The sequence below is a fragment of the Sorghum bicolor genome, chromosome 5 (genome assembly GCF_000003195.3).
Source record: "Sorghum bicolor cultivar BTx623 chromosome 5, Sorghum_bicolor_NCBIv3, whole genome shotgun sequence".
Classification (NCBI taxonomy): Eukaryota; Viridiplantae; Streptophyta; class Magnoliopsida; order Poales; family Poaceae; genus Sorghum; species Sorghum bicolor.
The window spans coordinates 53,862,242-53,934,330 of NC_012874.2; the positions used below are offsets into that span (position 1 = coordinate 53,862,242).

The following is a 72,089-nucleotide window of genomic DNA, read 5'->3' on the forward strand; positions in this document are numbered from 1 at the left end:
ACACCCACTTGATGGATCACGAGCTAATTGGCAATCCAAAGCCAAACCCTCAGCGGGTGCCGCACATCCACTCACAAGATGGGGATCCTCCAAGCCATGAGCAATCCACTAGAGTAACCAATTTGCGATCTCCTGCGGGGAAGGCTCAAGAACCCCTCACAAATCACTTGGTGAGGCTCGAAACAATCTCCAATCACGAGCTCAACACCACCGCTGCTCCAAGCCGTCTAGGGCGTCGGGAAACACCCAAGAGTAACAAGAAATCCGCAGCAAACTCAAGAATCAAGTGCCACTAAATGCAACTCTCAAAGCAATGCACTTGAATCTCACTCAATCTCACTAGGATTAGCAATCAAGCAAGGAGATGAGTGGAGGGAGTGTTCTCTAGCTCAAAGTATGCCTCAAGTAGTCAAAAGTGCAAGAGCCAAGCCCCCAAAGCCGGCCACCAACTATTTATAAGCCCCTCAAAGAAACTAGCCGTTGGCCACTTTCACTGGGCTGAAATCGGGGGCACCGGACGCTACTAAGTGATCACTGGACGCTCGACCCCCAGCATCCGGTGCTCAGGGATAGGCCACGTGTCCTCTTTGAATCTCGCGTGTCAGATTCTAACGGTCACCTGTGGACCACCGGACGCTTTGCAAGTCCACACCGGACGCGTCCGGTGCTCACCGGACTCGTTCGCAGAGAGTTTGTCAAACTCGCGACCTCACCGGACGCTGGGCACCGGACGGTCCGGTGCTCACCGGACTCGTGCGCAGAGAGGGTTGCAAAAAAACCCCTCACACCGGACGCTAACCACCGGACGCTACCAGAGTGCGTCCGGTGCTCAATCCTAGCAGAGTCAAGCTCTGACAGCACACCGGACGCTCGGGCCAGCGTCCGGTGCCTCCGCACTGAGCGTCCGGTGAGTGTTTCCCACTGAGAAACACTTCCGCTACTTCTCCAAATTTCCCACCGGCGCAATAGAAAATATACACTTAATTTTCTCAAAAGCGCCGAATTGCACCTCCTTTGGAAATGTGCTAACACCAACAAGTGTCCACCACCAAAGTGCAAGTGTGTTTGCCTTTCACAAACATTTTCACCAAAGGAGTTAAGTTAGCACTTTACTAGATCCTAATGCATATGCTCAAGATATGGACCTAGTAGCACTTGATTCGAGAGATGACCGTGATTTCCCCTCTTGATAGTCGGCTATCTATCCTAAACCCGGTCAATCACTTCTCTACTCATCTTAGACCGGCAAAAGTGAAACCCTATGTTTATACCTTTGCCTTGTTCACTTTCTCACTTGTCCGTCATCATGATCTCCACATCATGCTTCATCTCTTTGTAATCATGTGGCCACCTTTCCATGCCACCATGTACCTTCATCACATGTGTTGCTATGCCTAACTCAAATCACTTAAACACAAGGCATTAGCAACTTGGTGTCATTAATTACCAAAACCAAACTTGGGCTTTCAATGTTCCCAACCATGCTCGGGGACTGGTCGACCAGTCTCTATGCCGTGCTCGGGGATTGTGCTGACCACCGAGCACGATTACATTCCCAACCGTGCTCGGGGACTCATCAATCACTCCCTGCGCTGTGCTCGGGACTTGCTCCGATTACTCTCCAACCATAGCTTGGGGATTGGATGGGATAATTTTAATTTTTTAGACCTTGCTACAAGGCTCATACTTCGCCTTCCAGCAAGCTCGGGGACTACATCGGTACGATGCATCTGGCGATGCATCTTAGTTTTAGAATTTCTATGAAGACTTTTTTGACCCTGGCACCACGTGCCTACGTCACCTACTACTAGGCTCGGGGACTAAGTGGGCACACTTCACCTTGCGGTGAACATGCTTGCTTTTTGAAAGTCTGTACTTTCCAGAAAAGTAAAGTGGACACACTTCACCAGGAAAAAAATCTTTTTGATTATGAGCACCATGCATTCTTCGAACAACCTGCTTCTTCGAACACCATGCATTCTTTTGAGTTGGTTAAAATACAGTTGCAACTGTTTGGGCGACTTTCCTGCTTATTGAAGACGTCCTTCCTCACTGGTCGAAGAAGCTCAAGACGGCGTGTTACATCACAATACATGGTGCTCGGGGACTAGCTGTGGGGGTATAAACCCCTATACCCTCATGGGCCGATATGGGCTGCACTATCAGAGGTGGCTCGGCCCACAAGATGAAGACGTGCGGCGCATGACGCTGGTCGGCGTGCACCGCAAGGCTACAAGATATTGTACCAAATAGGATAGTTTACTTGTAACTCTATTCCTTTACGATATATAAGGAGGAGCAGGGGTCCCCTACACAATCCACAGCAATACAATCAGACGTAGGACGTAGGTATTACGCCACACGGCGGCCGAACCTGGATAAAAACCTTGTCCGTGTCTTGCGTCACCATCAAGTTCGTAGCTTGCGCACCGTCTACCGATAAACTACTACCGTGGGTATACCCCAAGGTAGACTGCCGACTAGCTTTCGTCGACAGCTTATGCTTGATTTGGATCTTTGTAATGTGTGTAATAATCTTGTGGATTTTCTCTACAATTTCATTTAGTCAATAGGCCTAAGGCATAAGGATTAATGAACTAAATAGTTGGGTTTGGATAAAATCCTGTTTCTGTCCCTTGCTGTTTTCTGGAGCAGTCTGCAGTAAATCTGGTACATCTCCAAATCTGTTCATGCAAAGTTCATCAACTTTTTCTGGGAACAAGTAGACTTTCATATCTTTCTAATACCTCAAGAATGACATTATTATCTGTTATGAGCTGTGAGTTATGGCAGTTTAAAGTTGAAGTTTCTGCGCAGTCTGGAATTCTGGACAGTTTCGGTTGTATCCAGTTTTTGATTAACCTAACGTTGGAGTCTGTTAATATGATCTAAATGAAAGTTGTAGACAATTTCTTTATCTCTCCAACAGTGTGCAGCATGTATCCTTTTGAATTCTGGAACTCGATATATGACTGATTTTCTGATCTGCTGATGTTGGATGTTACCCAGAAAATTTCAGATTCTGTTATCTCTTGTAATTGTCATGTTGGACATTACTAAGACATGTTTCCATACCTTGGAATGCAGATGGCAGCAAGGGAAATAGGCAGAGGCAGAGGCCGTGGCATGGGTGGCAATGTCCCAATTACTGTGGAGGAGCTCATGCAAACCCAGAATGAGATGATGCAAGTCTTCATGCAGCACCTACAGCAGCAACCACCACCACCACCACCTGTTCATGTGAGGGACAAGCGTGGAGAGTTTATGAAGGGAAGACCTCCGGTACTCACACACTCGGCTGACCCCATGGAGGCAGATGATTGGTTACGTGCTGTGGAGAGGCAACTGAACATAGCATAGTGCAATGACTTGGAGAAGGTATTGTATGCTTCTGGACAGCTTCAGGGGGCAGCTCAGATATGGTGGGAGTCGTATCAAGCTGCTCGTCCCAACAATGCTCCTCCTGTCACATGGCTAGAATTCTGTAGAGACTTCAGAGCTCGACATATAAATGAGGGAATGATGGAGCTCAAGCAAGAAGAATTCACATCACTCAGAATGGGCTCTATGACTGTGGCTGAATACCATGATACCTTCGAGCAGTTGGCTCGCTATGCTCCAAACGATGTTAGAGAAGATGCTGATAAGCAGCGCTTGTTCATGAAAGGCCTATACTATGAACTCAGGTTGCAGCTGGCAGGAAACACTTATCCTACCTTTCAAGCTCTGGTGAATCGGGCTATAGTGTTGGACAACATGCGCAAGGGGCAGGATAAGAAGAGAAGGATGCTGGCACAAGGTTCTGGGAGCAACAACCGTCAGCGTTTTAGCTCTCAACAAGGCTATCAACAAAGGTTCCAGGGACCAGTTAGTCAGTGAAACCGCAACCAGCAACCTCAGCGTTTCCAGAATCAATCACAAAGTGGGAACCAACGTCCTCCATTCCAGCAACGTAACCATAATCAAGAGTAGCATGGTCAGCAGACACCCCGCTCAGGGAATTCAAATGCTACCTCCATGAAAAGAAGTGCTTCTAACACTCCTACAAGGTGCTTCCGTTGTGGAAAGGAAGGACATATGTCCTATGATTGCCTAGAGAAGTTTAATCCGCAGAACAACGACCGAAGATCCACTCGTAGTTCGGCAAAGGTGAACAATATGGCTGCCGAAACAGTTCAGGAGGGACCAGAAATTATGATGGTACGTTCAGCATCAACTCTATCCCTGCTACAGTTTTATTTGATTCTGGGGCTTCACATACATTCATTTCACAAGCATTTGTTAGAGTTCATAGCATTCCACTAGTTGCCATGAAAACCCCTATGCTAGTAAACTCACCGGGTGGGACTATACCAGTTTCTTATTGTTGCCCCTCAGCAAGTCTTTCTTTAAGGGGGGTAGATTTTCCTATCAGTCCCATGGTTATGAGAACTTCAAGCATAGATGTGATCTTGGGTTTGGATTGGATGAAGCAATATGAGACAGATATTAAGTGCAAAGAAAGAGTAGTGGCTCTGACAACACCAAAGGGAGAACGAATCAGTGTTGATGTAAAAGTGCAAGCACCACTCACAGCTAAAGTGAACCAACTGAATGATGATGTTGATCCTCAGAATCTGGTAGTGGATGAGTTTCCGGATGTCTTTCCAGATGAATTGCCAAGTATGCCACCTGACCGAGACATTGAGTTTATTATTGAATTACTACCTGGTACTGCACCCATCGCTAAAAGACCATATAGAATGGGGGTTAATGAACTAGAAGAACTTAAGAAACAAATTACGGAATTGCAAGATAAAGGGTTCATTCGTCCTAGTTCATCACCATGGGGTGCACCAGTTATCTTTGTTGATAAGAAGGATGGTAGCCAGAGGATGTGTGTTGATTATCGGTCACTCAATGAGGTCACTATCAAGAATAAATACCCCTTGCCTAGGATTGATGACTTATTTGATCAGCTAAGAGGTGCTTGTGTGTTCTCTAAGATTGATTTGCGTTCTGGTTATCATCAATTGAAGATTCGGAATTCAGATATACCAAAGACATCTTTCACAACATGGTATGGGTTGTATGAGTATACAGTTATGTCTTTTGGTTTGACCAATGCACCAGCTTACTTTATGTACATGATGAATAAAGTATTTATGGAGTTTAAAAAGAGATTGACTACTGCACCTGTGTTGGTATTGCTAGATCTGAGTAAGAGTTTCTCTATCTATTGTGATGCTTCTCGTCTGGGTTTGGGTTGTGTTTTTATGCAAGAAGGTAGAGTTGTTGCTTATGCATCTAGACAGTTGAGGAAACATGAACTGAATTATCCTACTCATGATCTAGAGTTAGTAGCTGTGGTCCATGCATTGAAGATTTGGAGACACTACTTGATTGGGCATAAGAGTGACATCTACACTGATCATAAGAGTTTGAAGTATATCTTCACCCAGACAGACCTGAAATTGAGGCAACGAAGATGGTGAGAACTGATAAAGGATTATGATTTGGAAGTGCATTATCATCCTGGAGAGGCGAACGTCGTGGCTGACGCACTTAGCAGAAAGAAATATGCTAACGAGCTTCGGGCGACACCTGAATCTGAGGAGTTGTGTGCTGAATTTGCATATTTGAACTTGGGAATTGTAGTAAATGCTATGGAAATTGAGGTCACTCCTACTCTGGAGGAAGAGATATTGAAAGGACAGCTGGAAGATGAGAAACTAAAGGAGATAGCACAGAATGTGGTACTAGGCAAAGCACCAGGATTCAGAATAGATGACAATGGTGTACTGTGGTTTGGAAAAAGGATATGTGTTTCTGAAGTGAAGACTATTCGTGATATGATTCTAAGAGAGGCTTATGAGTCGGCATATTCCATTCACCCTGGAAGTACTAAGATGTATCTAGATGTGAAACAAAAGTACTAGTGGTATGGTTTAAAGAGAGATGTAGCCGAGTATGTTGCTTTGTGTGATACTTGTCAGCGAGTGAAAGCTGAACATCAGAGGCCAGCTGGACTGTTGCAACAAATGAAGATTCCAGAATGGAAGTGGGAAGAAGTGGGTATGGATTTTTGTGGGGGTATAAACCCCTATACCCTCATGGGCCTATATGGGCCGCACCATCAGAGGTGGCTCGGCCCACAGGATGAAGACGTGCGGCGCGCGACTGGTCGGCGTGCACCACAAGGCTACAAGATATTGTACCAAATAGGATACTTTGCTTGTAACTCTGTCCCTTCAGGATATATAAGGAGGGGCAGGGTCCCCTAGAGGACAGATCATACACATCACATATTATCTCTCAACACAAATCAATACAATCAGACGCAGGACGTAGGTATTACGCCAACTCGGCGGCCGAACCTGGATAAAAAGCTTGTCTGTGTCTTGCGTCACCATCGAGTTCGTAGTTTGCGCACCGTCTACCGATAAACTACTACCGTGGGTATACCCCAAGGTAGACTGCCGACCAGCTTTCGTCGACAATTTTATAGTGGGTTTACCACGTACACAAAGAGGGTATGACTCAATATGGGTGATAGTGGATCGTTTAACTAAAGTTGCTCATTTCATACCTGTCAAAACTTCAAATAGTGGAGACCGACTGGCAGAGTTATACATGGAAAGAATTGTTTGTTTGCATGGGGTACCTAAGAAGATTGTGTCAGATAGGGGTACTCAATTCACATCTCACTTTTGGAAAGCAGTGCATGATTCATTGGACAAAGTTGAATTTCAGTACAGCGTATCATCCACAGACAGATGGACAGACTGAGAGGATCAATCAGATATTGGAGGATATGTTGAGAGCTTGTGCTTTGCAATATGGGACTAGTTGGGACAAAAGTTTGCCATATGCAGAATTCTCCTACAATAACAGCTATCAGCAAAGTCTTAGGATGGCACCGTTCGAGACACTGTTTGGTCGTAAGTGCAGGACACCTTTGTTTTGGAATCAGACAGGAGAAACTCAAGTGTTTGGTACAGATGTGCTTAGACATGCAGAACAACAAGTATGGACCATTCGGGATAACTTGAGAGTTGCTCAGTCTCGTCAGAAAAGCTATGCAGATACACGTAGGAGAGAGCTGGTTTTTGCAGTGGGTGATTATGTCTACCTGAAAGTATCAGCAATGAGGAGTGTGAAGAGGTTTAATATGAAGGGAAAGCTAGCTCCAAGCTATGTTGGTCCGTTTAAAGTATTAGAAAGGTGTGGAGAAGTAGCATATCAGTTAGAATTGCCTGAAAGTTTATCTGGTGTGCATGATGTGTTCCATGTGTCACAACTTAAGAAGTGTTTGCGTGTGCCTGAGGAGCAAATACCATTGGAAGAATTTTCTATTAAAGGTGACCTCACTTATGAAGAGTGTCCGGTCAGAATATTGGAGACAATTGAGAGAGTCACCAGAAGTCGGGTGATTAGAATGTGCAAAGTGCAGTGGAATCGGTATTCAGAAGCAGAGGCAATATGAGAAAGAGAGGATAATCTGAGGAAATTATACTCATACTTGTTTGAGTAAGCACCGTTCAATCTCGAGGACGAGATTCTTTTAAGGGGGTAGAGTTTGTAACACCCAAAAATTTGGTTTGAATTAATAGGAATTAATTTGATTTATTTAAGTATTTTTGTGAGCATTTGAATCTAACAAATAAATTATTTTGTGCAAATTAAAATTCGTCATAAATTTAGAAACATGAATTTGCATTCATGCTGGAGCATAGTTATTTTTGTACTGTTTGTGCTGTTTTTATTTTAGTTGTTTTTGCTTCAAAACTCCTTTGGGAAAAAGAATTAAAAAAAGAGAAATCAAAAGGAAAAGGGGAAAGCCCGTGGAAACCAGCCCCGCAGCCCAACCTGCTCTCCCCGCACGGCCCAAATCACTTCCGGCCCAGCAACAGGCCCGCGCGCGCTCTGCTGTCCTCTCCCTTCTCCCTTGACTCACTGACCTCCAGGCCTCGCGCGTCAGCGCCCTTTCTATCTTCTTCCCCACCGTGTTTCCGAACCGGAAACGAACCCCGGAGGAAAACGATCCCGGTTTCCTCGGGATCTTTCCTTCCTCGCGACAATGCAGCCATATAAAGGCCCCAAGCCTCGCCCGCACCCCGTCTTTCCCCTCTGCGCCGCCAGACAGAGCCCTAGCAGCCGTCTAGCCGAGTTTTGGATCTCGTCGGTATTCGTTTTCACCACCGCGCGCAACAGCACACCTTTGAGCCCTTTCAATCCGCGCCGGACGCTTGGGTGAGTTCGCGTGAAGCTTCTCCGCGTTTTGTTGCCCTTCGTTTGGTTTTCGGTGCACTGCAGCGCACGTTCGCGAACTCCGGCGAACCTCATCAATGGCGCCGCCGTGGGGAGGCTTAGCTCCGGCCGGCCGGCCGCCATCAGTTTCCCTAGTGGTTTGTGAACCGTTCAATCTCACATCTAAGGCCAGGATTAGAAGATACCCCTTCGGGGGTATTTTGCTTTAAGAGTCCCTAGAGTTTTCCTTTAATTACCCGCGGTCCTTTACCTATTTTCCAGTTTTAAAAGCGTATTCGTGTCGGTTGAGTTCCAAATATGTTTTAGTATTTACAGAATTGCCATTGATTTTGTTTTGCTCATAAAATACTCATTTTAACTCCGTTTTTGTCCATTCAAATTTTGTTAGATTCGTATTTACGAGCTCTACATATTAGAAGTACTTATTATCTATTTTGAAACATTTTAATTCTACAGTAGCATTTAATTATTTATTTCTCTATAAGAAATCTTAGAAAACTCATAACTTCTACGTTTTAAATCCGATTTTCGTGAACTTTACGTTTATGTGATTGAAGCGCTGCGTAGAACATTTTGATAAACTTTTATCTTTGTTTTACCACTGTTTGGTGTATTGTTCTAATTATAGCTTGTCTGCTTCACGTATGATTGTGTACATTGGATTGCGTGTTGTTGATTGATAAACGGGTATAGACGGTGAGCTGTACGTTGGTGATCGAGACCAAGTCTTTGAAGACCAACAGGCTTAGGAGAGCTTTGATCAAGGCAAGTATAACTTGGGATCATCCTTGTTACCTATTCACTTATAAATACATATATATATCATATGCATGCTTTCACCTTGTCGACCTTAGCAAAATCATAGATGATTGTTACGTGGATTTCTTGCTACCTACTTGATATGCATTTGGTGTAGATGTGCTAGTGCTTGATATAATCCATGATCTTGTGAGATGATTAATAGCTGTGCAATGAACGTTAAAAGATGACAAATAACTATATAAGATCTTGTCTATAAGTGATCATCGGGACAACAGTGGAACCATGAGGGCTATAATGGCTTTGGCTTTAGCAAAGTTTGAAGACCTTTTCTAGCTTGTTAGAGGTTACCCGAAAGGGCGGAGGGGCTGAACCGATACGGGTATAGTGCGAGCCCCTGTCCTTATGTGTATAGGCTGCGCGTCATTGTGCCATTTGGAAGGGGGTATCTATATCTGCTCGCAAAGGAAACCTTGTGGCCCAAACATGTTAAACATGGTATTAATTATGCTTACACTTGATCATGTGATTATCGGATTATTCATGCTACCTTGATATTTGCTATTGAATTATGAACATGCTATCCACTATTAAAAGCTAAATGCAGTCAAATCAATGTCAGCTATTTGAGCCTCATGAACCCCTGGTTATACTTGTTGAGTACGATATGTGCTCACTCTTGCAATTTCCCAACACCCTAGGTTATGCAAGTGATGATGTTTGGAATGAGGATTATCGCTATGAGTATTAGGCTTGAAGTCAACAAGTCAATTGTGTCCCTGTGTGAAGCTTCCATTGAGAGCGTTGTTTATATCTTGCTATCATTTTTGTATAAGACTTTGTGATTTATAATTGTCCCACTATGTAATAAACACGGCAATGGTACATTTGAGATTTGTCTACTTATGTGTGCGACTGTTTCTGGGGCACATATGAGTCTTTTATGCATCCTATTTTGTTCTTAAAATATGGGTGTGACAGATATGCACCATATGTGAGTTTTAGAAGACAAACCTCACATATAGCTACAAATAAGGGGTAATATCAAAGGACAACGCATAAATTATATAGCGTACATAATAAATCAGAAACAACTTTAGGCAGCAAACCACGAAAGATAACTCCAAACTTCGGCTGTTAACTTCACTCTACAGGATCCAATTGACTGGTTGATCACAAGCACAATACTTCTCCTGAGGTGTGGGGGAGATAGCAAGAGTGAGTCCAAGACGAACTCTGCAAGTATAGCAACTAGATTGTATAGATCCCATGCTCTCATGATCAATGTGACATAAATAATATAGAGCATTAAACAATAAACAATGAGTATCTTAACACAACAAGATTCATCACCCTTAATGTAAGAATCCCCAAGGTCGCTCGTGACCGTGAGCACGGCTAGTATACCAGTTTTTAACACTCTGCAGAGGTTGTACATCTTTACCCATGAGTCATGATTACCCTTTCACCCAAGGTGATCAGCCTCTTAACCCTCTACCAAGGAAGGTCGGCAGGGATCACTATGAAGTCTTTCAAAGGTTCGTCTAACAAGTTAGGGCCGCTTGGTTTCGGTAGTCAGTCCGTGTGATTTTACCACACGCAGGGAATCCACGGTCTGCTATCCCCCATTTGCGCCACGCGGGTAACCTCTAACCAGCTAGAAAAGTTACTCATACTTGACTAAAGCCAGAGCCATCATAGCCCTCATGGTTGCACTTTCATCCCGGTTATCAATTACGAATAAATCCTCAAGTTGCTAAAAAGTCATTATTATCATTTGTTGCTTTATATTAATCTAGTCACAAGATCATGGTCATAGAATTAAAACCCAAATGCTATACTTGCCTTGATCCAATTGCTCCTGCTGGTCCTGCTGATCTTACTTGCTTCCAAGGCTCTGATCTTGATCACCGAAGTAATTTCCACTGTCTAATCTCGATCATCGATCATCAACACACAAACAATTGGAGACAGACACACACGAAGCAAACAAGATTACAATTAGAACAGTACACCAGCAGTAAATAAATGTAAATAAAAGTTTTTCCAAAATCATCTACACGCTGCTACGTTCACGTCAACGGGAAATTCACGGAAAATGGAGTTACGACGCGAAAGTTACGCTTTTAACGGGATTTGAACAACAATTTACGGATTTTATATAGAAAAGTAATTAATTAAATAGGGTCACGAAATTAAAATGTTTCAAACTGCAGTAGTAGTGGGTCTAACACGTAGATAATTTAAATACGAATCTAACGCAATTTGAACAAGTCAAATCAGAGCTAAAACGAATATTTTATGGCCAAAACAATATCAGTGGCAAACTTGTAATTACTGAAAACGTATTTTGAACCAACCCGAGGTGCATTACGCTTTCAAAGTCAGATTGCGTATTTTATAAAAGACATTATGGAGCGCGGGTTCTAATACAGAAAAAGGCAGGGTCTCTTTAGAAAAATTTACATCGAAGGGGTATCTTCTAATATGGACCCTTGATCTTGATCTCGACGGCTCAGGTTAGATAAGGGCTTGGGGAAAGAGGGCGCCGGCGGTTACTGCAGCTCGACGGCGGTGCCATCGCTCGAGGCTCACCGGAGTTCGTCGAATCGGCGATTTAGGGCACCAAACTTGGAGCTGAGAGCATGGAGAGCAAGCGGAGACCATCGCGAACTCACCTAGGGCACAGAATGAAGGCGAGAGGGTCTCGGGGATGGAGTGCGGCACGAGATGGCTGCGGTTCTTCCTTGTGTGAGTTCGACAGCGTTTAGAGCAAGCCAGAGATCGGGAAAAAGAGGGAAAGGAATACCTGCGGCTTCACGATCAAGTTGCGACGCTCGGCACGAGTTATATTTCATCAGAGCGGCGGCAATCACGAGTTTCACTACGGCGGCGATCTTGGCGGCGCGCGGAGCTTCCCAAGCGAGACAGAGAAGGGGGAGGTGGAATGGGCGAGGAGAGCCGCTCGGGTGCGGCACGGTTCCAATGCCGAGGCGCGGGGGAGGAAGAGAGGGGGGTGGGGAACATGGGAGCGGTGGGAGGCTTGCGGTTGTGCAGCAGAGAAAGGGAAGAGGGAGGAGGCGATTTGGAGGGGATGAAACTGACCAGCGGGTCCCACTTGTCAGCGGAAGAGGGAGGGGGAGAGAGGGGAGTTGGCCGGCTGGGCTGGCTTGGGCCAAGCAGGCCGAAAGCGAGTGGGGGATAGGGGGAGAAAGGTTTTCTTTTTTCCTTTTTCAAACCAATTTTCAAATACATTTTCAATTTGAGATTTTTAACAAATTGGACATTTTGTTTTTAAAACAATCATCTCAATAGAAATGCACCAATATGTATGCAACAAAAAATGTTATTCTAAACTTATATTTAAATTTTAGTTCCCCAAATTTATTTATTTATTTATTTTTATTTTTTCCCTATATTTTGATTCTCACAAAAATGAATCAATTTAAATCCATTTCATCTATTTTAAAGAAATAAAAATTTTGGGTGTTACAATTCTACCCCCTTAAAATGAATCTCATCCTCGAGATTCGGAAGAGGCTCATATCCTTTGAGAGAAATAGGAAAATATCTTGATAATCCTTTCAACTTCACAACTTACATACCAAACTTAAACACTTGTCTCAAAGTTACACCTCGTGAACATAATTTCCATTGAATAACTATTATTCATAATTGACCAAAGTCCATCTTGACTACTATTTTTTTTGCTTTCAACTCCAAGAGACATGGAAACTTAATATGCATTTGCCTCCTTAGGTAGGAGTGGACCACCGTGATACTCAATTCTTTTCCCTGACGGTGCTGTTAAGAGCATTTTGTACTGGGTACCATATATCACTCCTTTGTGTGCACACAACCATCCATTACCGAGGACCAAAGAAATACCAAGTGACTCTATCACAATGAGGTTTACAGTGAAGTTTTCCTTGTTTAAGACCAGATTGATATTTGAGCACACCTAATCTGCTTGTATTTCTCCCACTGGGGTTTGAACTAATAAAGGCTTCCTTGTTGGACACTTCACCCGCTAAATTGTCTTTACCAGGTCAGCGGAAATGAAAGAATGCGAAGCACTCGGGTCAAACAGAGCAAAAACTAGCACTGAGTCTACTTGAATATAGCCACCGACCACTTTGGTAGCTCCCTGAATATTATGCCTATCCACATTGCTCAGTCTTCCATTGAAATAGTCTCGTTTCACCTTACTTCCATGAGCAGGCTTCTTATGGCTTTTCCCTTTTCTCTTTCGTTGTTGTGGATTCTGATTTGATTCACTTCCAACTTGCTCTTCAGTGTCATTATTTTGATAGTACTCAGCTTCATCATACTCATAACATTCTTCAAGGGTAGGATCATCATTCTCTTCCCACGTATCAGTAAGAGGCATCATATATGGCTCCTGATCCATGGTATACTACACTCTCTGTCATCAAGTGACCAACGTTAATAACATGGGAAGGAGAGATGATCATAATCATAGAATATCTCAAGAGACAACTCTCACTTTAAGATGAGTTGAAAATGCATCAACCCGTGATATCTAGGTTCTACCCCCCTTAAGCAAGGTCGATTAGGAGGGCACAAGGAAGGTAGCTTGCACTTTTTCTTGACAAGTTATCTTGCATTGATATCCTTTAGACATCCCAAGGAACTTATGTGCAAGGAAGAAATAAATATCTTGAAATTTTCCTTGCAATATGAAAATCACCAGCACGGTAAAATAGACATAACTCTTGTTCTGTTAATCCAATAGGATCATAGCTTATGCCGTTAGAAAGCTTGGCAACTTATCTAAAACTTTGCTGTAGAACACTTTTCCAAAGTCTATAGTTATATATGTCCCAAATAGTAAGCAACCGAAACTGGTCCAGGTTCTTGACAGCACAACTGTATCATCTTGTGATTTTCATAACTCCAATACCAAAATAGCTATGGGGTGATTCTTGAGGTCAGAGAAAAATCTTAAAGTCCACTATCATCCAAAATTTCATCATGATTTTTTTGGTCATCCCAGATCAAAGATATGAACTGATAAAGAAGTGATACTCCAGAAAGGCAGGATAAGGTAACAAGAGGAAAAAAACAAAACCCAACTATTTATGTCATTAATCCTTATGCCTTAGACATATAAACTAAATTAAATTGTGAAGAAACTCACAAGATCATTACACTCATTACAAAGATTCAAATCAAACATAATCATAAAAACAATTCAACCAAGCAGTAAAAGTTCACAAGGCACACAAACTCGACTTTCGCTACTAGCGTTTTTATTACACAAGGGCACAAACTCCTATATCTTAAACTCAGTGTGGCTTCTTTCATGATGCATCTATTGATTCCTCTGTGGACAAGAGTTTACAGAGTGTCCATCCTGTCGGCAGTGATAACACTTTTTCTTAGCTGGATTCTTTGTGACATCATTTTTCACTGAGGTGTTGCTCGGTGTGTTATCAGCTCGCTGACTTTGAAGGTTTGTCTCTGGTTGGCTAGCTTTCTTCCTAACTTGGTTGATCCTTTGAGGTTGAAAATCTTTATAAGTGATGGTCCATCCATCTATACATACCTCATGAGTAGTGGGGTTAGCTTGAGAAGTTTCTTCATCTCCAAGGTTTGGATTTTCATGGCCAGAGTTCAAAGCTAAATGTGACAACTTAGGATTTGAATGTTGTTCACTTTCCAATGCTGGCTCTAGTGATTTTGCCTTCCTCTTCTTATCCTCATTAGTCACACAATTTGGTTTTACCTTAACTTCCTTTTTAGATGACCTATTCCGAAGACAAGGAAGACCATAATGCCTACAACAATGGCATTGGTCCTTATATCCCGATATACTCCTACCAACACCTCCATGAGTTCTCACATTTTTCCAAGCTTCTACTACTTGTCTCCTCACTGGTCCTGAGATGCACTACTGAGAGTTCCCATTCTGAGTCATTCCTTCCACTACTTGCTTTTGCATGGCTAGAAGCTTCTCCTTGTCGAATGCTTTTACGAGTGGCGTCTCTGAGTCCTTTTGTTCATTCATGCCAAAGGTCTCCTCATTATGAGCCATCTAAATAGACAAGGAGGTTGGATTCAAAATAGAGATAAAGTTTTATAATAGAATAGGGTAGAGGTAAGCATAATTTTTAGCAATTATCAAGGTTAAGGTGAAAGCAAGAAGTAAGCAGAGATAGAAGCATTCTAGAATGTCCGGTTCTAACTAGGCTTGCGTCCTACAGTCAGCATTGCTTTGATACCACTTTGTAAGACCCGATTTTAAGGACAAAACCAGATATGCACCATATGTGAGTTTTAGAAGACAAACCTCACATATAGCTACAAATAAGGGGTAATATCAAAGGACAACACATAAATTATATAGCGTACATAATAAATCAGAAACAACCTTAGGCAGCAAACCACGAAAGATAACTCCAAACTTCGGGTGTTAACTTCACTCTACAGGATCCAACTCACTGGTTGATCACAAGCCCAATACTTCTCCTGAGGTGTGGGGGAGATAGCAAGAGTGAGTCCAAGACGAACTCTGCAAGTATAGCAACTAGATTGTATAGATCCCACGCTCTCATGATCAATGTGACATAAATAATATAGAGCATTAAACAATAAACAATGAGTATCTTAACACAACAAAATTCATCACCCTTAATGTAAGAATCCCCAAGGCCGCTCGTGACCGTGAGCACGGCTAGTATACCAGTTTTTAACACTCTGCAGAGGTTGTACATCTTTACCCATGAGTCATGATTACCCTTTCACCCGAGGTGATCAGCCTCCTAACCCTCTACCAAGGAAGGTCGACAGGGATCACTATGAAGTCTTTCAAAGGTTCGTCTAACAAGTCAGGGCCGCTTGGTTTCGGTAGTCAGTCCGTGTGATTCTACCACACGCAGGGAATCCACGGTCTGCTATCCCCCATTTGCGCCACGCGGGTAACCTCTAACCAGCTAGAAAAGTTACTCATACTTGACTAAAGCCAGAGCCATCATAGCCCTCATGGTTGCATTTCATCTCGGTTATCAATTACGAATAAATCCTCAAGTTGCTAAAAAGTCATTATTATCATTTGTTGCTTTATATTAATCTAGTCACAAGATCATGGTCATAGAATTAAAACCCAAATGCTATACTTGCCTTGATCCAATTGCTCCTGCTCTTCCAAGGCTCTGATCTTGATCACCGAAGTAATGTCCACTGTCTAATCTCGATCATCGATCATCAACACACAAACAATCGGAGACAGACATACACGAAGCAAACAAGATTACAAATAGAACAGTACACCAGCAGTAAATAAATGTAAATAAAAGATTTTCCAAAATCATCTACACGCTGCTACGTTCACGTCAACGGGAAATTCACGGAAAATGGAGTTACGACGCGAAAGTTACGCTTTTAACGGGATTTCAACAACAGTTTACGGAGTTGTAATTATCTAGGAAACCTAACAGTGGTGAACCTAGACAACAAAGGTACCAATGCGAAGCTTATGAAATTATGAAACTAACGCAACTTGAACGGATCGAATCGGAGCTAAAACGGAGAAGATATGAATTTTCTAAGATTTTATATAGAAAAGTAATTAATTAAATAGGGTCACAAAATTAAAATGTTTCAAACTGCAGTAGTAGTGGATCTAACACGTAGAGAATTTAAATACGAATCTAACGCAATTTGAACAGGTCAAATCGGAGCTAAAACGAATATTTTATGGCCAAAACAAAATCACTGGCAAACTTGTAATTATTGAAAACGTATTTTGAACCAACCTGAGGTGGATTACGCTTTCAAAGTCAGATTGCGTATTTTATAAAAGACGTTATGGAGCGCGGGTTCTAATACAGAAAAAGGCAGGGTCTCTTTAGAAAAATTTACCCCGAAGGGGTATCTTCTAATATGGACCCTTGATCTTGATGTGGACGGCTCAGGTTAGATCAGGGCTTGGGGAAAGAGGGTGCCGGCGGTTACTGTAGCCTAACAGCGGCGCCATCGCTGGAGGCTCACCGGAGTTCGTCAAATCGGCGATTTAGGGCACCAAACTTGGAGCTGAGAGCATGGAGAGCAAGCGGAGACCATCGCGAACTCACCTAGGGTACAGAACGAAGGCGAGAGGGTCTCAGGGATGGAGCGCGGCACGAGATGGCAGCGGTGCTTCCCTGCATGAGTTCGACGGCGTTTAGAGCAAGCCAAAGATCGGGGAAAAGAGGGAAAGGAATACCTGCGGCTTCGCGATCAAGTTGCGATGCTCGACACGAGTTCTATTTCATCAGAGCGGCGGCAATCGCGAGTTTCACTACGGCGGCGATCTTGGCGGCGCGCGGAGCTTCCCAAGCGAGACAGAGAAGGGGGAGGTGGAATGGGCGTGGAGAGCGGCTCGGGTGCGGCACGGTTCCAATGCCGAGGCGCGGGGGAGGAAGAGAGGGGGTTGGGGAACGTGGGAGCGGTGGGAGGCTTGCGGTTGTGCAGCAGAGAAAGGGAAGAGGGAGGAGGCGATTTGGAGGGGATGAAACTGACCAGCGGGTCCCACTTGTCAGCGGAAGAGGGAGGGGGAGAGAGGGGAGTTGGCCGGGTGGGCTGGCTTGGGCCAAGCAGGCCGAAAGCGAGTGGGGGGATAGGGGGAGAAAGGTTTTATTTTTTCCTTTTTCAAACCAATTTTCAAATACATTTTCAAATTGAGATTTTTAACAAATTTGACATTTTGTTTTTAAAACAATCATCTCAATAAAAATGCACCAATATGTATGCAACAAAAAATGTTATTCTAAACTTATATTAAATTTTAGTTACCCAAATTTATTTATTTATTTATTTTTATTTTTTTCCTATATTTTGATGCTCACAAAAATTAATCAATTTAAATCCATTTCATCTATTTTAAAGAAATAAAAATTTTGGGTGTTACAAGTTCCTACCGAATTGGTCAAATTGCAAGAAGTTGATTTTGACAATAATATGAGCTACAAGTAATATCCTATGGCTATTTTGGACTTTTCGAAGAGAAGGACTAGAATTAAAATCATTGAAACGGTGAAAGTGCAATGGAGCCGCCATTTAGTGGAAGAGGCTACTTGGGAAGTAGAAGATGTAATAAGAAAGCAATATCCACACTTATTTGGCCAAAGGTACCCTAATTGGCCATTTTTAGTTTTGGGTTGGATTTGAGCCCATAGAGCTGTTTAGAAGGGAATAAAAACCTATTTTCCTATTATTTTTTGATTCTAAATGCATAAGAACTATTTTGAACAATCTCGGGTTGTGATTCTTCCAAGGTTTGTCATGACCCGATCATGACTTGTTTAAAATTATCATCATCATGAGCATCATTGCATTTGAAATCCAAATTTGGAAAACTGAGTTGTGAAGAAATAGAATAATTCTGGGCACCACATGTCCTAGCAGATCATCCACCGCAACAACAGGATGTTCCTCTAGAGCATTTACACAAACTTATAGTTGTCAAACCCTTTCATGCTCTGACAGATCATCTGATGTACATGTGGATCATATGCCAAAACATAACATGCACATATCTTAGTTGTCAATTGTGGAGATCTTTTGGGCCCATAAGTCAGGCTAAATGTCTCTAATTCATAAAGGGCCAAGTTGTTCACCGCACACACCCTCCCACTCACTCTCACACTCCCACTCTCTCACTATAGTTCATCTCCCTCACTCTATACACTCTCACACACCTAGAGCTAGGCAAGGGAGGAGGATGGAGCAGGGATTGGAGGCCCCCATCAGCTGCTAGATGACATGGAACTGACCTAGAAGCTGTTGTCCATCAACCGCTCTCTCCCTAACTATTTGGAGCTAGGAGGAGGAGAATCTTTCTAGAAAAAGGAGCTCGCGGGGCTAAAGGTTGGATCTAGCTTCTCCACCACTTTGAGGATCTCAACAACAACCTCTGGCAAGTTGAAAGTTGATGAGCCATATCTTTAGGTCAATTTAGTCATGGTACTTCTCGACATTTGGGGAGTGAAACTTTAGGGGTGTTGGTGTCACCTGAATCCTATCCCTAAACAAAATTCCGTCAACCAATCTATGAAATAGTCCTCTGTTGGAGGCGATAGGTCATGGATGTTCCTTGGGTTTCTTATGTCTAGCAATCGGTCTCGCCTGCTTCCCTAGTGGGGACATGCCCATTGGCACCACCACGCCCATTGTTGCCATTCACCTTATCATGAATGGAGTTCCAATGAGATTTTGGTGGTTGGTTGTAACATATTAGGGCTGATCTCGTCCCTTGAGGGGTTGGAAAGTGGACTACACAAGGCTGAGGCATGGCTTGCCTAAGGGATCTGATCTGCTACAGCTGTCACCAGCTCTCAAATTCCTAGGAACACTTGATGCCCCTACTCAGTCGATTACTGTGGCATATGCATTGGCTCCCGTAAGGCCTTGGCCAAGTTCTAGTGGAGTTGCACGTAGGATGTCGTTGTAGGCCTAGCGTCCTTGTGCTCTGTTTTGCTCCTAGAGTTGCTGACAAAGTTGCCTATTTTCCTCCACCAGCGCATATTGTTGCCGAGCAATCAATCTTGAGCCTCATGGCTAGTTTCATAGAGAACCTGATAGGCAATGTTGATGTTGCCACAAGGAGATTGATCTTGGCTACACCTCTTATTTTCCACTTGATGGGTGTTTGTGATTGGGAGTGTTCATGTAGAATTCGTGTAGATGCGAGAGGCCACCATCATCGTCCTTCTCCTCCTCTGACTTGGTATGCTCAAGGAGTTGGTCGTAGTTGTTAAGGAACCAAAAGAACTCGGCAGGGTTGATGAGGTCGGATGGATCGATCCTGAGATTGTAGCATCGATATCAGCATCGTCTGACCCTTCCTACTCAGTGCCTCTCTCACTGAGTTTGTAGATAACCACCTTGATGCATCGAGGTTCAACATCATCGTCACTGCATGACTAGTCAGGTTGATATGAATCATGATCTTCAGACTCCTTGGTTCGAAGTTTGGTGGGTACCAACATGGCTAGTCGAAGCCAACTCGAATGTATCACTAACACATTCCTTAGCCTGGTAGGAAAACCATGAAGGACACGTTCCTTAGCAGTGATGGATCTGCCTCAGGGCCAAGTCTAGATCCTTCTGGACCTAGAAAGTCATGTCGAGCTCGTGCTCTTGACTAGCTTCAGTGAAGATGTCGTGGACGTAGTAGCTTAGGTGGCTGGCGAGAGCAAGTGGCCCTTCGTCCATAGCTTCCTCCAGTCCATCGACAAATTCACGGACCAGGAGTGGCTACTCCTCTACGAGCGATTCTAGTTCCTTGAGGCACAGGTTCTCGAGTTGATCGGCAATGAAGTCCTGGCTATCGAAGGTGATTTTCCCACCCGACTACATCTTCTCCGTGTCATCGCCAATCTTGAATATGAGGCCCATCTGAAACACAATGAATCTATACATAAAAGGCCACTACCTGGCGCGCCAACTATTGGAAGAATTAGCTCCAGCAATACATAGCAGCATATTCAATTCACATATAGAGAATCAAATGAGTACCACACAAGACATAGAGATTATATTTGTTTAGGCACGTGGTGCCCTACGTCTAATTTTAAGTATCTTCTCTCTGTATTCGTTAGTTACAGGAGTTGTTGCGTGTTGCTATACGCTAGAATGTAGAAGATGAAATCCGATTGGGATCCCCATACCCCTCCTAATACAATCCGGAGTAGGGTTACCATAGATCCGATCGGTTAGTAGAAATGTTTTCTAGTTTGTTACACGAAAAGCGCAACAGAATAATTATATTCTAACGTTTAGATATGATGGTGTCGATATCCTTAGAATATCTTGATCTCCAGGCCCGTGGATTCTCGTGGACTATGTGGGCCTTATTTCTCGTTGTCTTCGACCTAGTAGAAAGACATGGATCGGGTAAACGGACGGTGAAACTATCTTGAACCCATATATGTGACATAGTTATATCTAATAAATCAAAATATCATATAATTTAGAACGAAGAGAGTACATACTTAGTCAATACTGCAGCACTTGTCCGATCAACCAGTAAGTTCAAACACTGAAATTTGAAACCTGCTGGTAATAACTAAACCGGCATGTTTTTCCCTGACAAAACCCACTATGCAACGAACGATGTACAGAGAAAAGGATTTAGACTGAGGGACAATCTGCAGGATGCATAGTAATTGCAAGAACGATGTTCTTCAATGACTTGCTGGTTATTTACTAGGCACAAATCTAATGGGAACGACAACAAAAGAAAAAAAGAACAGTTTCAGAAAGAAGAGGGCGAAACATGAACAGTGCTTCACCACCTAAAATCCTCACGCCCGCATCTTCAGCCACAACCCACAAGCGCGCGATATCCACCCATCTACCCACCACCTTTTCCCGCTCAAAGAAACCATGTCAATGGCGGCCGCCGCCGCCGCCGCGGCATCATCCACGCTGCTGCGGGCAAGCAACATCTCTGTCGCGCGCCCCGTCCCAGTCGCCGCCGGTCAGCAGCTGGTCCCAAGCGGCGTTGCCTGCTGCATCCGCACCGTGAGTGGGCGCAGAGCTGCGGCCGTGCGCGCGGCAGCGGCAGGCGATGGGACCGCCCCGGCCGGTGCCCTTCCGGCGGCGCTGTTGTTCGATTGCGACGGTGTGCTGGTGGACACCGAGAAGGACGGCCACCGCATCTCCTTCAACGAAACCTTCGCCGAGGTCCGGTTCCTTCCATCGATACTCTCGTTAATTTATCTCCATTTTCCTGATGCGGCTGCACCTCCGACGTTGATCTTTTCTGTGGTTTCTATGCTCCTAGTTATTTAAACAGATGGCTCACGGACCATTCTTTGTTTTCTTCTGACAAATTTGTCCTGCAGCGCAGTTGACCACTAATGACTGATTGAGACCATGCCTTTGGAATAATATGCATTTCATGAAATTTTGAAATAATGGTATATTTATATTCGTATAATATATGGGACTTGGGTCCATCTTGTTTCAACAATGCAGGGTTCAGGTTAATTAGTCTTACCTGGTTCAGGTTAATTAGTCTTACCTGCTACGGTTGGAAGCTGACAATAGCATTAATGCTGTGAAGCTAATTTTGTTTAACTAAAAAAGCAGGAGGTTTTTAACGCAAAAAAGGTTTTTTTTCCCCTTAATAAAAAAACAGGGGTTTCCCCTTACCGGCTAGAATTATATATAATGAAAAAGAGAGGTTTATTACAGACATAAGCAGAGAAAAACCAGAAAAAGATTAACAAAACCCCTATAGCCGGTGTTCAGTTAAAGGGAAGTATTCTTTCAGTTTTGCCACTGGGCACTTGCAGCGAACCACAAAATTAAGCCTATATGTGGGTTCACGGGCTACCTCGCTTGCATCCCTCATGGAAGACAGGCTTGGCTTATCGAGGACATTTTATAGTAAATTGCCCTTAGCCTAAGCAATCTGTGCATTTAAGAAATGCATTACGTGGAGGAACCCCTTGCCTTTATGTATTTTCTTCACGCACTTGCCTCGGGCCATGTTAGATAATGTATAGTTGGATTCTTTAGTTAAAAAAACATCATTTTGCACAAGTCATTGAGACAATACATAATTAAAATGGTGAATGGCATAAATAAGTGGCAATTGTTTGCACTTTGATCGGCCTGCTTGGATTGATGTATCCTGCATCAAAACTTAAACATGGATATGATCAAAAAGCTTTATATTGATTGATGATGTGGTTTAGTGAGAAGGCTTAGTCTGTAACTCTGTACTCGATATTAAAGGGTAAAAGGATTAATGGACGTTCTTGTGGATAATTGATTAAATCTAAGAGATGCCTACAGGAAACAGGAATTAAATCTAAGAGATGCTATTAAAAGAAGAACTAAATTTACTGATTCTTGTTCTTTCAATGTGTGTGTGATCAACTATGTTGATATTTACAGAAGGAATTAGGTGTGAGCTGGGATGTTGAACTGTATGGAGAATTGCTCAAGATAGGCGGTGGAAAGGAAAGGTTAGTCTTTTATTTACTCTTCTCATATTTTTCTCATTTAGCTTTTCAAATTATCTTAGTGTCCACGGAAGCATTTACATTAAATGTCAGACTAAGAAATTACGGAGATAGCACTTTACTTTGGTTTTTAACATTTCTTCGCATCTTATTTATCACCTATAAGAAGCATGATCTAGTAAGAAGAAAGAACTCTAACTACTTCTAAATTTGAATGGAAAAATCATAAACATAAACTCTCTGCATGAGACACATATCCAATTGAAAATAATTATTATATATTAATCATTGATCTTTTATTCAATTATAAGTATTTGTTTTCAGGATGACAGCTTACTTCAACCAGACAGGATGGCCAGCTAAAGCACCAAAGACTGATGAGCAAAGAAAGGAGTTCATTGCTTCTCTTCACAAGAGGAAAACAGAACTATTCATGGCCCTAATTGAGAAAAAGTTGCTTCCTCTGCGTCCAGGTGTTCAAAGGTCAATATTTCCAACAATTTGTTGGCCTTACAATTTAACTATAGTTTAAATGAACCTATAAGTTGTGACATTCATAAATATTTCTTGCTGCTTGAACACAAGTGATTTGAAATGCTGTCATACAACATAGTGGGGGAATTAAAATATTTGTCACTCGTAACAACAAAATGATAGTCTTTATGTCAAATACTTTTTAAATTTCGTGTAGTAACATGCAGCACTATGCCAAGAGATACTTATTGAAATTTCTTTTTTTCTTCTAACACTAGAAATCATGTTCCTCTACCACCTTATAAAATTCAAACTTAAAACTCAAAGTGTACAGTAAAACTAGTCTTACTAGGGGATAGATTGAACAAACTGAAATACTTTGGAGTAAATGGAACTGAAATGTTTTTGGGATCAAGCACACAAAGTGGACTTTCGGTTATTTTTTTTTTATCTTACTTTGTTTTCAACTATGAGTGATCGTGACCAAAAGAATATGAAAGTTAAAACTCTATGGTATGGTCAAGGCATTCATACTTTGGGAAACTTTATTTCTCCCTTCAATGATTTACAACCTAATTACACTTTCAATCTATAAGGGCAAAAGTATAAGAAATGAGGTGAAACACAGTGAAATTGCGAACTTAAAAACTTCATGTCTTTTGCTGAAGCTCATGGTACATGCACTAGAAAAACACGCAATGGAATCCAAATCTGAACCAGCTAGCTTCATGAGAACAAAAGCTAAAACTATTAAGCTAGTCAAATAGCTGCTAGATTAATTTTTAACTTTACAGGTTAATTGATGAGGCTTTAGGAAAGGCAGTTAAAGTTGCAGTGTGCAGTACATCAAATGAGAAAGCTGTAAGTAATTATGCATTTTCCACCTGCAAGTGCTTTTACTAGCTATATGCAGTTAGAGTTCCTATAGCTATTTCCACATCTGGAACAACAGTTTCTGTCAACTTTTGTCATGCAGAAAACTATTGGTTGGTGAAATGTTTGAAGTTATGACAAATTAATTTGATCAGTTAGCAGGACACCTAACTGAAATAACAAAATTCAAACAATGAAAGGGGAAGTGTTGAAACTTAGCTGATGTTTTCAACCCAGTACTTCTCATTCTAGATCCTTACCTTTCCTTGGCATTAGATCTGTAAATTTCCATATATCATCCCTAGTTAGCAAAAGCCTTTTGCCAATTTCACGGTTCAAATGAAATATTTTCTCTAATAATATTCATTTTTCCCTGCGATATATAAAAATAAGTTGCTTTTTCTAACTTGAATGTTAAAAGGTTAAGAAAATAAATAAGCTGTCTAGTATAAATTTAGCCGCATTATAAGATGTCATTATCATTTGTACCATCCAAGATTTACTATTTGTCAGTTATTTTAGGTCACCAGACCAAGATTTACATTCTCTTAACATCCAATCACCGATGATTAAGAAACATATTTTATGCAATTAAAGCAGGGAAAATTATAGCTATTCTTTTCCTGATTACAGGTTTCAGCAATAGTGTCATACTTATTGGGGCCTGATAGAGCTGAAAGGATTACCATATTTGCTGGAGATGTGGTTCCTCGCAAAAAACCTGACCCAGTAAGTTGATTTCACAGTTTAATGAACTCTAAGCATTAGTCCATATTTCCCTGTTGAGTTATTTTCTTGAAATAATATTTTGCAAAATGTAAATAAACTATGATAATTTCTTGTGACTTAGGCTTGGTGCCACCAAAGGGTCCTTGATATGGTACCACATTACACTATTCCTGTGGCAGCCCAAGATTAGTTATATTTGTTTATGACAAAAATATAACCTTTTCTCATGTAGCTATTTACCTAACATAAAATTTGTGTATTACACTTGGGTAAAATCCTTTATCTATGTGTGTTTTTTTATGGTTCTTTTCAGGCAATCTACATATTAGCAGCAACTACACTTGGAGTTGATCCACAAAGGTACTGAATAATACGTTTGGAACATTTTTTGTACAAATTATATCTATTACTTTCACAAATATCATTGCAAGGAATAATGTGGTTAACTTTTTAGCGTTGCTAGCTTTGCTATTTTTAAGCAGCTTATAATTAACTTGGTTTAGTTAGGATACTAGCGCAAACTGCATTATTCTTTGTCAACATACTTCTACACTTTTAAATTTACTCGATCTATCATTGCACTCAACATGAAAGTAGATGTTAGGATGTTTCCATAACCCTTGATATCTTTTTTTTCCTAATCATGCTTCTTTTATGTCCAGCTGTGTTGTTGTTGAAGACAGTACTATAGGGCTTGCAGCGGCAAAAGCTGCCGGCATGAAGTGTATCGTAACAAAAAGCGGGTACAAATTTTCTTCTTCGAAACACTTTCAATAAGCATAGTTTATAACTTGACAACAATTGGTAGACCTTTCTAATAAAGGTGTTAATCTGACTAGTATATGAGATGAAATGCCAAATTCGCGTAGCCTTTGTGTAGTATACACAATATGCTATACTAGAGTTGTAATCAACATAATTTCGTGCACGCAATGTGTTGCACATTAGATATCTAACCTGATGGATGTGTAGTGTTTTTTGCTCGATATTTGAATCAATATTATCCACATGTCAGTTTATTTATCAAATCTTAAATTCTTAAATTTTTCTGTTTCAGAAAAAAAGTCTTATATTTATCTAAATTATAATTTTATTTTACTTCTGTGTTACGATAATTTTAGGACACATGTTGTTGATTGTTCAGGTTACAGTTTTGATGCTCATTTTGTAATCAGATGTACCATAAATATGTTTTTCAGCTACACTGCAGAAGAGGACTTTGAGACAGCGGACGCTGTGTTCGATTGCATTGGTGATCCACCAGAAGTGCGCTTCGATTTGGATTTCTGTGCCAACTTGCTCCAGAAACAATATGTAAGCTGAAAGAGAGCAAATGAAGTGATGTAAAGGAATTCAAATGTAAAAAGTAAGAAAATAAGTCCTACAAGTAATTGTTCAGTGATGAGCCGACCGGACTTAGTTTTTGTTCATTCCAAAAGTTGCCCCTGCTGTGCATAGTGAATCCACTCCTTGCTGCTCTTGTTTGGATAAATGGACAGGCAACTAAACATGTTTGTTGATTGGCTTTGCCTGCCGTTGTCGATGGGCGCCTCGGCGCTCGTTATCGATGAGCATAGCACGGACTAGTTGCGCTTGTGGAATTATTGCCATAACCCATAATGCTCTTTTTTAATTAATGTGTAGTAGTTATTATGATTTGATTGTGACAAGAGAATTTTCATTTCTGTAATAGCTCAATAGTATGACTGTAGTGTATCTGGTTTCGGAATTGCGCTTTTTGTTAGCGGTAGGTTCCTGATGTTGGGGAACCTGTGCTTCTTTCTGTTGCTGTAAAATCATCATTCCTGGCAGATCGCCTGCATGCCAGATCGCTACACTATTACTACTACTACTGGGACATCACGAGGAAGCAGGCCAGTGAAGACACGAGCAAAATCTGCACCCAAACACGGTGAAGTGGAACCCCGCGTGACGCAACGCCTCTGGACGACGGCGGCCCTTCTAGGCGGATGTAGTCATACATGACTCCGGCGACCATGGCCGGACCTTCCGGTCCTTGCTGGTGGCTGATGAGTTTTAGGCCAATGGTGTTGCCGCCTCGCCGCAGCAGGTGGCCCCCGACCGCGAACTCGAGGCTCCGCTGCATGCCGTGTATCCCGTGGCGCGTGATGGCGTTGTCGTCCCCCATGGCCATGTCGCCGGCCGCCGTAAACACCCCGCCTCTCCTCGCATCATCCCCATCGTCATTCACTTGCACCTGCAACCTGCACCTTTCAGAAGCTGCAATGGCGATCCGCAGCGTGTAGTCGCCGTCAGCCTCGACGCTGTCCAGACTGAACCGTATCTGCCATGTCGTTGGCACGGCAACCTGGCCAACCTTTCTGCAGATCAACATATACAGTTACCAAAAAAAAGTTGGTTTGTGTTTTACATTTCAGATACAAGTAATATAAGGCGGCATCATTTACCTTGTGACGTGTGCAAAGAACCAGTCCTTGGATTCGTTGCTTTCACCGACGGTGAAGACGAGATCCTTGTCCGGGTACAACTCGGCGTACCTCTCCCAGAGACCGTACTGCCGGTACCTGTCTCGGTCGCCGACGAAGACCCTGTTGACGTACCTGGGGTCCGGGTCCGGGACGTAGAACTCCGCCGCCGTACGGTCGGGGACGCCAATCTCCCACACCGTCGGGCCGGACCTCGGGGGCTCGAAGACAAGGTCACCGACGGCGACGGCACGGCCAGGCGCTACGGTCAGCGGCGACGACGGCGAGCCGCGGTCGTAGTAGTCTCCAAGAACCCCCGGAACGAAGGCGTACAGGTCGTACACGCCTTCCCTGACGTTGGCGATGGTGAAGGTGCCGTCGGACGCGGCCCTCGTCCAGAACTGGTACCCCTTGCTCTCCGTCGCCCAGGAGCCCGGCTGCCCCGGCGAGGCCAGGCCGACGTAGGCCGCCGCCCCGGCGGGCATGTCGTGCTTCTTGTTCAGGTGCCTGTCGCTGACCAACAGCCTCCCGGTGACGGACCCTCTCTCGGCTGACTTGGGGAAGTCCGGTGACGCCAGGAAGCCGTAGGGCCAGCTCCTCGCCTCGGCCTCCGCCTGCGCCTTGGCGTCCTCCCACAGGTCGCCTGTCTTGGGACCTGAGTTGAGGTAGATGAACACGGGGCCGAGGACCTTCTTCCACTCCTCGCCGTCGTCGATGTCGGCCACCATGTACTTGCCGACATAATGCGTCCCCATAAACATCTGACGCATGGAAAGAAACCATAGTAAGATCATACGAACTTTTCAGTCTACTGATGCTGATGGACACTCCTTTGATTTGGATGGGGCTTACGGTGAGAGATGTGGGGCCGACATGGGAGGTGAGCTCCCGTTTGAGAGGGCCACCGCTCTTGAACTCGTTGCTGGGAGTGATGACCCAGAAACCAATTGGGTTTGGATCGCTGCCGCTGATCCATCCGTGAACAACGTTGTCCTTGTTATCCAGAGAGTACTGGTACTTGTCATCTACCTGCATATGAATGTTCATGCTAGTCACATTCACATCACACTTCCCCCGAAATTTGGAGGTAATTTTGGTTTTTAGTATGTTATCATTATCTAAGTTACTACTAATTTAGAGGCTGGAACTTTGTTCCATTATTATCTAAAAACAGCTAAAGTACTACTGTATATACGTACCTCTCCTCTGAATTGGGGTTCCTTGGGGTCAACCAGCAGAACAGCCTCCTTGTAAGCCAGTGGGACAGCACGAGGTTCTTCTCTGTCCACCGCGCTGGGCATGTACCTCTGTATGTCGTCTGTAATAGCCATGTAATTGAACCTAGTAGCACAGATTTGATGTAGGCAACAGCTCGATCAGTTTTCAGTGGACAATGCAAAGCAGCAGAGAGATGATGATCGATTGTGTTCAGAAACTTAAAAGAGAGATGATACTCACTTTGCCGGGTTAAGCTTGAAGACAAGCCGAGCTTCGGTGATGTTGAGAGCAGGGTAGGCCCTGTCATGCTCAAAGATGGCATAGCAGTAGAACCCAGAGCTACCTCTCAGCATCACAAGCCTGCACCAGCTGTGGTCTTAGCAAACTCCGGAATGAGATAGTTTGGTACCATTTCAGAGATGAGGAAAACAGTATCTAAAACAAGCAGTTCCACAAATCGGAATAGCGTGAAGAATTTGGCACCTCTTGTCGATGTTTAGCCGAATGCTATTTTGATGTGATGGGTTATACGTACTCCTGAAAGAAAGCTCCACTTGGTCTTCACTTGAGGACACTACGTTGAACTCTGTACTATCCAACCTGTATGAGTGTAACCAGTAAATCCTATTTTGTTGCTGCAAATCACAGGATACATGTGGAGTGGACGAGTGGCTTGTTCACTCAAAGCAGAGCTGACAGCCTGACACTTAGTACTCTAAGCTCTGTCATTTGCCTTAGTTCTCCTATAGTCACCTTTGACTCTCAACATTATCATTAAAAAAGATTGAATTGTTAATTCATGAGCATTTCAACATTTCTTTCACAAATACCATTCCATTTCAAATGATCCAGATTGTTGGCCTAACTTCTAGTTCCAAGGTTATAAGGGCAGCTCCAGTGTGAGCAGCGAACCGAACATGCAAATTCTGCAATACGTCAGACGGTTCGAGACCTGTAGTGTGAGCATCGATTGCTAGGACCCACCACTCACCTCTTAAATAAATAAAATAATGTATCTCTGCTACTCTGGACTTCTTCCGGCTACGGACTTCTTCGGACCATGTGCTGCCAATGTTATTTTAATTGGCTCGGTTCGGTTTGTCTGCAATGTTCGCTTTTAGTTCTGACATGTATGGTTCGGAAGCTCCAGTGGGCACGGTTAGACTTGGACGTCCCATGGTTCGCTTTCAACCCAACACTGGAGGTGCTCTAAGGGTGTAGCGTACAATGCATGCACACCCTCGGTTCTGCAAGTTACATCTTTTTCTTAAAAAAAAATTATCTCTATTACTGATCAATACAAGTGCAGCTTCCTATTTGATGACAAATTCTATTCATTTGAGGATCAAGTTGTGTGTAATGCTTATGATGAGGTCGGCACGAATACAGAATCTAGTAATCACTCACGTATCGTAGAGTTGTCGGAGATCAGAGCCGGGATAGTTCCATACCGAATCCCAGTACCTGCAAGGGAAGGGGCAAATTTCTGAATGGCAGAGAGGAGAACGCAGGCAGATAAAAGAAGAGCCAGAACACAACTGTAATAAGGTGCATGCACTCGTTAGTTACGTACCCTCCGTAGTCTCCCTCGCCGGCGCCGGCGTCGTACTCCAGCAGGTTGGGCTCGCCGCTGTAGCTGACGCCGGTGATCCGGCCGTCCGGCGCCGACAGCGCCACCTGCACCGCGCCATTGTCCACGACCACCTGCGAACGAGACAACCAATCATCAATGGACAACCAAACCGATCGATCATGACGCCAGAAGTAATCTCGAACGGCTGCTACTGCTTGCTCGTACCTGGCGCGGGCCGACGCGTAGCGTAACACCACGGCCGGCAGCTGCTGCTTCCGTGGAGACCCCGGCGAGCCATGGCAATAGCGACGCCGTGGCGACGAGCACGACGAGCAGGAAGCGCCCTGCTTGAGCAGGGGCGGCCGCCATGCGCGACTGCGATGCAGCGTATCGGCCGTATCCACGCGGCGTGCGGCGGCCGGAGCAGAACGACGATGAGCCTCAACCTCGTCGTCCATGTGAGCATCGATCACAGGATCGCTGCTGAGAGTTAAATACGTAACAGGTAGTAGTAGGAGTGAGTGAGAGTTACTCTTGTTGCCGTTCGGCGACGACAAGGAAGCAGAGGAGCAGGAGCAGGGTTGCGGTGCTCTGCTGCCAAGGAATCTCTCCTGCGGGAAGCCGAGGAAACGCATCGAGCGTAAATTTTAGTTATATATTATACTCATTGGAAAGTCACCTCACCTCGCGTAAATTTTGTTTGATACCAGTTTGTAACAAAGAAGGCAACGTTTGTACAAATTTCCATGCCCTCCTTGTACAACAGGAGGTACCTACCGCGTGTTTTGATTTCGGTGCCACCTCACAAGGACCTAAAGAAACAAGGAAAATTTGTAGCGAACAAGCCGAAAGTTGCAAACCTGGAAACATTGAGCAAAATGAGAAAAAAAAATCTGAGGTATGATGGGTGAAAATGGTGCCTTCAATTGGCTGCTCAGCCATTAGTAGTTGTCAGTGTTTAAAATAAGAGAGATACGGAGCGAAGCGCCCAAGGTGCAGGGCGACCGCCGATGGTCATGCGTTGGGTTCAAAGTCACTCAGTCGCCACATGGCTCACGCATCTTTAAACAACCTTTTTGTTTCAGCCTGGAAAACATTGCCAGGCTAGTAGTAAAAGACAGCTGAACATAATCACAAGCTGAAACAAGAACGAGTTTTTCAGTGTGTACATATTGAGCATGTGTTATTTGGACCGTTTACGTAACGTATCGAGATATGTGCCATTCAAAACAATATGGTTTTACATTGGGTAGTATGTAGCACGAATCTCAAAGCAGTTTTGAACGATGCAGATAGCATATGTTGAACATGTACATGCTGTGATACATTACTGCTGAAACGAACGCAGTTTTTTTAGTGCGTACATGCTGAGCATGTGTTATCTGGACCGTTCACATAGCGTATCAAGATATGTGCCATTCAAAACAGTAGGGTTTCACATTGGGTAGTGTGTGCAGCACGAATCTCAAAGCAGTTTTGAACGGTATAGATAGCACATGCTGAGCATCTACATGCTGTGATACATTGTTGCTGAAACGAACGCAGTGTAGCACGAATCTCAAAGCAGTTTTGAACGGTGTAGATAGCACATGCTGAGCATGTACATGCTGTGATACATTATTGCTGAAACGAACGCAGTTTTTCAGTGTGTACATGCTAAGCATGTGTTATCTGGACCGTTCACATAACATATCGAGATATGTGCCATTCAAAACAGTAAAGTTTCACATTAGGTAGTGTGTGCAGCATGAATCTCAAAGTAGTTTTCAACGGTGCAGATAGCACATGCTAAGTATGTACATGCTGTGATACATTAACAAGGCCCATGCTCATTTGTGTTGAATAGCACTGCAAGGACAGGAGAATGAAAAACATCAAAATCGCATCAGTAGACAGATCGCACATCACTCTACATTCAGGGTGGGTGTTCTGCTATCCAGTTTAATGACAGATTAGACCACTAGCTCAGAACTCATTGGGCAATGCAAGGCTATGCGCCTATGCCTTAATACATCACCCCATCTCTATTTGCTATCTGCATTCCGATCTTATCACGGATCAACAACAGCGATATACGAACACCTGTGCTGCAGATCATCAAAACTGGCACCGTTTGGGGCACGACAAGAAAATTACCAGCATGGCCAATTTAAAAGCCTGGCCACTCTAACCTAGACCCGTCATAAGTGGTTAATACAAAACTGGGCTCTCGAAGAGCATGATGTTAGACAGTGTCCCTCGCTGACCTCCAAAGCCTATGATCGTGCCGGGTTCTTGTATGGTGGAAGGACATGGTACCTCTTTACATGATCTTTCCTTGACCTGCAGTGCGACACGAGGTGCCTCTTGTCGACCTCGCCAGTGTTTGATAACCGGACGCCGTACTCCAGTAGCCTCCTGACATCCCTAGGAATGGGGCTTTGCCACTGACCGTCCCACCAAGCAGGCGGGAGGAACGGGGTCAAGGCGCATTGGTGCGGCTGGTGTCGACAGCTTAGAGGACCAGCATATCTGTTCCAGATATGGCCCCATCCAACCTGCGTTGAGAGCCCCTCCACCAGCAAGTTACTGTGGACGCTGCTTAGGAACGTGAAGTTGGCGCCTGAAGGCTCTCGACCTAATTATACAAGAAAAGGGTAGGCTGATTTAGGTTGAGAGTTCAAGACTGGACGAAATGCTTCTAATTATAATTGTACAAGAAAAGGGTAGGCTGATTTAGGTTGACGGTTCAAGACTGGACTAAATGCAAAAAGCAATGACATGTTCAAAGACAAGCCATATGTACCATGTCTGTTTGCCGCAGCCAATGCTGCAATGAGCTGTGCATAGGTGGTCCCCACACGACGATGTGCTCCAGTGACAACTGCATATCTGGCCTGTGCAGCTACAAAGAAATCAACAAACGCCACCCACCTTGGAGCTGATCCCCAGTCTCTTGAACGAAAATCCAAAGGCTTGCACAAAAAAAGGGGGTCTTGAGTTCAGGGAACAAGATGTGAAACCAGATAGATGCAAAAGTATCCACAAAAATACCACAAATGCCATAAGTTGCCCGTTGTTGATCAAAACAAACGTAGTGACAACTTGTGTTCTTAGAATAAAACAAAATCTTACATTAATGAATAGTGCTGTACAGTTATTTTTATGACCAGGATAGTTTTGAACTGTAAGTAGAACATTTACCATGACATCCACAGTCTAAGGTTGCCTCAGGCAGCTCTTGCAGGTAATGCACATATGCCAATCCTATCATTGGCAAAGGAATACTGCATTATATGTTTTCTAAAGCAGGTAAATCTCTTAAAAAGACAAAAATGTTATGTTGTGTACTTGTGGTTCTATGCATGAGTCATTCCCTCCGTCCTAAAATACAAGGCATTGAAGCATTCAAAAATTGTCCAAATTATAAGGTATTCTAGGTGAATTAACTCCCCCAAAGCATCAATCATATACATACCTGCCATTAATGTCTACCACCATGCTCAAAATATGGTAAGCAAAAGATCTCTCTATAGTTAAAGGAGGGCTACATGTGTCATTTGTTTTACCTCATATTTTGTCCTACTAGAATTGCTAGGATGTTGTAAGGATATATACACATGGATTATAACAATTCTACACGTCTATGGAAGAATGCTTCAAAATAGAAAACACAAAATATAGACATGAGAACAAAACAAAGAAAGAAGATCCTCAGAAAGCAGCACAGGATAAAATATTCACAAGATGACAAGAAATCTGGAAGCAATTTAATTGAAACGATTGGCAAAATTGGAGAGCCAGCTCCACACTAGCAAAATAGAGTTGTGCATTACTAACATAGCAACTTTAGGAAATATGTATATTTGTTTTTTTTCCCTTTCCTGATATAAACCGTAACACCCTTGACACAAATCTAGCATTAAAAAATTACTCCTAAAGATTGCAATAAGGTTCAGAACTCAGAAAGCTGTAGAGGAAACAGTAACAGTTATTGGGCTATGAGATGATGAGAGTCAATAATACCTTATCATTTCCAACTATCTCCAGACCAGAAGTCTTGGCAAACAACTTGTAATCAAAATAAAGTACCTAAAAAAAATTGCAGAATGAGCATCCAACTTTCTAATATTTCCAGAAATACATAAACAATCTCTATGGTGCTAAGTTCACCCTGTAGTATTCAATTCAATCTAGCAGCTAACCTCTGCAAACTCACTGATGTCTGACTTTAACTCCTTCACAAATGCTGGTGTGTCTGAGACCAATGCCACCAGAGGTGTACCCTTGATATGGCTAATCTGTAGGGCTCTCTTAATACAAAGAACTGCAGCTTTTCTTGCTCGGACTGGCCTAGAGTAATAATAGGAGTTAATCTTGAACTGTTCAAAACATATGATGTAGAAGAGACAGTGTTCTAAAACATAGCTGTGTAGCCAACTATCACCTCAAACTGAAAGATATTGAGTAAACATTGAAATTGACTATTACCGATTCAAACTTAAGTCTGAAGATTATATTACAGAAATAAAAGAAGTATGTGAAGCTAACTTAGGTTACATTAACGATTTCGTCTACATAGTAGCATTTTCAGTGACTACTGATGAACCAGATATGTAGGCAGGTGAAATTGCATGATGTCAATATTCTACTCTACTGCACTCTTCCTTTTTGAACTGATGGGACAATCTATATAGTTACTGCAATTTACACAAGCATCCACAAATAGTGTGCCATACCTATTCGCCATCATGCGTGTGTGCAAAACAATATCTGGATTTGCACCCTTCAAAACCCAGTCAACTGCTTCTTGGACTTTGCTGGATGGAGATATGATAGCTCGCATAAGTTCACCAAATGTATTAGGCCTGGCATACAATGAGTCTGGCAATCCAAAAAGAGCCGACGCAGCAGCCTTCATTCTAGGATGAACATTCTTCAGAAAAAACTGAATCCCAACTGCATCTGTTGCGCCATCAAACCTAGAATTGTGAATAAGTAGAACCATTCAGCATGCTTTTTACACATAGCTTTTTTATGAAAACTAATGACTCAAGAAAAGAAAGCAAATGAACTGCACTAGTGTGTAAAAAACTGAACAAACAAGAAAGAATAAATGCACTACGGCAAATGATTAGTTACATAAGAAATGCACACTAATGGAAATGACTGGTTAGTGGTCACCTAAGGCTTAAGAAATAAAAATTTAACATTACAGAAATTGTTCTCTAAACCCTAAGCTTTGTATAAGTGCAAGATGTGACAGATATCTTCATCATCTAGCGTGCCTTGGAGTAAATTAGAAAACTTATCACCGTTACTATTTTATGCACTTCTTGCTATCAATAACATATGCAGGTCATGCCAAGAGAAATATTGTAAAATGTAAAACTTATTGTAGGCTGTAACTGTAGTACTAACCAGATAATTGGATCTTTCCAGTTATTCCAGTCACTGCACAGAACATTCGTCTCAGCTGGATTTTCAAAAATGTCCACTCTGATATTCAGATCTCTACCATATGTCCTAGCACAGTGATGTTTCCTCCACAAATGCTTGATTTCATGAATAGTGAATGACTGGTTGGTATAAGAGATGTACTCCCCAAAAGGATACAGTCCCCTGTTTGACAGAAAGGAACAAAAATTCATAAGTGGACAATAAATATTAATCACCACTGCTACTAAACTACAGAATCTATGTATCATGGGTTCACAGCCATGATAATATGCAACAATTCACAATTAAACATCCTGTAAAAATTAACACTGTATAAGCAACACAAAATTTGAAGAATGTTTAGCAACAACAGGAAAAGAAGAAATTTCATAGAACTCAGTGCTTCCAACCAATCGCATAATAGTCAAATCAAAGATAAATATGAAAAGTAGCTGAGTGTAAATGCATATGCCTTGTTTGCCCGATGATCAAAGATCGGTTTAACATGACACTCAAGGCTCCTGCTGTTAAGATCTTGTACATTTCATTGCCAAATCCAGCTTCAGATGCTTTCCCCAACACAAAGCCTTGTTTGCAGAATTCATGGGCAGGAAGCGTTCTCACTCTTTCTGCTCCTGGCAAGTTAATTGAAGATGTAAACGTTGGGTTCCTGTGCATAACTACAAAGTGCAATTCTCCATGCAAAGCTATTGGATACATCACAGTTGACTTATGACTGAACTATGTGAGGGACATGTTAATTGACATTTCGTATGCATGTGATGGACCACAAACTTGATAGCTTTTAATTTATGTGTCTCTCTCCTGAACAATTTTGTATCATGTGAATAGAAATTTTGTTGAATCAATCAAGTAATCCAATGCCCCAAACACTTCAATAAACAGTAGTAGAAGATAGGCGATCATCTTTCAGTTTTGTCTAAATGATCATACACAGATTGTTCTGTTTATTAGTTGTTGATGTTCACAGTGACACTATATTGTGACAGGAAGCCCGAGGAGTAATAAACAACTTATCTAGACACTACAGTTACAAATGGATATACTGGTGCACAATGTAGAAGAATGCTAGTGGAATGTAACAAAATTCAGTTTGGTTCAAGGTTCTGTGATACACAATCCTAATGTGAATTGGTACAAATGACCACAAGTAGTGGGGCATTGGGGCAAATGATGGCAGCATGTGGTTGTGAGAACATTACTTCGACCACTGTCAATTTCTTCCACCCCCATCAACATAAACACTTGAGAAATGCATCCCAGGCAGCAAAGTAAAAATAATACTCCCTCCATCCCAAATTGTAATTCATTCCAAGAATCTTGGAGAGTCAAACTTTTCTAAGTTTGACCAAATTTATATGATAAAATAATAATTATTATGATACCAACTAAATATAATTAGATTCTTCCTGAATTATATTTTCATAGTATACTCACTTTACGTTACAAATCTTAGTATTTCTCTCTATAATTTTGGTCAAACGTGAAAATGCTTTGACTCTCCAAGATTCTTGGAATGATTTACAATTTGAGATGGAGGGAGTAGTAGACAACTAGACCATACATTAGTTGTTGCAAAGTTTATAGAAGGGGCCACTGTACTAATGTTGGGACATTGCCAACCTGTCGGCCGCTTCCTCACTTTTCAGGCTAGTCCCCAACTCAATTTCTGAATAAATCACACAACTAACTACTGTATTGACAGCATATGGCATCCAATCAAACGACTTAGGCATCATATTCTAATTCACATACACGACGCATGACTAACAAACCATCTCTCAGAACTCAATGGGTCGAACACGCAGCATTTCCAGGGGAAGAGAGAGAGAGAGAGAGAGAGAGAGAGAGAGAGCAAAATCCAGGTGGCGTCCTCTTCGTGATCGGAACGCACCGTGGAGCTCGAAGTGGCGCCGGATCATCTCGCGGACCCGCAGGCTGGCCTGCTCCGGAGAGCCCCGCCCAGGGCCCGCGGCCTCCTCCCCCATCCTCTCCACCGTCGCGCACGTGGAACCGTCACCGGTGCCCGCCGAGTGACTGGCCTCCGGATCCCGCTCCGCGGGAGGCGAGTCGTCGAGGAGCTCGTCCGAGGAGTCGCGGGCGTGGGCCGCGGTGGAAGGGTTTGGGGGTTCAGGGCCGTGGCGGTGCTGGAGTAGTATGAGGACGATGAGAGCCGCAGCGGAGAAGGCTGCCACAAGGAGGGCTCGCTGGAGGAGACGCGGCGGCGAGCGACCCCCGCGCCGCCATCGCGTGGGTGCCGGCGGCATGGGCGACGGGCGTCGCCAGCCGCGGCCAGAGCTGATGTGGGGAGTACCAGTGTTCCTGTGTGTCCGTGTCCGTGCGCGGATCTCGCACCGCTGGACTCAACAACACAAGGCCCGGTCCGATGACGTTATAGGCCGGGCCTGAGCCGGTGTTCCTTTTTCTTTTCTTTTTCTTTTTAGTGTTGAGCCACTGATTAAATCTGTTAATTTTTTTCTCAAACAAGTAGGATAAATGCATATCACTGTATATTACTCCTTCCATTCTAAAATATAAGTCATTACAAGTTTGTTAGAGAGTCAAAATATCTTAAGTTTAACCAAAATTACTAATTATATTTTCTTAATAGATTCTTTTATCATAACAAAGATCATGTAAATAATTAAGAGCAATTCCAAAAGAAACTCTGTATGTTTTCTAATTGCTAGAAATAAAAAAAATTTTATGGAAAAAAGCAAACTACGACGGCTTATTTATTTGGTTATCTAAATACAGTCATCTTCTATTTTAGATTTCTCACTAGTCAAAGATAGGAAATAAAAAATAACTCTCTAGAATGCACATAATATAGAGGGAAAAAAACCGTTAGAAAGCGAAAAGATATAGAAAATAATTTTTATATAAATAACTCTCTAAATGATAATTTAGAGAATGAGCTTTACAAATGCTCTGGAGATGCTCTAATGCATTCAAACAACCTGACCATAGCATAGCTGGTTGTTCCTTTTTACTACTATGGAATCTGATTCTTTAAGTTTAAATAAATTGTCGACTTAACATGATTGGTTATATTCTTCTAAATTTTATTCTTTGGCTCCTATTGTTGCCTTCCCTTTGGTGCCTTTGCCAATTGCAAGATTTAACTAAGCTTAACTGAGGAACAAACAACTAGCTATTTCTTTTTTGGCTACTATTTTATTATCTGACAAATTATTCTATCAACACCAATTTATTTTTACCAAACCGCCATCATCTGTTCACCACAAAAAGCATATAAGAAAACACATATCAAATAATCTTGTGCAAAAGGTAAAATTAGCCATGCAAAGAGAACTGCATATTGAATCTGTACGCCCTATTTTAGATCCATCTTCATTTTCAAGGCCGCAAAAACTTGCAACACCCATCACTAACAAATTTCAGTCACTCGCTCGTTCACAACACCAAATTGTCAAACACAATTACACAAGTGCAACTACTGCCCTTGGCCCAAACAAACAGATTTAGTGGTCAATTGAACGAGAGGCCCTATGCTCTACTACTTTTCACACCAATAATCAAAGTATTGAGGCACAAAAAATAATCAAACAAATGATTAAGCAGGTAAGCAGCAATCAAGAAACTGCTCTTACCTTTGGAACTGTCTGCACGCATAGTTGCCTGTCAATGCCTGCACATCACATGGCAGGCTGCAAGCAGTGCCTTTTCATCGACCGTAGGTGATGCCTGCTGGTCAACAACATCTCTAGGCTTTGGTGCTGATCCACAGGCCACAGCCATGCTCCTAGACAGCGTGGCGAGCAGCAGCGGCAAGGATTGCTTGTGCGTGGCGATGGCATCGGTTCAACAGTTCCAATCAGGAAGCGAACAGGCAGAGGACGAACAGGCCGCAGGCCCATGCTGGACCGCCGTGATTCATCGGGGCCTAGCCGACTGCAGTGGAACCAGATCCAGTACTGCTGGTGCCTGCGCACATGACTTCTCCACCATCGAAGACGCACTGGGCTCCAAGGCATGGCAATCCTCCTCTGTGTTCGGCTGCGGCGCTGGGGCTATGGCCAGAGGAGAGATTGGCGGCACGAATCCGGGAGCATGTTGTCCTAGGCGAGCACACTGCCAACATGGACTAGCCGCAGCAGCCGTTTGTGGTACCCGTCATAGGCATTGTTTAATCAAAAACTTTTTAAATTTTGACACCGTAGCACTTTCATTCTTATTTGACAAATATTGTCTAATCATGGAGTAACTAGACTTAAAAGATTCATATCGTGATTTACAGATAAACGGTGCAATTAGTTATCTTTTTTTATCTATATTTAATATGTTTCATGCAAGTGCCGCAAGATTCGATGTGATGAGGATCTTGTAAAGTTTTGGATTTTTGGGTGCATCTAAACAAGGCCATAGTTTCCAGTGTCGGCGTCAATAAACGCGAAGTCGAAGGCACCCTCGAGGTTGTGGCTTCCTCGTCAGTGAGAGCGCATCAAGGATGGGCAGCGCGAGTCCCTCTCGGAACGCTGCCACACCGTTGCTGCCAGTCTTTTCGCGTGAGGGGGAAGGAGCGCTGGAGGGGGTCAGGAGTCCTTCCGGAGGGAGTCGACGCCGTTGGTCTTTTCGCCTGAGGGGGAAGGAGCGCGGGAGGGGGATTCAAACTTTTCTTTACTATCGTTGGATTTTGTCCTCGTTGATTTTGAGACGTTAATTTTGATGAAGACAAAATCTTGTATGCGTTTTTGTGGATACACAATAGTTGAGGCCCTTAACGGGGTGGTTTTTTTGGTGGACAAGCATAATTCTGTTTGGATGAATTATAGACCCTCACAATATATTGGCTCGACTACAAGTGTTGGATCTGCTCGGGTACTGATTATTATTTAGTACCTAGGGTAATATATAGAATAAGTATATGTACAAGTGATATTCTATTCTATACCAAATTGATATAGTGAACAACATTCAAATCTTTCACTAGCCGCGTTTCAGTGCTATTCAGTATTTGATGATCTTGGTTGTAGCATTGAGTGATACTAAACGTAGTTTTAGCAGTACTCAAGTAATTTTTCAGGCCAGTTTTGTCTTGTGGTGTAGAGAGTTTTGTCAATCCTATCGATCATCACAATCAAACCAAGACTCTCATCAATTTATTGGTTTCACAAATTCTTTATTTCACATTAGAAAAATAAAGTGTTTTGGGCCCAAAAATCTCAAACTTTCTTATTTCACACTATATTTATTTTGCCTTCTATATTTGACACTATCATCGTATTTTAATACTAAGAGCATCTCCAACAGTTATGCAATTGAACTTTGCATTCTTGAAATTTGCCAAAAATTTCAAAAATTGCTCTCCAACAGTTTTGCATTTGACTTATGCATTTTGGCAAACTTGGCATTTGATGGACCAAACTTGGCATTTTTGCATAGGCACAATGGCTTGACAATTTTATATCCCTAGAATCTTGGACTTCTTGTTGTGCCCCTACTCATCACGATGTCGGTTGTTTCCCGCGATAGGAGTCGTATCGCGCGCGTGTATTACCTCCCCCCCGCGCGCCGCTTTCTTTTTTCTGCGCGTCGGGTCCTTCGCTTGCAGTGACGCGTGAGCCTATGAGATCTATCTTCGACGTATGGGGTAGGAGATCGAGTGCTTCGACTGGTTTTGTTGGAGCGACTAGAAGGATCCAAGATCGATCGCAGGTACTGGTTTCGTTCCAGCGACGAGAAGGGTAGGAGATCGAGCGTCGCGACGCTACGCCAGCTGAGATCCACCTTCGACGCAGCATCGGTTGAGGTAATCCCTACAAAACTTACGGCGGATGAAAGATTCCCGAACAAAAACAGATGAGTCCACTATATTAGAAAATGTCAAATCAAAAATACCAAACACTTGCAGATGCACTTAGTTTTTCTTTGACAAAACGTTTAGGGACTTGGTAAATTCCAACGAATGGCAAATTTCATTTGCATAACTGTTGGAGATGCTCTAACAATGCTAAGCGAAGGGTAAAATAACCGTTTGTCCCCTCATCCTAAGGACATTTTGCATTGTATAAAAGTCTTTTTTTATCATCCACATGCGTGTTTCAAAAAAAAGTGGGCCTCATTCATGGCATTTGTTTTGATTTTTTACAATCACATTTTAATAATATTATGAATGAATTTCATGTTTTAAGAGATGCAAAATTGACATAAATCAACCACAATGATGAGAGCCAAGTCATGAATGATTTATGAATTATTAGGACTAAATATATATTCATGAGTAAAATGCATTGTCAATCCTCGCATTTGGGTTGAGGTACCACCTAAACTTCCAAAACACACATTCAGATTCCTAAATATGCTAATAGTATCACATGAGATCGTAATCTCGGTAACTATGTTAAATGTACCTGCCGAACACATGCGCCCCTTCCTCTTCTCCATGAGCTGCTGATCCATCTAGACCTGTACGAGGACCGGAGCCCAGCCCACAATCGTCTCAAGCCAAGTTCGCACTTGAGTGGGCTGCCTTCCCGAAACTCCTCGCATGCACGCCGTCGAGTGCTCGAGTCCCCACCCACTTCCCGAAACTCCTCGCATGCATGCCATATGTTCCTTGGCATTTTGGAGAAAAAAAATCTACTTTTCCTCTCCTAAGTTTTAAAAAAGTTCGTTTTTTCTTCCTTAACTCTAAAACCAAGCAAACCATCTTTTTTAACTTTTTAATACCTCGGTTATGAAGGTGGTTTTGCTATAGTGACAGTGATTTTACCTTTTTCTTTTTTAATTATTCACGCTGAATCTTAAAAAAATTATAATAAATCATAAAAAAACATAAAATAGAAAATTCAATTTTTTGGACTCCACAAAAATAGATCTACACAATAAACATATAATATGGTATGTTTAAGTATAAAGTTTTTGCTATAAAGGTTTTGTTCTTTTCATTTTTTTCATTTATTTGGCTGAATCTTTAAAAAACCATAGTAAATCATAGAAAACACATAAAACAAAAAACTAATTTTATTAGACTCCACATAAGTATATATACACAATGAATATATAATATGTGTATGCTTTAGTCTGACAAAATAATTATAGAAGTTGCAGCTATAAATTATTTCAATTAATTATAGAAAAACATAGATCTAAAGCTACAACCAACAATTATACTAAAGCATACCATATTACATATTTACTGTGTAGATATGCTCATGTGGAGTCTAACAAAATTAGATTTTCTATTTTATGATTTTTTCTGAAATTTACTATGATCTTTCAAATATTTAGCCAAAATAAATAAAAAGGAAAAAAAGACAAAACCTTTATAGCAAAAACTTTGTACTAAATCATACCATATTATATGTTAATTGTGTAGATCTACTTATGTAGAGTCCAATAAAACTGGATTTTTTATCTTATGATTTTTCTATGATTTACTATAATTTTTCAAATATCCAGCCGAAATAATAAAAAGAACACAAAACCACAAAACCACCATTCACTGTAGTAAAACCACCTTCGAAACCGCTCCAGGGAGGTAAAATGCATGGTTTGAAAAGTTAAGGGATACGGTTTGCCCAGTTTTAGAGTTTGAGGGGAGGAAAAACAGACTTTTGTGAAAGTTGAAAGAGTAAAAGTAGACTTTTTTCTATTTTGGACAACCGCCCACTCCAGTGGGCTGCTGTTTGTCATGGTCCGTCTTATGATGATCCTCATTGCCACCACGTGACGGTTTAGAAGACCATGGGTCGCACTATCTAAGTGACTAAGTGAGGATATTTTGAGTATTTTTATGCAATTGCTACCGTTATCACGACAACTAACTAGGTGGTTGGGTAACAATTGGGATCACATGGGACTAAATTTAGCAGCTAATCATTACTCCAGGTAAACATTAGTCTTGTGTATTATACGTGCCCTAAGTATATAATCCGTATATGGATTTACTAAGGCTCATTTCAGTGGAGAATTTTATAATATTATTTTTCAAGATATTTCATGTCACATATAATGGAATTAAATATGGATAAACACCCCACTTTCATTCGAAGGTTTCATTCTATGGTTTTATAGATATTCAGTTTAGATAGTTAGTAATCGTGACGAAGTCTCGTCCCATGAACTCATGCCACGATTAGCTCTGTGAAATTAAAAGTGTGTTCCGTTAGAAAAGGGGCCCAACATGACAACATTTGAAGGGCAGTAGTACTAGTAGTAGACAAGGAAACCTGCCAAAAGCCCACGCAAGTTAGGAGTTTTGGCCCGGAAGAAATGCACAAACGGCGGAAGAGGGATGTTTGCTCCAAAAAATATTGTCCCTCAGTGCCCAAGTGGAGGGCCGCAGACACGCTATTCAGGCACACGTTAAAAAAGATAACACATACGCGTTCGAAACATATAGTACAAACGTAATGAAACTCCAAATAACAGACAAAGCACCTTGATATATATATATATATATATATATATATATATATATATATATATATATATATATATATATATATATATATATATATAAAAAAAAAAAGATTCATATCTTTTTAAATATAGATATATATATATATATTTGTGTATATACATGGAATGTGACAGACACTCTATCTATTTAATAGCCAAGAACTATAATAACAAGGTAATAAAATCAATACATCATGCAATGGGGGCGAGAACGAAATGAAGCACCAGCAGCAGACAGACGCAAACTACTACGACGACCCGGGGCGAGACCCTACCCCCCTTCCTGGTGGTTCTCTCAGTCTCGTTTTCATCCCTTTCACAGCAGCTCGATCGATCATGTGTGCGTGTAGTGCCATACTGCGCATGCAGAGAGGCACGCACGGCTTTTGCCCACTTCACGTGCGGCGGCTTAATTTATGACCTACCCGGATACACATCTATACGCATGTTTTGAGAGCGAGAGGGAAATCTAGACTTGCTCGGCGTTGAGTTGGACATCGTTTGCCGGCGCCGGCGCCGGCGTCGTGCCGTTGTCGGCCGGCTTGGCCTCCTCCTGGAGCTGCGGAGACACGGCAGGTACTGCGGTCAGCTTGGCAATGGTCACCACGTGCTCGCCGGGCAGCTTGAAGGTGCCGTCCGCCGCCGCGTCGTCGTCGGTCACCTCCTTGGCCGGCGGCACCCTGGGCGTCGCGTTGCGGTAGAGCGCGTACAGGCCCATCTGGACGACACCGAAGCTGAAGCCGAGCACGTTTGGCAGCTGATCGAACGGATGGATAATAACAACACAAAATTAGTCGCACAAAAGTGTTCAGTAGTGATCTCTGTTTCCTTGGGAAAGAAGGACGGTTTGTTGCTTAATTGCTGAAATAAATTAAGCTTTCATTAGTACGTACGACGTTTTACTTACGGCAACGTATTTGTCCTTGATGAGCAGGCCGTAGAGGAACCAGACGACGGCGCTGACGGTGAGGGAGAGCGAGAGCGAGAAGGGCATAAACTCTACGCTCCGTGTGCGCACCACCTGACGCTGCAGAACACAACAGAAGCCACCATGGAGTTGTACGTACGTGAGTGGACTGATGACCAGATGCACACGTAGGTACGTACAATCGAAATCGTATATATATATATATATATATATATATATATATATATATAATTTTTAATTAGTTGTTGGGTATATATATACGCACGATGATGCTGAGTGGCGCGACGAAGACGCTGACGGAGAAGGCGACGCAGACCCAGCCGAGGACGACGACGCGGTGCTGTCCGGCGGAGAGGAGCAGGGTGAGGAGGAGGATGAGGCCGAACACGCCCACGTTCAGGAGGAGCAAGATCTTGGCCGTGAACAGCTGTAGAATGCATGCATGCATTGGTGGTGAGGATGACGATGAGCTTGCCGGAGAACACCACTAATTTACCCTAATAAAGGAGGAAACACGACGACGACGTCGACGACGGACCTTTGCCTTCTTGGGGGCGTAGAGGAGGTACATGACGATGTAGAGGGTCTCGATGACGCAGCCGGCGGAGTTGATAGTGATGAGCAGGAACTCGTTGGACTTAAGCAGCGCGTAGTAGATCCACAGCATGGCGCTGAAGAGGGCCACCACGTACGGCACCGACTGGAAACCCTGCGTCGACTTGCTCTTGTAGATCCGGTAGAACGTCGGCCTGTACACATGTCGTCGTCGTCGTCCCATGCATGCCATATACCACAGGGTCAGATCACAGCACGCGCACAGCTGAGGGAGACACATACACAGAGAGAGAGAGAGGGAGACTTACAGTGGTGCCAGGTAGGTCATGAAGGAGATGATGTTGCCTGCAATTTAACACAAACAGGAAAGGAGAGGCATCAGAAAGAATAATTCTGGGGAGCTCGATGGAGCTCTTTGCATGATCGAGCATGACACATGAGAGTACGTACGTTGCAACTATCCTTTAATTAATTAAGTTCGATAACCATCGATTGGGCCTTTTAATTTGCGCGCTTTTGTGATGTCACGCACACTAGAGGCGAGCTCGAGCGAGGCAGGCAACAAAGGTAGTTATTGCTCTCTTTCTCTTTTTCTCTTTCTGCCCTAATTAAATGGACAGGCACCATATAGCATGCATATGTATTATACATCTATATCTCCTTCCCTTTCTCTAAAAATATCTCTCTCTCCTTCCAACCCAATGACGAGTTTAATGAAATTCTCTTGTTTATGGTACGGCAGGCAAAGGGAACAGCTTGTTCCTCTACATGCATGGGATTAATTAAATGGGAAGGATTAGGATGCGGTAACAACAGTAACCATGTTTTGGCACGCACACATGTTCCTAGCTAGCACACTTACAATGAAAAAGAAGTAAATTAAAGAGGAACAACAGAAAGATTCACAATATACCGAGGAGGCCGAAGGCGAAGGCCATGGGATGCTGTAGAGACAGGCCAGCCATTTGGAGATCTTTGCTTTGGTACGAGCGTTTATGAGGAGTTTGTATATAGATCAGTAGGCTAGCTACCTTGGCCAAGGATTTGTATGCCAAGCTGCAGGTAGCTTGCTTATAAGCACTTGATCCTTCTTCTCAGTGAGAACGAAGAGAGGAGCTAGGTGACAACTACTACTGGAGGAGTTGCTTGCTTGCCTGAAAGCTTGATGGTAGCAGAGACCTTGGAGGGGGTTTATATAGTGGTGGGTAGCAGGCCGGAAGGAAGGAAGCTCCAGCCGAAAAGGCACACACAAATGCCTTCTGGAGTGTGACCCCTGGAACACCAATGGCTAGCACACTCAACCGTATTGGTCCTAATCAACAACAGCCAGGAGATTGAATAAGCCAGCCAGGACACAAGATAACCATCCATCAGCATGACATAAAGGTGGCATGCAACATCCGGCCACTTCCTTTTTGTTTTCACAATAATTCTTTCCTCATTGCACTGTGTTAATTATATAAAAAAAAATGTTGTGCACTGCACACCGTAACACACCGCAGCAAGTTGCTGTCCTAGGTACCTAGGTAAGGATCTAGCAGACATCATGTAAGATAGTAGGAGCCTTAGCTCTACAGTGAATGAAAGGTCATGTGCTAAGGGCTTATTTTCTCTGTATATGGAGGTACGTCGTTGGACGATCTGTGACCAATCCCTAACTTAATATTTACATGTGGCAATTTTGTCTCAAAATATAAGAGATATATTATTGATCAGTTTCTTGTTTTTTTCCTCACATTTTGTATGCGTCACGACAGCTAGACCAGATAACACCGCAGCTAGCTTCTTATAACTGCTTGTTGGCTTCTAACACGGCATGAGCTCGAGATAAGTTCATCCGAGGTTATCTCCCCTGTATGTTACATGTAAAAGATGTCTATAAACACGTAATAATATGTCGAAACAGTTATCAATAAGGCACAGGGAGTCAGCAGGGGACGCGGTTACTTGCGTGGCCTGATGCTGAGGAGGTGCGTGCCAGGCACGTGCTACGTGTAGCACCGGCTAGCTGTATGTGCGGATCCGTTTACTGGCCGGCACACGTCATTGGCCTTGCTTGTTTCCATAATCTCCAATGCCTTCAAGAACACATAAAACATAAATATTTCTTCATGCGCTCTCCTCCAGCATTCAGGGATAAAGCTAGAAAATATCATGCACTTTTTTCCGGGTTTACATACTAGTATATGTGCTCCAACAAAAATATCGGTTTTACATGTATAAAATATCAAGCAATAAAGTGTAACAAAAGGAGAGACGCATATGCGGCTGCATTGCCTGCTAGCTAGCAGCTTGTTGGACTTGTTTTGACCGTGGTTCTGGACGCTGCGTTTAATAAAGAGGGACCTGTTGGTGGTGGTGCCCTGATTAGAATTTGCTAGTGCAAAGAACGGCTGGAGTTGCCTAGCTAGCTCGGCCACGTACGGCCAGTCTTGCTCTCCTTTTTGGAAAGAAAGCGCGAGAGCTCTCTGTCTGTTGTATTTGCACCTGCTGTACTCCACGCCGACTTGACCTCTCTTTTGTTTGTAGGGGTCCTACAAACAAGGCCCCAGGAATTCGGACAGCATTTAGGAGTTAGGACCGGTTTGGAAGTTTTGGTAGTATTACGTCTAATACCTTTGTAAAATACTATAGTCCACACATATTCTCCACACATCTAAACTCTGGACCGGCATCGTCCCTGTTCATTCTAATACATGTGCTCCCTCCATCCAAAAATATAGGTTATTCAATTAATCTTGGAAAGTCCAAGCATCTCAAGTTCTTAGTTGGTATCATAAATGTTATTATGCAATCAGATAAATTTGGTCAAACTTAAAATGCTTTAATTTTCCAAGATTCCTATAATTTGGAATAGAGGGAGTACATGTTTACTTAAAACATATGTTGTTTGTTTAAGTGAACTCTGATGTTATTGATAGGTAGTTTGTTAAGTGAATATTTTTCCATTCTTCGTAAGTTATTAAAATAAATATCTATCATCATGTTTACTTATTATAATTATGAAAAAGCATTATAATTATTTAATTTTACAGTTGTAGAAGTCTATAATTTATAAATATATATAGATACTTTATGGATACTGATTTATTTACTGCAATGACGTATATCTACATGTAGATTTGGGAGACATATTTTTTCTTGGTCGAGGTAGATACAAATATAAAGGTAATACTTTATATTATCTATCATAAATACATATATGGGCTGGTTGAATACAAACTTAGGAGGTTATTTTATATTATTTTCATAATGACAAAGGCACATAATTTACAAAATCATTAGGGGTATTTTAAATTATATTTCACAATGGGAGATGTGGTAATTTAGATAAAAAGTTATTGGGTTATTTTGAATATCTTTCATAGTGGCAAAAGTTGGTAATTTAGATTTAAAGTTAGTGCTTATTTTGAATTATGTTTCATAATGACAAAGGTGGATAATTTAGATGCAAATTTAGTTAGTTTAAATTTTTGTTCATAATGGCACATATGTGGGTAATTTATATACAAATTGAGGGGGTTATTTTGAATTACCTTTCATAATAGCAAAGGTGGGTAATTTACATGTAAAATTAAGGGTTATTTTGTATATTTTCAATTGCATTGCTAGATAATTTTTTTTTTCTAAAATACAATAGATCCAGTAACTATTGTCAGGGATGATGATTTGTGTCTCTTAAATTAAAGGCCAGATATTTCTAATTATTTGAGAATTTCTAGGATTAGCGTTTGTGGGAGAATTAAAAGGTGCCTTTGTTGGGGCCTCTAACTAGTAATGGGGGTAGTTTATATATATATATTTAGGGGGTTATTTTGAATTAACTTTCATAATGGCGGAGCTGGGTAATTGAGATATAAATTTAGGGGTTAATTTATTGGTTTTCATAATGACAAAGGTGGGTCTTTTTTTTCTAAATTACATTAGATCTCATGGTTATTATTGGTGATAATGATTTGAGGCGCTCAAATTAAAGATTGGATGTTTCTCATTATTGTGAGAATTTTTAGGATCCAATGATAGCGTGTCTTAGAGAATTAATGTGATGTATTCATTGGAGTCTCTAATTAATAATAGAAAGATTTTGTGCAGCATAAAGTACTCCCTCCTTCCTAAATTATATTTTTGTTTTTTTAGATTCATATCTTTTACTATGTATTTAGATATATGCACTATATATGTCTACATATATACTAAAAGTAATGTATTAAAAAACAAGACGTCTTATACTTTGGAATCAAGGAAGTAAGTGGAAGCTCTTATTATACTTGTCAACAAGTACTATGCATCCGAAAAGATCTAGTACTGGCCTTTGACTGATTTGTTTTGCTACACCTGTTCTATAATACCGGGTTTCTTTGACGCGGTGCAGTCTGAAAGCAGCGGACCACACGAAGAGAATCATTTCAAGCTGAGGTACACGGCAAAAAAATTAAGGCAATGGAGTAGGACATAGTGATCAAGTAAAGTCAAACTAGAGTACCTTGCGCACGAGCAGCATATGCATTTTTAGGCCATATCGTCCGTTCCTTTGATTAGCGCGTCGTCGTCCGCTCCCTACTTGCTGCTTCAATGTACAACTTCGTTACTGTGCCTCAACTTAATTAATGAAGTCAAACACTTGTGTGCTGCTGAAACTCCAGCAGCACTGTGGTCTCGTTGCCCGGCCTCCCTTCTTGCTGCTTCAATGTACACTTCTTCGTTATTTTAGGAGATATAAGTATTAGTTACATCTTACTAATAACATTTTATATTTTCTCTTTTTTTTTGGTAACGTAATAGATTTAATAGACACTCCATAGTCTATGCCCAGTTATCACAAACTTATTACTTACTTTTTTGCAAGGGACTGATCTATATTTTTTTTCAATTGTATTCATTTTTTTTGCATCACACCTCTTATTATAATAAGGAATTAGTTTGAAACCTTACCATTAATTATGGTGGCTCTGTTGCATCACATATCTTATAAATCATGAGGCTAACTTTTAATTTTCCAAAATTTATTCTTATTGACTGCTATAATTTTTTATCCTCAAATTAAGATAAAATTGTGCTTATTATACCTTTTATTAAATCTTTTTTACACTTGTTTAAAATTAAGATTTTAAGTCGTAGAGTACGTTCTTAAATTATACATTACCATAAGCCTCAATTAAAACCTATGCCATGTTACTTAGGATATAATGAAATTGTCTCAGGTCTCTAAAGTTGTGTGTAGGTGTTATATAGGTCCCCCAAAGTCTCAAAATAAAATTTTAGGTCCTTGAAATTAGTTTGGGTCTCGTCCGGATGTAAACAGGTGTTTACCTGAACTGGTAGTGACATGGATTTTATGCACAAGAAAATACTCCCCCTTCCTAAAATAATATTTGTTTTTGTTAAAAAAATTCATAGCTTTTACTATGTATTTAGATATATACTGCTTCTACATATATAACGATTAAAACAATGTATCTAAAAAAAGCAAGACGTCAATTTGTTTTGAAGGAAGGGAATGAGTGGAAGCTGTTACACTTGTCAATGATTACTGTGCATCCATAAAAGTCTTTGTGACGAGCATAATTGAGGGCCTGTTTAGTACTGATCTTCACATGTTTTTATTTTGCTATACACGTACGGGCTGTGATCGATCGGTCTGAGCTTCCATATACAAACACGTACACATGCTCTATAATACCCGGTTTCTTTGACGTTGTGCAGTGTGAAAGAAGCGGACCACACCGTCCACACGCAGAGAACCACTCGAAGCTGAGGTACACGGGAAAAAAAGATTAAGACAATGGAGTAGGACACTGCCACACACACGTGATCAAATTAAAGTCTAACTAGAGTACCATATAGCGAATGCGGTACACAGGAACAGCAAAGGCTCACGCAACAAGAATACCGTCTGTGAGATGCAAATAGCAACTTTTCATCTCGACGACATTGGACAAAGGAGAATGCCGCTGGCTGGGTAGTTGTCAGGTACCATGGGCATCTAAAAGGGGGTGAATTGGGTGTTTAATAATTTACACTTGAAAGCTAGTGCTTAACTTACACTACCACTACAAACCATATAAGCTACTATTCATGCAAGATGCATACATATTGTTTTTCTAGTTACTCATAACCCACAAAGAATTTTGCAATCTAGAACCAATCCTATCAACCCAAATCATATTCTTCTCTTTCTTTTAAAATTTGCTATTCTTTTTAGAGAAATTTTACAATGATTGGAAAAAACATGGACCGTCCATTGCCTGAGATCAGACGGTGGAAAATTAGGAAGAACTGAAGTGAAAGTATGTGGAAGTACCAAATAGATGGAGAAAGTACCAAATTTGATGGGGCCGGTGCCAAAATATGTGAGACCATATCTATTTTTTATCTTTCATTTTTTCCCGAATAAGGGTTAATCGGCCATTTCAGTGTGGTCATTGAAGGGTTAATCTGTTGTGAAGTGACTGGCCGTGGGGGAAGGGGGGCTGCCAGCTAGCGGTAGGTGTTGAAATATGTGGTCATGGATATACACTAGTTGATAACGTTGGCGTCAGATTGCTTCTCAAGGATGTTAGTTGCAGGCTCCGGTTGTTAGTATCTTCAGGTTGTTGTAATCTTGTGATAGAAGCTAGATTAGATATGGATGTAAGTCTTGTTTGTTATTGACTTGTTGTACAAGAATTGTAAAGCACGCTGGGGTTATTCCCAGCCTATATTAACACGGAGCCGCACACCTGAGAGGGTATACGCTACAACCATTCTTTCATGGCATCAGAGCTAGGGTTCTAGTCCACAAAATTCTGAATGGCGTCTTCTTCCATTCCACCTGCTGCGTTCTCTCTGATCGGATGCCCGGTCACGAAGAAGCTAGGGAAGAACAATTTCACCGTCTGGAGTGCTCATGTGCTATCAACTCTTCGCGGGGCAAGACTTGCACACCTCCTCGATGAGAAGACGACGGCTGCTCCGGCAAAGCAGATCACCAAGTTGGCAGAGAAGCCCGACGAGCTAAGTCCCGATCCTGAGTACGACGACTAGATTGGTAAAGACCAGACGGTCTTCAATTATCTGTATGCATCTGTCTCCAGGGATGTCCAAGTGCAAGTTTCCAACTGCACGACCTCTACAAAGATATGGAAGTCCATCTAGGATATGCAATCTGCGCAGTCACGTGGACGGGTGACCAACACCCGCATGGCTCTTGCAACAGGCCAAAAGGCGTCCTCCACCATTGCCGATTTCTTTGGCAAGGTCAAGGGTCTAGCCGACGACATGGCGGCAGCTGGAAAGAAGCTTGGAGACGAGGAGGTGGCGTCGTACATCCTCGCTGGTCTTGACGGGACCTATGATCCCGTGGTGTCTACCATATCAGGGCGCACTACTGCGGAGCCCCTGACCCTAGGCGAACTCTACACCCAGCTCACGAGCTGGGAGCAGCAGATGGATCTCCTTGGAGGAGGTTCTGATTCTTTGGCGAACTCAGCCACACGTGGTGGTCATAGCGTCTTCAAGCGTGGCGGAGAAGGCCTCGCTGGAGCACGTGGTCACGGGCATGGCAAGAATGGTGGCAATCGTCACCAGAACAATGGTGATGGCTAGATCTGCCAGCTTTGTGGCAAGGAAGGCCACACCGTCCTGCGTCGCTACAAGCGTTTTGACGCTTCTTTCACCGGCCCACCAGAGAAGAAGTCTACGTCCGCCGCCACCACCAACTCCTACGGCGTAGATACAAATTGGTATACTGACACCGGCACCATTGACCACATCGCTAGTGAGCTCGACAAGCTCACCGCAAGAGACAAGTATCATGGCCACAACCAGGTTCACACCACCAACGGCGCATGTATGAGAATCAGTCAAATTGGCAAAAGTTTGGTTAAAACCCCAAATCGAGATCTTGTACTCAAAAATGTCTTATATATTCCCGAAGCCAGCAAAAACTTTGTTTCTGTCCATAGATTTACATCTAATAATAATGCTTTCATTGAGTATCATCCTAACTATTTCATTATCAAGGATCACGCAACGAGGAAAACACTGCTTAGGGGGAGGTGCGAAGGTGGCCTTTATCCGCTGAAGTCTAGGTCTGCATATCTGCATCGAATAAAGTGACATTTGGCACCACCAGATCATATTTGACTAGGTGGCATAGCCGTCTCGATCACCCTTTGTCAGCAATAGTGCATCAAGTGCTTATCAAGAACAAGATTCCTTTTGTTTTAGATTCAAATAAAGCAAGTGTATGTGACGCCTGTTAGCAAGGCAAGAGTCACCAACTACCTTATCCTAGGTCTACAAGTGTGTCCTCTAGTCCTCTAGAACTTGTATTCTCTGATGTGTGGGGTCCTGCACCTACATCTATAGGCAAATACACTTATTATGTTAGTTTTATAGATGACTTCAGCAAATTCACTTGGATATACTTGTTTCGCCACAAGTCTGATGTGTTTCAAAAATTCCATGAATTCCAAAAAATGGTAGAACGATAGTTTGATAGGAAGATTCTAACTATGCAAACCGATTGGGGAGGTGAGTATCAAAAGTTGAACTCATTCTTCCAACGGATTGGCATTCTCCATCATGTATCATGCTGGCATGCTCACCAGCAGAATGGTGCAGCCGAGCACAAGCATTGACATATCGTCCAAGTAGGTCTATCCATTCTCAGAGTGAAGGGTGTTGGGCATTCTTAACGTCATTACCAAAAGTAGACTTAGTTTTCTAGTTCTGATAACGGCGCCAAAAAATGCCAAACCTATCCCTCATGCCACTTAAGCCAAGTTGTCATCCCCAGCATGACATGAGAGACGCGGTATTGAAATATGCAATTGCTCTTCTGAATGAATAATAAATGAGATCTGCAAGCGCACAGATTAATACCGATATAGTATTTTAACTGGGAAGTATTCTAGGTATCGTTATTTATATTTTTATCACTGGGAAGGGATTGCTAATCATCAATGTTGATTATGGAATTGAATATGGATTTGAGTATCCATCATTGCAAGTGTAATAGAGAGCATTTATCTATCTCTTTCATACATGAGTAAATTAATGTCACATAAAATATAGATAAAGTATGAATGGTGACAAAGATAATTAATCTGATCAGCATAACTAGCCACATATAATAATGATAAGCACCTCAACAAATATTCTAGTAAGTCATTAGCATGGAATTAGGATGAACTACAAGAATATTTCCTAAGTTATTCTTAACTATAAAGTCTAGCATATCATAGTTAGCGCAATTATACTTGGCAATCATTGCGAGACAGGACTACGCCCATGCATAGTGATATTATCAAGGAAGATGAGAAACATAGCAATCACTCCCCTGTAATAATGTTGCTCTGCCTACCCTATACACGAGAGGGGGACTATATAAGAATCAATGGAGCTGTCACCACCACGAACTACCCCGCGATCCGGCATATAGGGTACAATCGCAGATAAATACAGTATAGGCACCACGCCTGCACAATACTTATCATTTACTCACTTTACACATGGATAAACGCTATACGATCCTAAACATGTATATAATTCCAATCTAACTAAGCCAAGCATACAACTAGGATAAACTAAGAACGATATAATTGCAAATATAAATAAATAGATCAAAGTCATAATCAATATATTGAAGTAGAACAAAGTCATATTCATAATATTGAAGAACAATGATGAACAAATGAAGAACAGTAGAGGAATTACCAAGAATCCTCTTGACAGATCCAGAAACCAATCGAAGATTGACTCCTTCTAGTTCTAATCCTATGTACCTATGCTAAACTAGAGATCTAGTTGATGTGGTGGCTCTAGGGCTTGAATCAGAGACTTCTTCTCCCGAGATGGATGAATGAATTAGGGTTTCAAAGGTCCTCCTCTCCAGGGGCTAGGGGCCTGCTTATATAGTCCTTCCAAATGAATATGGGCCGTCGGATCAAACCGACCTTAATCGCACGGTTTTTCCTTAATCCTCTAGGTCGGTGGAGCATGATCCACGAGACTCAGCCTGATTGGCTCTCAGGCCAGGGCGGGCGCCCAAGGGGGGAGGGCGGGCGCCCTGTCCCCGGGCCCGCTCGGCCTCCCGCTCGTTCTCATGGCTTCTGGACTCTTCTAGATGTTGGATAATTGCGGTGCACGTTGATATCTCTATGTAAACCCGACATGTGGGCCTTTCCTCCATAATTCCTGATAACCCCCTACAGAAATAGACAAACACCAAAACTCATGGAATTCTGTCAGATAAAACCCTAAGTCTGGGTGTCGGTTGCATTTGGATCCTTTTCTTTGTTTATTTGTTGATTATATTTGATACTTAAGGACCGTCAACAAAGGGCAAGTCAGAGGCTTTGAAGCGAGGGACCGCGTGTGACAGTGAAGCTTGAGCAAGACTTGGTGCCGATGGACCGAGGCAATGGTGAAGAGCAAGTGAGGAAAAGATTGATGAACCAATACGGTCACGTGATGATATGAAGTGGATCATGTCATTTAGTGATTGGTTGGTGCATGTGTTGCATCAACATTGGAGGAGAAGGAATGGAAAGCGCAAGGCAACAATATAACCTAGGGCATTTCCATTTCACGGTCATAGGTGTGTAGAGAAGTTTATGACCGGATTTAGGATAGATGGCTATAATATCAATAGGGGCAAACTTGTTTGCATATCGGTCATCAAGTGCCAGTTGAGTGATCTAACTTTGCATATGTGTTAGGATCAAGTGGTGTGGCAAGTTGAGAGGCTAACTCCTTTGGGAAAATATTTGTGAAAAGCTAACACACTTGCACATTGGTGGTGTTAGCACATTTGTAAAGGATGTAGAGTTCCTAGGGTCACCGGACGCACATCACTTCGACGCTCTTGAGAAAATTAAGTGTATATTTTCTATTACGTCGGTGGAAAATTTGGAGAAGGCATGGGAGTGTCACCGGACGCTAGACTTAGAGGCATTGGACGCTGGACCAAAGCGTCCGGTGTAGTGTCAGTTGCTAACGCAGGCGCAGAGTGCGCATCGAACGCTAACAACGAATGCAGGCAGGACACTGTTCGCATGTCCGGTGGTGCTTGACATCAACGAGTGTGTCTGACAGAGAGCATCGGACGCCCAGGAGTGCGTCTGGTGACCCTAGGTGAAAAACACCCTCTCTACGTATGGGTACGGTGTGCACCAAACATGTCCGATGTGGACCAGCATAGCATCTAGTGTGGCTAGTGCAACGTGCGCGTGTTAGCTGTTGGCGGCAATGGTCGAGTTCAAATGGCTAGTGACACGTGGCTGTCGTCTGAGCACCAGACGTTGGGTTTGAGCGTCCAGTGGCTCCCTGTAGTGCATCCGGTGCCCACGAGTTTTGCCCAGTAAAGGGGCAATGGCTATTTCAGCCTTTGGGGCTATAAATAGAAGTGGTGGCCGGCCTTGGCCTCTAAATCACATATGCTTGACAGTGATCATCCAATTGCGTGAGTGAGCGATTCTAGTGCGATTGCATTGAGAGATTGCATCGAGTGGCACTAGGTGTTCATGTTGCATGCCGGTGGTGCTTGTTACTCTTGGAGGTTGCCACCTCCTAGACGGCTTGGTGGCTTATGACTCCGTCGAAGCACACAAGGAGATTGTGTGGTGCTCCAGAGAAGAGATTGTGAGGGGTACGGTGCTCACCCCGTGGGGATCGTGAAGAGCAACTCTATTGGATCATGCATGTCATTAAGCTACCTCACTTGTGTGTAGGTTCTTGCGGTGTCCTAGTGAGGATGTGGTTCGTGATATACCTTTTAGCCACCAAACCATCAAGTGTTGGTCGACACAACGAGGACGTAGCTTGGTGGCAACCAAGTGAACCTCAGGAGAAAATCATCGCGTCATCCTTTTTCTTCCCGTTGGTTTGTTAGTCCCTAACACAAGCTTGTATTTACATTGAGCTTGTGTAGCTTGCTAGTTACCTTCTTGCTTGTGTAGCTAGAAGTAGTTCCCCTTGCATGACTAATTTGGTTTGTGTAACCTTGTTAGTCACATTGCTTAGTTTGTGTAGCTAAGTATTTTGCGCTCTCTAATTTGGCATTGGTTGCCTTGTTATTGAACATTGATAGTGAGCATAGAAGCTTTGTGCTTTTGCTTACTAGTTGTGTAGGAGCTCCCTGGTTTTGCAAAGTACTAGTGGCATAGTTTTTGTATGACCTTGCTCTAGAATTGGTTAGGTGAGCTATTGCTAAGGTAGCACCTTGTTTGCTTGTTTAATATCTTTTTACAAGTTGCTAGAGAACTTAGATAGAGGGGCGTAGTCTTGGCTAGACCGTTAGTTTTAATTTCACATTTGTCTCAGTTAGCCGGCGCGATAAGTTTTAGAAAGGACCATTCACCCCCTTCTAATCCACCATCTCGACCCTTCAAGTGGTATTAGAGCTAGGTCTCTCTTTTGTGGTCTTCATCGACCCGTGAGGATGGTGTCTTATGGCCTAGATGTTGAGTGTCCACACATTTTTGATGGCACACACTTTGCACGGTGGAGAAATTGGATGCAATGCAATTTTAAGTTTATTTCTCCTCAATTGTGGTGGATTGTAGATGTGGGCTTTTCTTGTGCAATTGATAAAAGGGTGCAACTCAAGCGCAAGAGAAATGCCTACATCTCGATTGCCAAGCTACTAACATCTTCTATCAATCTATGAATGATAGCATATTTGGTGAGATCATGGACATGAAGTCCGCCCATGAGATTTAGGTATTTCTCAATGAGAAATACGGGGTGATCTCTGAAGATGTTGATGTCCCAAAGGTGGATGCACATGAGGATGTTGAGCATGACCACAACACCGTGGTTGTGGAGGATTGCTCCACCTCATGGTCAAGTGAAGATGATGATGATCATTCCACAAGATCACTTGACAAGGATGATGATGATGCCACAAGTGATGCAAATGATGATGCTACCTCATGCACACATGATGGTGAAGATAATGGCTATGGGAGTGATGCTTCGACAAGCTCATCCACTTCATCACATTCCTCCATGTGTCACACTGAGAGCAAGGTATCTATTGGAGGTGTGATTATTGATTGTGATGGTCCAAAGTTTGAGCTTGTATGCAAACTCGCAAAAGCTTTAAGAAATGAGTTAGCAAAAACAAGTAAAATGAAAAATCAAAACTCATTTCTAAAGACCATATGTGAACAACAAAAGCATCTACTCTATGGTACTACTTGTTCACATGAGGAGTTAAAATTGGCTCATGAGGAACTTTATGTTGCTCATGATAACTTGGTACAAGATCATGCTTTACTCACTAAGAAGATTTCCAATGAAGAAACTAAAACTAGTGAGAGCTCATCATTTGGGTCAAATGATCAATCACATGATATTACTAACCCTTGTGATGTAGGCAAGAAGCATGTATTCACCTTTTGTAGTGACTTACTATCTATGCCATGTTCTTCACATATAGATGCTTGTTCTACTTCTATGTCTTGTGAGACTAACATTTTGAAGGACAACAATAAGCTCAAAAGTGAAGTGAAAAACTTGAGCAACAAGTGAGAGAGGTGCTACAACTCAAAAGTCACCTTTGAGCATATATTGAAGACTCAAAGAAACTATGGTGACAAATGTGGCCTTGGCTTCAAGAAGAAGATGACAAAGGGCAAAAGAAAGCAAGAAAAAGAAAAGCTCTCTCATTTCATGTGCTACCATGCCATGAAGTGGGACATCTTGCTAATGGTTGCCCTAATAAAGAGAAGCTCAAGAAGATGAAGGATGAAGAGAGGCTAAAGCATGCCAAATGCTTCAAGTGCCGCACTTGGGGTCACCTCACCTCAATATGCCCAACCAAGAAATTGGTGAAGCAACAAGTAGAGCCTCAATCAAAGCCACAAGTTGAGCAAGAGGAGACACCCCAAGTTCAAGTCAAGATCTACCATGATAGCGATGACTTGATTATGAAGAATAAGAAGACAAGAAGGGGTGGAAGAGCAAGGCATCCAATGCAAATCCAAGATGCCAAGATGATGAGCAAGAATGAAGACAAGAAGAAAGCTTATGCTTACATCAAGTGTTTTGAGTGCAAGAATGATGGACACTTTGCCTTGAAGTATCCTACCAAGCTTGAGAAGAAGGCTCAAGGAACTCATGAGAGGTAAGACAATGACACTACAAGGTTTTGACGCATTAGCCACGAAACACTTAGGCAACACCACTCATTTGGTTGCAATTGGGGGGGTCCTATGACACCCAAACACTAAATTGGTAGTAATAGGGGTACATATTGCTACACTTTTATTGTGTTGCGATATTGTTTTTTTAGTTGCAACTAGTTCATGATAATGCACCCATTTTAAGGATTTCTGTTGCAATTTGCGCGTTGTCTAGCTACACAAATTTTGAGTTGCATTAGCATTTCGTGTGTTGAAAATGAATGATGATATGTCAACCATATTAGCTTTGGTTGCTTATGAAGGGCACAATCACGACGATTGATTTAGGTTGCAACATGCTTTGGTTCCTTGTGGCAATATCTAGATGACAATTGCATCCTTTCTTGCTGCGAGATGCAATATATATGTATTACCACTATTGATGCGTGGTAGTAATACTAGCCATAGTCGTGGCAACTGTTATACGTCTATTGCAACAAAGGCTTACTTGGTTGCACTTTAATTTCTATTCCTCTATAAATAGGTGGGTCAGTAGTCCCCAATCCGCACGCCACATATCTTCCTTCCCAAATCCACCCACCGCCGCTGCCATCGTCCCCCCTGCTCGCTCGATCTAGGTATGGCGGCACATAGGGAAGGTAACTCGTCCAGTGGGAGTAGGGTATCGAGGAGGGAGGAACGACGAGCGCTAGCACCATATCCGATAGGTCAAGAAACTGGGATGGCTCTACTTATGTGTCTAGATTGCAAGCTCGCTCGTGTGATCGAACTTCGCGTCATGTCGGAAACTAAAAACAAGGGTAGGAGCTTTATCAAGTGTCCGAGGAATGGGGTCAGTGAAGTTTTCTTGTAAATATTATTGTCAACCATCATGATTGTTTGCATAAATCTTTGTGTTAACTGTTGTATTTCCAACTTTTTGTAGAATCCCAAATTATGTGGCTACTATAAGTTTGAGAAGGAGTACTTAGATGACTTGATTGATATGAAGGTGGTTGTCATCATATGTGAGGAGCTTGAGGAGCTGGAAGTATTGATAGAGGCAAGTGAACATGCAATAGATGATGAGGGGATGAAGGACCTGGAGACAAAATTGGACCACCTAATGTGGAAAATGAATGTGGTCTTTGTTTGTGTTGCAATTATTCTACTTAGTGTTGTAGTCAAGTACCTGATCTAATGAGGTTTGGTAATGTTTATGGATCAACACAACTTGTATGTGTTCTAAAGGGATCTTTTACCTATTTAATTTTCACAGTGTGGTTCCAAAAAACACTTGATTTCGACATATAGTATGTGAATTCTATACATGTTCACACCCAAACAAAATTGTATAAGTAATCAAATAAAAAAGTCATAATATCGGGATTCTACCCCATAAACAATTGGTGCAACAACTCCATCGTCAATGTACGTGTCATCTTCCTCATCTTCATCGTCATCTAATAAGGCCACATGGTTTGGTTCATCAGTTGCTTCGGCCTACACCTGAGCAATAACCGAGACATCCCTAGTTGTGCCTTCCTTGTCTGATCTGGTCCAACTTGTTGTCAAATCCTCTTGTCCACCAAGTAAATCATTAATGCCTTGGAAACCCACATCAATTGAGTCCTCCAGTTCTAATTTAGGCATGGCAAATAAGTCCCTTGGTCTCATCACAATAACACATCTCCAACTAGGTTTGTTTACCACATCCACGTAGAACACTAGTTCTACCTGTGTCGCAAGAATATAGGGTTCTTCTCATACCTGTTCTGAGTAGTATCAATATCAATAACCCCAAACTGATCCTTATTGTATCCTCTGCCTCTGCTTGTACTGGCAGCAGGCACATCATACCAGTCACACTCGAACAAAATGACTTCTTTTTGTCCAGGGAATTCTAGTGATATCATTCTTTTAATCATCCCATACCAGCACATGTTACCAGTGCTAGCAGGGTCTCCCTTGATAAGCACACCACTTTTTTGTGTGACGAGGTTTTTCTCAATGTCAACTGTTCGAAATAGCCAATTATTGATATGACATCTATGCAATATACGAGCTCGGTTGTCCGTCCACTCAGCAAGTGCAAACATCTCGGCACTTACGTCCCCTTTGGCATATTGCTCTCTCACCTTCCCCTCGAACCATCTTACAAATTGTTCCTCGTGTCGCTTTTTAAGATTACTTGTACCACCACGCATCTGCAGTTCTTCCATATGCGCACTGCATATAGAAAAGTTATATTAATAATGTTAGTTTGAAATATAATATTTAAAAATAATGTTTTTTAATTAATATGTAACTTACTCGATGAATGGTTTAGCATTATCATAATTAGAAATTATGTAGTGCTTAATCTTCCACATGTAATCTCTGTCATGGAGCTTGACAGTCTGTCCTCTCCTATTGTAATCCATTGCAGCAAATAAGCTCTGACCAGATGGTGGCTCATTCAAGGCAACACTTTCATGACGATGAGCACGATTCAGTTTGGTGTTCATGTCCAAGAATCTAGAGCAAAATGTATGGCACTCCTCGAGTATGTATCCCTCGGCTATTGACCCATCAGGGTGCGCCTTGTTCCTCACGTATCCTTTCGCAGTACGTAGGTACCGCTCCACTGGGTACATCCATCTATAACAAATGGGCCCTCCAAGTTTAGCCTCTTCAGCTAGATGAATAGGTAAATGCATCATGATATCAAAAAATGAAGGTGGGAATATCATCTCTAGTCGGCATAGAGTATCAACAATTGTAGTACTAAGTTTGTCCAAGTCTGCTTCCCCCAGCTCCTTGAACATAGTGCATTGAAGAAATTACTAAGCTGGACCAATGCAATGACAACTTGTTGTGGCAAAATCCTTCACACTACTAAGGGTAACAGTTTCTGTAGAATTAGATGGTAACCATGAGATTTCAAGCCAGGCACCTTACATGCTTTTAGGTCAACACATTTTCTTATATTGGAGGAGACGCCATCAGGCATTTTCACTCCATATAGAAATTTGCATAAATTATCCTTCTCATCATTATCTAACTTGTACAAGGCTGCTGGCAAGGTATACTTATCTTTCTTGATCACAGGATGTTGATCTAGTCTTATCCCTAGTTGCTGCATGTCAAGTCGGGCCTTCTCCCCATCCTTACATTTACCTTCCAATTCTAGCAGAGTGCCTAATATGGACTAACATATATTTTTCTCAATGTGCATGACGTCCAAATTATGCCTGATGAGCAAAGAAGACCAGTATGGGAGCTCAAAAAAATACTCTTCTTCCTCCAGTTGTGCCATGTTTCATCATCATCGCGCTTCCTTTTTTTGTAGACGTCTTTCCAAAACTCACTTGTTCAAAACTTTCATACTGCTCAAGTACCTGTGCACCAGTTAGTGGTACTGGTGCCTCCCTGGTTTCGACCATGTTGTTGAAGCTGACCATGTTCTGGCGCCAAATATGGTCCAAGGGTAAGAAACGTTGGCTGACCATGTAGCAGTGCTTTCTCCCTTGCTTCAACCATAGAAAATAAGTATCTTTGTAGCAATATGGGCATGCAAACTTTCCTTTCATGCACCAACCAGACAACATAGCATATGCTGGGAAGTCATTAATTATCCAAAGTAAAATAGCACATAATCTAAAGTTTTTCCTAGTTTGTGCATCCCATGTTCTAACACCCTTTTCCCAAAGCACCTTGAGCTCCAATATAAGAGGCCTCAAATATACGTCAATATCCATTCCAGGAGATTTTGGACCAGGGATCAACATTGACATCATCATGTTTGATTGTTTCTGACAGAACCAAGGAGGCAAATTGTAAGGTATTAGGACAACAGGCCATATGGAGTAGGTTGTACTTTGCATCCCAAAGGGGTTGAAGCCATCAGAAGCAAGACCCAGCCTAACATTACGAGCTTCTTTTTCAAACCACCTATATTTGTTATCCACGTGCTTCCATCCCTTCGAGTTAGCAGGGTGACGCATTTTCCGATCATTGACCCTCTCTTTCTTATGCCATTGCATGTCCTCCGATGTGCTTTTCGACATATACATTCTTTGCAGCTGAGGAATAAGAGGGAAGTAGCGTAGGATCTTCACCGGAAACCATTTCTTGAAAGTAGTACCATCAGAGGTGTTCTCGACAACTTTCCACCTAGACTCCCCACATGTGGGGCATTCCTGCAGATTTTCATTTTCCTTAAAAAATAACACACAATCATTCTTTCAGGCGTGTATATTGACATAGTCCAAGCCTAGATCTCGAACCACCTTTTGCACTTTATCCAAGGAGTCAGGGATACAATGGCCTTCAGGGAGAACCCTTGAGAACAATTTAAGTATGGCCTCCAAACATGCGTTACTAATACCATACATGCACTTTGTTTGAAAAAGTTGCACGATAAAAGAAACCTTAGTTGCCTCTTTGCATCCTGGATACAATTCCTTCTTTGCCTCCTCTAATAATTTCAAAAATATCTCTGTATCCCTATTTGGTTTCTCATCATCTTGTCGTTCTCCATGTATAGAGGCACTGATAATGTTTCTAATCAAAGTATTAGTGGCAGCAGGGTCATCGCTTATGTCTTCTTCATCATCCTCTCCAAAATAAGGGGGTTCTGCTACATCATCAGCAGTAGGATGTGCAGTAGGTTGTGCATCTTCACGTTCTGGTATAGCTGGATTCAGATCAGGATTGGCACTAGGATTGACACGTCCCTCATCTGATGAAGAAGTTTCTTGGCCTTTGAATTCATTGATGTAACAATCAGCAAACCCTTTAGAAACTAAATGAAGATGAATTTGAAACACATCACTCCATCTTGTCATGCATTGACATTGAGCATATGGGCACAGAAAAGATCCACCAGCTTGATTTGCTGATGTGCCAAAGGTTTCAACAAAAGTTCAGAATTTGGCCTTCCACTCCTATGTCGAGGCAAGCGCATCCAACTCCTATCTTCGTGTGATGACATTGAGCTGCATATAGATGCACCCAAGATCGATCATGATCTAGCATGAACTAGGGCATACGAGAGATGGAGACAACGTACGTATTAGTGGCGGCGTAGAGATGTATATCGATGTTGAGGTACACCTTCAAAATTAGCTTTATTGATCCAGATCGACGATGAGGTTGCTTCGATTGGCGGCGCAAAGATGTGCGTACCAGTGGTGGCCTTGAAAATTATTTTTCAACAGATGTCATTTCACCTCGCTCCTAAATTAACGCTAAAAATATTTGATTCTTTTTTTATATACCCTGTCGAAGGGACCTTTCAAAATAAAGTAGTAGGTCCAAGTTTAATGACAACACTCATTAGGTGAAGCGGTTAGTGCACCAATCCATACAACATGAGGTGTTGGGTTCAAAGCCTGGCCTGTGCAGGTGCTGATGTTTTTTTATTTTTTTTGCTATTTGCCTGGTGAGAAGTTTTTTGAAATTTCCTAAACTAAACGAACTCGAGAAGTGAGAAGGTTTTGGGATACAACTCCTATCCATAAAACGTCTAGAGACACAAGCCACCATCATAAGCTAACTGGGAGACAATGGCCCTATTTGGATCCCTGGGTTAGAGTTAGATTTGGATATTTGAAGGTGAAATATCCCAAAAGCATCCAAACAGGAGGGTTAGAATAGGGTTAGATGCATCTACAAACCCACCTAAAAAAACTAACCCCTTCAAGGGATGATTATAGGGGTTAGATTTAGTTAGACACATCAAATCCACTGCATGTTGAATGAAACATGCTAATCTAACCCAATCTAACTCTTAATCCAAACTCCACAAGAGTTAGAGTTAATTTAAGGTTAGATTAGAGTAAGAAAATAACTCTAACTCTAACCGAGTTAGAAGGATCCAAACACGGCCAATAAGAGACACAAGCCACCAGCATAAGCTAACTAAAGTTTTACACAATAAGAGACACAAAAGCTAACTGGGAGCATGAAGTTTTTGGAGATCCAACTCCTAAAGTAACAGATATCCAGAGCATGAAGTTTTACACAAAAGCATCTTAGTTCTTCCACCAACTTATTACTTTACTCCTATCTAGATACCACTACATCATCTTCACACAAAAGCAAGAGACTGCAGGCCATCATCACTCAGTTGTTGAGAAGTCGGAGTCGGAGAGTTTGGCGGGGTCGATGCTGATGTTGGTGACCTCACCGTCCCTGCTGTGGTACTTGCGCTTCAGCGAGACACAAAGTTTCTCACCCAGTTTCTTCAACTGTCAATTCAAAATGGGGCAAGTTAGCAAATACTACCTCCATTAACATTTGCAGTAATCTATACTTATAATCCTAATCCCACTAACTATTTTTCTAAGCATGCAAGCTATCCACATCAACATCCATTAAAATTTGCAATCAAAGCAAACTAGCACATATTGTTAATTGATAGTTATTTCTTCATCCACTAATCTAGACTTTTGTGGTATACTCACATCCTCAAATTAATTGTCTCAAATTTTGCAATGCAAAGCATTGTCACATGAATCTTAATTAAGGTAGAGAGGAGACATATGTTACCTCCATGCCCCTCGGGATGGGCCAGTCGCCGGTCTCTTCATAGCTCTCCTCAGTAAATGTGCAATGAATTGCAATTTTATCATTGACAATGAACACATTGTCATGATCAGGATAAGTAACCTTCATCAACAAAAAACAAATTCTGTATTAGAATCTAAAACACATATATAGTCAGCATTGAAATTAACTCTACATCATAATCATAGAATGAGTAATAAGAAGTATAGATTGATTAGGGACTTCTAAATTAATGATACAAGCAGAGTGAGCACATTAATCAGGATTTTACCATATATAGTAATACTTCCACATAAATCTGAAGCACTCGCACAGAATGAGTACGGTTTTTTATTAGCAAATTATATCTACCAAATCCAATTTAGATTAGAAACCTAGTGCCACTATAGTAGTTCAAAAATAATTAAATGATAGACATCAATGAGATAAATTAGCATGAAGCTTGCATGAAAAAATTGCGTGAAGCTTGCATAACAGAATGATGGCTATACCATATATAGTAAGCATTGAAATTAACTCTACATCATAATCATAGAATGAGTAATAAGACGTATAGATTAATCAGGGACTTCTAAATTAATGGCACAAGCAGAGTGAGCACATTATTCAGGACTTTACCATATATAGTAATACTTCCACATAAATTTGAAGCACTTACATAGAATGAGTAGGGTTTTTTAGAATAAAAGGGCATTGCCCCTGTCTTAGCATTACCAAGACAACATTAGCATTCATTACATTATTCTCACGTGGGTTACACCTTTCTCAACTGGGAACGACACTCAGGCCAACACTTCACCAGCGAAACAACCATCCCTAGGCACTTTCTCCAAACATCATCCCTGACAAATACCAGCACATAGAACTAAAGAAGCAAAGAAACGAAACAGAATAGCAAAACTAAAGACACTTCTCAGGCTTGTAGACTTCCTGGCTGAACCACGCATGTTTAACAGATTATATCTACCAAATCCAGTCTAGATTAGAAACCTAGTGCCATTATAGTACTTCCACAGAAATGATAGACATCAATGAGATCCAAATACTGAAATTAAAGAACCAAATCGTCACTTGCATATATGATGAACAGTAGAAGTAGAACAAGAAAACCCTACTGCGGGTACCTCGAGGGAGGGATGCTGTGCCGCCGCCGGGCCCCGACTCACGTCGCGGTCATGCGTTCTGGGTGCAGGAGGGAGATTGGGACACCTCCGCGCCACCGCTGCCACCGTATTGACATTGCATCGCCGCATCCCCGGCGTCGTCTAGCTCGGCTTGCGCACGAACCTACCCCTTCTATCGCAGCGCCGCTGGTTGGAGTGGTGCTCCGATGGCGGCGAGGCTAGTGCAGCAAGGGAGCGGGAAGGTGCAGCAGGGGAGCGGGGAGGCTGGTGGCTGCTGCGAGTTTTGCGAGCGCCGGCCATTTCGCCAATGGAGAGGTTGCGCTCTTTGCGGGCGAGACGAGAGCGAGATGAGGAGGAAGTCTATGGGACAGTTTGGGGGCAATGCAGATGAATCCCTGTTTTCATGACCAGATTTGATTTTTTTGCTTGTGACGTGTGTGGTTCCATTTTTTTGCTGGTGACGTGTGCTGTAGTGGTAGAAAGCGAGGAAGATAATTTCTTTATTTAAGTAATAGAACACACAGCTGTAAATGAGCATTAATTTATCATCCTGGACTAGCTCACATTGTCACCAAAAATTCCATGCAATAAAGAGTGACATGAGTCATGCACATACAGTCATCAGACCTCAAGTACTAGCTCACATTGTCATATAATCTATTGGAGCTTATGTGAATCCTATCAAAACACACACATGCATGCTGACATTATACCAATACTCTCCTAGGCGCCCCCAGCACTAGGAAGCCGGCCAGGCAGCTGCCTCCTAGCAGCAGTCATAGAAAGAATTGGTGACACACAAAAGCCACAAAATATTATTAGCACACACATATTTAAAAGGTATCACAATACTTAGTTATATATTTACAAAGTACTAACATCTATATAGTTAATTAAAGTTTTTCATCCCAACAGCACCACCACAGTCCTACTAGTTTAGATTCTAAGTCTATTGCTATATAGTAGATCAATCTGCACCATCATTAGCCCAAAGATGCCCATACATATTGTAATCCCAAAGCAGCTTCATCCACATCTGCTCTATGTTATGACAATCTTGGTCTTCACCTCCTGCTTCATCTTGTCACAGATTGTGTCTTCCTCGGTTTGTAGCTCCTTCTTCATCTTCTCAAAGACGTCCTCCATGTCTTCTTGCACCTGATGCTTTGTAGTTTCAGCCCAGAAGCGAAAAGTAGCTTCTGGTTCTGCCGGCTCCTGTAATCGATCATATGCAATATTCATTGATAAACAATTAAATATGACCATGCAAAAATAACATTGATGATAGGTTGAATTTTCAGCTTATCTAATGCAACAAACTTATGATAAACATAAAGTAATTATGAAAAAACTAGATTAATTTGATTTTAACCTAATCAATTTAAGCATAAATCATATATAAAGTACGTAATTAATGAAAGCATCAGGGTTGTAAACATATAAGGCAAAACTTTAATTGAACTAACAATGCATATAGGCCAAAATATGATCATTAAGGCAAAACTAATTAACAATACAAATAATCACTACAATAATGTTAACAAAAATAAACTAAATTTAGTACGCCAAACATATGATCTATACATATCAACCCATAATAAACACTAAACTTCGCATTCGCAGTTCATTCCCAAAGTGAAACCCTAATGAACTATAGTAACTAACGAATACAATATGCCATAATCTCAATTTGAACCCTAATAAACCTAATTAACAACACTACTTTTAGAATCACTACAAAAATAAACCCTAACCCCTTGGGATTGGGCGAGGTCTCGGTGGAGCATACCTGACCCTTCTGGTTGCCGCCCTCGCCGATGAGGGTCTTCTCCTTGCCGGCAGCTGGGCGTGGGAAGGTGGACGCCGCCTCCATGGAATCAGTATTGGACTCCATGGGGACGCCACCCAAGGAACAGTTGGTGTTGCGACTTGGCTTCTTCACCACCTCCGTCGCCTCGTGATGAGGGAGCCTCCTCCAGCCAGTGCCGCCCTGGCCGCTGTCGCCACGGGTTCCGCGCTCCATCTCCATGCCTCGTCAACGCGCAATTCGCCTTGCCAAAAGCCCTCGCCTAACCGACTGAGGAAGAAGAAGAGACGAGGAAGAAAGAAGAGTGAAACCGCGCACCGAGTAGGTGGCCGTGCTTAATATGGGCTGGCTAGTTACGAAAATAACCCTCACCGATGCACATTAATGAAGTTGAGTTCAGTTTATTTTCTCACAAATATAGTTGAGATCAAAGTTTGCCCTCACCTACATAAACATCCTAAAAAAGTTTCAAGTGGTTTGGTGAAAATTGTGCTATATATCCCTTATATCTCTATGTACCTCATTGCATAGTGACTAGGACATGTGGGAGAGATGAGGGCCTCTGCGAGCACGTGCATGACCACTTTCTTAGAATTGACTGAAACTTTTTCCTCAACACTACACAGCTAAATTATGTGACCTGCAAATTTTTAGATTTTTCTAGACACCTCAGGCATTTTTTGCATTTTTTCTTTAGAAAATCAACAAATAATTACAGAAATAGGTAAAATTTGTCCAAAAATTGCCTAGGTGCACACAACATCATCCCTCACCTACATAAACATCCTAAAAAAATTTCAAGTGGTTTGGTGAAATTTGTGCTATACATCCCTTATATCTCTATGTACCTCATTGCATAGTGACTAGGACATGTGGGAGAGATGAGGGCCTCTGCGAGCACGTGCATGACCACTTTCTTAGAATTGACTGAAACTTTTTCCTCAACACTACACAGCTAAATTATGTGACCTGCAAATTTTTAGATTTTTCTAGGCACCTCAGGCATTTTTTGCATTTTTTCTTTAGAAAATCAACAAATAATTATAGAAATAGGTAAAATTTGTCCAAAAATTGCCTAGGTGCACACAACATCATCCCTCACCTACAGAAACATTCTAACAAAGTTTCAAGTGGTTTGGTGAAAGTTGTGCTACACGTCCCTTATATGCTTATGTACCTCATTGCATAGTGACTAGGACATGTGGGAGAGATGAGGTCCTCTACGAGCACGTGCATGACCACTTTCTCAAAATTGACTGAAACTTTTTCCTCAACACTACATAGCTAAATTATGTGACCATGCAAGTTTTTAGATTTTTCTATGTACCTCAGGCATTTTTTCCATTTTTCTTTAAAAAATCAACAAATAATTACAAAATAGGTAAAATTTGTCCAAAAATTGCTCAGGCTCTCGTCATTCGAAAAATGATATAAAAAGTGTAAGTGATGTGCTATATATGTAAACAAGGCCTTGCTTGCACACGTAGCACCTCACTTATACTTGTATCCCCATTTCGTGTAAAAGATTATAAGCTGACTCTCACCTTCCTAAACTTCTAAGGTGGTACTAAACTCTGAGTGTCCATCTCTTCCAGCAATTAGGTACAAACGCATGTTTTTTAAGCTAAAAACACGTGCCTAAATTTTGTGTTTCCAAATTTTGTAGCCATCGCATTGGGAACCAAAAGTGGCACCATTTTTTCCCTCCGAATTTTTTTAGCAAGAGCACCAAACTAACGCGCCACTTACCATGTTTAAGCCAAAATTCCGCGTTTATATATAGGCTGACTCCTCAATTACCCTCTTAATTAATCCCCTTTCGCTCAATTAGGTTTAGCAGACGATGCCGCCGCCACCACACTGCGAGTTTTCCTCTTCCAGCCAAGATGCCGACGTCGAGTGAGAAGACAAGGGGGACCACCTCGTCGTCGACAGCGCTGCGCACACCTGCGTCGGCGTTGCTTACTACAACCACAATGACACCAACAACTGCACCTTCCATGGTCGCGCCCAGCACATGTAGGGCGAATGCTTCGCTCTTTGCTGCACAGAGTTTGGCCAACGATGACGTAATCCACGACAGCCAAGAAGAATTCGTACCTGCGTCTCAAGACACGATCGAGAACACGTACATCTCAGGATCGGTTGCTGTGTATTGGTTTGGAATGTATTAGATTTGTTAGCTAGGATTAAACTAAAAGCATGTGCAGAAAATATTGTCACATGATCTATTGCATGCAAGTAGAGAATCCTGTGGATCTTGTTATTAGTTATCATGATCTATTGCATGCAAGTAGAAAATATTTGTTATTAATAGTTTCAGTAGTGTTCTTATCAATCTCTGTTATTGCATCATTCTCTTCTAGCGATTTAAAGAAATTGTCATCGCTTAATATGCAAATGGAGGATAAGCGGACAATATATGTCGTTTGCAAGGGGACTGAGGAGGGAGAACAATTTCATAGGTCATTTTCTATTGAGAAGAGTCTTCTCACTCTAGGTAACTTAACAACATTAAAATCAAAACTGGGGTATGGGTCCAGGGACTACATGTATTACAAGAGGAGAAGTGTTGATGATCCTGAGTCAGCAATACTACAAGAACTTGAATACGATGTTGATCTATCAGACATGGTAGATAGTTGCCAGGATGAGAATGAGATTAGATTAGTTTTGTCGAAGAATCAAGCAACAACCTATGTGTTGCCATAACACCTATTAAAAAGAAGAAAGATAGCTCTGATGATGATGAAGACGAAGCTTTTGATCTAGATGGTTACAAAGATTGGCTAGCTTATCTACATTCCAAGGGCGAAGCCTTGGGTGAGTTACATAAATCCCTGG

General features: G+C 42.1%; 4 protein-coding genes across 5 annotated transcripts; 1 reads left to right on the forward strand and 3 right to left on the reverse strand.

Moving 5' to 3' along the window:
- LOC8055015 (CBBY-like protein) lies at nucleotides 21,289–26,494 on the forward strand. Its single transcript, XM_002449491.2, has 8 exons — nucleotides 21,289–21,699; nucleotides 22,921–22,991; nucleotides 23,313–23,471; nucleotides 24,257–24,323; nucleotides 24,969–25,064; nucleotides 25,378–25,424; nucleotides 25,727–25,807; nucleotides 26,264–26,494. Exons 1-8 carry the CDS (start codon nucleotides 21,400–21,402, stop codon nucleotides 26,385–26,387), a joined length of 945 nt encoding a protein of 314 aa, XP_002449536.1. The 5' UTR covers nucleotides 21,289–21,399; the 3' UTR covers nucleotides 26,388–26,494.
- On the reverse strand, nucleotides 26,705–29,191 carry LOC8083106 (probable rhamnogalacturonate lyase B). Its single transcript, XM_021460858.1, has 5 exons — nucleotides 28,970–29,191; nucleotides 28,711–28,852; nucleotides 28,364–28,540; nucleotides 27,494–28,272; nucleotides 26,705–27,406 (listed from the first exon to the last, which is right to left on the reverse strand). The coding sequence occupies exons 1-5, from the start codon at nucleotides 29,080–29,082 to the stop codon at nucleotides 26,914–26,916; spliced, it is 1,704 nt and encodes a 567-aa protein (XP_021316533.1). The 5' UTR covers nucleotides 29,083–29,191; the 3' UTR covers nucleotides 26,705–26,913.
- On the reverse strand, nucleotides 32,066–38,103 carry LOC8055016. Of its 2 annotated transcripts, none has more exons than XM_021461882.1 (8): nucleotides 37,636–38,008; nucleotides 36,193–36,355; nucleotides 35,703–35,903; nucleotides 35,021–35,263; nucleotides 34,487–34,634; nucleotides 34,308–34,373; nucleotides 33,088–33,256; nucleotides 32,066–32,919 (listed from the first exon to the last, which is right to left on the reverse strand). In XM_021461882.1, exons 1-8 carry the CDS (start codon nucleotides 38,006–38,008, stop codon nucleotides 32,558–32,560), a joined length of 1,725 nt encoding a protein of 574 aa, XP_021317557.1. In that variant the 3' UTR covers nucleotides 32,066–32,557. The 2 variants fall into 2 exon arrangements, with proteins under 2 accessions (XP_021317557.1, XP_021317558.1); XM_021461883.1 differs by having other exon boundaries at nucleotides 32,198–32,919; nucleotides 36,193–36,349; nucleotides 37,636–38,103.
- On the reverse strand, nucleotides 44,316–46,802 carry LOC8055017 (bidirectional sugar transporter SWEET14). Its single transcript, XM_021461114.1, has 6 exons — nucleotides 46,565–46,802; nucleotides 45,960–45,996; nucleotides 45,635–45,845; nucleotides 45,362–45,523; nucleotides 45,076–45,195; nucleotides 44,316–44,925 (listed from the first exon to the last, which is right to left on the reverse strand). Exons 1-6 carry the CDS (start codon nucleotides 46,614–46,616, stop codon nucleotides 44,638–44,640), a joined length of 870 nt encoding a protein of 289 aa, XP_021316789.1. The 5' UTR covers nucleotides 46,617–46,802; the 3' UTR covers nucleotides 44,316–44,637.

Excerpts from the sequence above, each read along its gene's own strand:
- LOC8055015 (XM_002449491.2), top strand. The coding sequence starts at position 21,400 with ATGTCAATGGCGGCCGCCGCCGCCGCCGCGGCATCATCCACGCTGCTG. Across the intron at positions 25,065-25,377 it reads CTCGCAAAAAACCTGACCCA|GCAATCTACATATTAGCAGC; the intron begins GTAAGTTGATTT and ends GGTTCTTTTCAG. Across the intron at positions 25,425-25,726 it reads CTTGGAGTTGATCCACAAAG|CTGTGTTGTTGTTGAAGACA; the intron begins GTACTGAATAAT and ends TTTTATGTCCAG.
- LOC8083106 (XM_021460858.1), bottom strand. The coding sequence starts at position 29,082 with ATGCTGAGAGGTAGCTCTGGGTTCTACTGCTATGCCATCTTTGAGCAT. Across the intron at positions 28,853-28,969 it reads TTCAAGCTTAACCCGGCAAA|GTTCAATTACATGGCTATTA; the intron begins GTGAGTATCATC and ends CTGTGCTACTAG. Across the intron at positions 28,273-28,363 it reads TCGGCCCCACATCTCTCACC|ATGTTTATGGGGACGCATTA; the intron begins GTAAGCCCCATC and ends TCCATGCGTCAG.
- LOC8055017 (XM_021461114.1), bottom strand. The coding sequence starts at position 46,616 with ATGGCTGGCCTGTCTCTACAGCATCCCATGGCCTTCGCCTTCGGCCTC. Across the intron at positions 45,997-46,564 it reads CTTCGCCTTCGGCCTCCTCG|GCAACATCATCTCCTTCATG; the intron begins GTATATTGTGAA and ends GTTAAATTGCAG. Across the intron at positions 45,846-45,959 it reads ATGACCTACCTGGCACCACT|GCCGACGTTCTACCGGATCT; the intron begins GTAAGTCTCCCT and ends ACATGTGTACAG.
- LOC8055016 (XM_021461882.1), bottom strand. The coding sequence starts at position 38,008 with ATGCCGCCGGCACCCACGCGATGGCGGCGCGGGGGTCGCTCGCCGCCG. Across the intron at positions 34,635-35,020 it reads ACACGCATGATGGCGAATAG|GCCAGTCCGAGCAAGAAAAG; the intron begins GTATGGCACACT and ends TTATTACTCTAG. Across the intron at positions 34,374-34,486 it reads ACATCAGTGAGTTTGCAGAG|GTACTTTATTTTGATTACAA; the intron begins GTTAGCTGCTAG and ends AATTTTTTTTAG.